Raw genomic sequence first — 55,669 nt, 5'->3', positions numbered from 1 at the left:
CGTCCCCCATCTCCAAAGCGTGCCGCGATTGAGACCCGTCTCAAAGATGATCTGCGCGACCCTTCGGGGCTGACGCCGGTAAGCAAAGGTGACCTCGGGTTCGCGTTGTGGGAGCGTCTCCACTGGCTTCCGTTAGCTGATATTGAACGAGGTCTCGCTGAAGAAGCTAAAAAGGTTAACCACGGCAAGGAACGCTTGAAGGAGCTGAGAGCTATGTTAAAGAAGCTCTTCAGTGAGCGCGACCGTCGTGCCGATCGTCTTCGTAACAAGTACCGTGAGCAGTACATGGCGTGGAGTCGTAACTCGGTTTCATCTAGTGCTTCCGGCGTGTCATTCATTCGTCCCGAGTTGCTTTTGGAGCCGTCTAAGCCGTGGTACCCCATTGAAAACTTGTAATTCGCACCTCAGACATCTGACTGGCTTTCCGAAGCTCCGGCTCTCGACGCTCGTCAGCCATGGCGTACTGGATGGATGAATGCGCCGCATCAGCACCCGTACAACACCACGTACTTCCCGTGCCAGCGTAATCCGGAGTTCTTCAATCCTCGTGGTACGCGTTTCGTGGATGTGTACCGAAGCGTGATCGTTGACCCGTCTCTCGATTCAACCGAGCTTATTCCGACCTGGCGTTCGTTGTTTGACTCGCCACCGGGTACTCCACGTCCTGCTCTGGCTGCTGCTCCTGTTGAAGCTGGTACCGAGGATTCGCAGGGTCCGGCTTCAGCTCCAGCTGCCGAGGCTCAGGTTCTTGATGAAGAGGAGAAGGAGAGTGGTGACTCGGCTTCGTTGACACTCTTGGCCACCGCGGCCAGACACTTGGAATCGATTTGAATCATCGCTGCACGTTCTACGACGTTCTCCAGCATCTCAGCTAACTGTTGAGGTGTCCCGCGTGACTTCGTTTTCAGTGATCGCTCCGCGGTCGGCATTCATGTTTTCTTATTCTTAATCCACTTCCACAGCGTAATCATGTTCATGTTGTTCTTCAAATGCATATACAATTTGTTGTTGCAGTAACGTTCTTCGTCTGTTACCACAGGCTGCATCGCCCTGTGGACAGTTCATACGTGATCAAGTCACGCTAGTCTTCGTCCGCCACTTGCGCCATCTGCAGCCGATTCTCGCTCTTCTTGGCTCGCAAATAGTCGTACAGCAGACCTCCACATGACAAGTTTGATGATGGTTCCCAAGTTGTATCTTCATAGCCCACCCACTTGACTTTGAACTCGCGTACAGCACGCTCCGTGCTCGTCGTTAGTGGTGTTCTGTCGTCGAGGATGGCCTCGACTTCATATTCACCGGCAACTTGATCTGGTTCCCAGCTGTCGTCAGGCAGTAGTTCCTCATCGAAGTCGAGTCTTGCTTCATTAGTCGCGTCAAGTACCAACCGAGTGTTCGGTCGACTGTTGAATTCGTTGACAGCCTTGAGTCTTGACACATGCACTACTGGGTAAAAGCGATACCCACTTCGATCAGGCAGTTCCAGCTCGTACGCAAACTCTTCCACCTTGCGCTTGATCCGAAAAGGTCCATGCCATCGGTGAGCTAGTTTCTTCGTCAAGCCCGGTTTGACGCGTTCCATGTACAACCACGCCCGGCTCCCAATCTCAAAAAGAGATCTCGGTGGAGCTCTTGCAGGATCTTCCATCTCTTTCGAAGCTTCTGGAGGGTTCGCCGAGTGTTCGTTTCCACTTGGTTGAGGTACAGCAGCTTTTTCCAGTCGACTCAGGGCCTCATTATGCTTTTTAGCCCTTCGCTCCTTTTCTACAGCCTGATAATCTTTGGCCATAGTGAGGGCGACCTCATGTTGTCGATTGATCTCGCGTCGCCACGCCAGTGCGTCAGACTGCTTGCCGAGTCCTCGTTTGAGTGATGACGACATTGCCCGCAACGTCGACTGCGCATCCCAACCATGAACGAGGTAGAACGGCGTTTCCTTCCTCGTAGTGTCTTGAGAAGTATTAATAGCAAATACTAGCTTCTCCGCGATTTCATCCCAATCTTGCTGTATATGGTCTTCCGCGTACACCCGTACGGATCCCATCACCGACTTCACCGAGCGTTCCTGCTGTCCATTAGCCTGTGGCCGATAGCTCAAAGTCGCTCGTGATCTTGACTGCATCATCTCTGCAAATGCTTGGAAAACCTCGCTCATGAAGCGTGGGTCGCGGTCGTGCCTTATTAATGATGGGGCTCCGAATCGTCGGTACACACATTCTTCGAACACTTGGGCAACACTCAGTGCAGTCGTATCTGACATAGCCTTGGCAATAACGAATCCCGTGAACGAGCACTGAAATAGGAGCAACGCCGTGTTGCCCCTGCGAGATTTCGGTAGTGGGATCACAAAATCCATCGAGACGATCTGGAAAGGTCGTTCGGCTAGCACGTTACCAGGTGAGTATCCACGAAGCTGTGGACGGCTTTTACTCGAGCTGCAATCTGGACATGACTTCACATGCTTCTCCACGTCGGCGTACAAGCCGATCCAATAATAATCGGACTTAACGCGATGGAACGTTCTCACCACACCTTGATGTCCTCCTTCCAGCGAGTCGTGACAGTTCTGCAAGACTTCTTGAATCATCGTTGTCGGTACCACAAGCCGCAGCTTCGTCTCCTCTTGCCAACCGTGGTCGTACCGACGATTCAATCCAAGATAGTGAAGCACGCCGTCTTCTGATAACACGAACCGGTCAGCATACTTCCAGGCATCTCGAGCTTCTTTGTAACTCAGCTCTTCTGCTTGGCCCTGAAGCACCTTCTTGATGTTAAACCACTTCTGCTCCTCGTCTTGTGCCACCAGTATCCGTCTGCGTCGTTCCCGCTGTATCGCTACCGGATCAACATCTTCCGCATCGGGAAATGCTGATGGTACAGTCTTGTGAGGATGGTCTGGCAAATCTTCGCCGAATGAATCTTCGGTGGACGTCTCTCGTCGTTCTTCATGCTGTTCTTGAGCTTTTGAGACATCCTCCGAGTGTTCATCTGCAAACCTGACGCGTTTCTTGGCTTTCGTCTGTCGCCGAGTCATCACTGCTATATTACCATAATCGCACTTTGGTGAGCTGTAATCAACCACAAAATTTTCGAAAGTTTTCCACTTTGAAGACTCGCTGCCTGACAGTACATGTACTTGACGCTCTGCTCCTTGTGACGAAACATCTACCGAGTCTTCATCCGGCTCGTAGATCATTTCCTGGATGCGGTTCAGCGATGCCAATTCCGACTTGCGAGTTTCAGCCAAGATTACCCGACTGACCTTTGATTCCAGCGCTTCAGTGGCTAACGAATCCGCGGCCGCGTTGTATTCTCGTACAACGTGAAGATATTTAACTGATCGAAGCTTGGCCGTGAGTTCCTTGTGAGTATTCAGCAGCGCTAGCAAAGTTTCCTTCCTGCATGCGATCACCCCTAGTGATTGTTGAATCGCGAGCCTTGAGTCCCCAACGATGACTAAATCCTCGGCACCGTGCGCAATAGCAGCCTTGACACCGTTTATCATACCTGTGTACTCTGCCTCATTCACCGTGGTGGCCGAGAGGTAAGCGTTTGCAGCAATCACTACCTTCCACTCAGGAAGGCTCCACAGCACCCATGAACAACTCCCGTAGCCACCGTACTTCTCTGTCTTCGCTGATCCGTCAAAAGACATGACGAATCCGCTGTAATTACGGGAAAGCCTGGCGTACAGCAACGCGGGGTCCATTCGAATAGTCGGGGAACCCTTGTTTGGAGGCGCCACCGGCGCGAGCGAGTCTTCCAGGTCAACGAAGCTCGTGCTGCTTGACTGCAGTAGCTGCGCAAAGGCGACATCCTTCTCTTTCACGCGCTGCACCTTAAGGTGCCACTGCGATAGCAGCACTGCGAACTGGACCGCGCGTCCGAAGAGAGACTTCGACTTATGCACCCACTCTAACGTCGAGAATCGTGTATAGACATGTAGCGTCTTTCCTGCCAGCTGGACGCAACAGATCTTCAACAGCAGAAGTAACGCCAAAACTTCCTTCTCAGCAGGATGGTAGTTCATCTCGGCCTCCTTGAGCACCCGACCGAGGAACCGTACGGGGTGTGACTTGCCGTCATGTTCTTGCATTAGCGTAGTGCTCAACGCCCATTCATTCGCAAAGAGCATGACGTGAACTTCTTTCGACCGATCGAAGTGCCTGAGGATGGGTGAATGTAAAACACTCGTCTTCAATCTTTCGAAGGAATGACGTGCCACAGAAAGGCCACCTTCAACGACAAAGTCTTCATCCTTGAGCTGGTACAGCGCCGCACCGTAGACCGCGAAGTCTTGAATGAAGCGGCTGTAGTAATTAACCGCTCCAAGAAACGACTGCATGCCCTTCTTGCTCGTTGGAAACGAAAGCTCGGTGATGGCCGCAAGCTTCTTGGGGTCAGCTCTGATACCTTCTGGCGAAATTTTATGCGACAGAAAGTCCACCTTGGGTTGGCAAAATATGCTCTTGGTGAAGCTAATGCTCATCCGACACTGTGCGAATCTTGCTAGCAATCGGTCCAGCGTCGCCAGGCAGCTGTCGAAATCCTCGCCACCGAAGCAAATGTCATCCACAAACGACCGTTGACCAAATACAGGTACCAGCGATGATTCGTCTGGCTCCCCGTTCGTAAACATGTCAGCGACGGGGCTGTTGACGAGCTGAAGTGCAGGGTCGGTCTCCACTGGTGCTTCGCGGTCTGCCGCGAACTTCGGTTGAAACGAACCCTCGGCGCTTGGTCCACGACGTTCCTTGGCCTGTTCTTCAGCTAAACGCATCCTCTCCGAGTATTCAAACCAACCTCCTCTAGGTTGAACGAACCCCCAGAGTGCGTTGTCAATCATACGCTGGTAGATTATCGGCGCGTTCTTTAACCCAAAGGGCATGCGTAACCACTCAAAATGTCCTAGTGCGCAGACGAACGCCGACACTTTACGCGCTCGCAAGGTCATCATGACCGCCCAGAAGCCGCTTGCTGCATCCAGCGAGCAGAACCATAGGTAGCGCTCGAGATCTGTTAAAAGGTCGTCGACTAGCGGCATTGCATATTCCATGATCGCGGTGATAGCATTCACCATCTTGTAATCAATGCAGAGCCGGATGTCCAGCCCGTTCTTTTTCATCACAATCACGATCGGCGATGCCCATGGACTGTCTGAAAAGACGATCAGTCCTGCACGCAATAAAGCGCGCAGCAGCTCGTACAGCTTGCCGAGAAATCGCAGCGGCACGCGTCGGGCACGCTGTTTAATTGGGGCGTGCCCCTGTGTGTCGATATCGCATACCGCTCCGTAGGCTGGCGGCGGCAGTGCGTTACCACTAGCAATTAGGATGTGCTCGTGGTTCTTTAGCGTCGCGACTAGACGTTCTCGGCGTTCAGTCGACAGCTCAGGATCAGCAACATTAGGCGCAGTGTAGTCAATTCTCGTGTTGATCTCTTCGGTCAGATCCGGCAGGAATGCCAGCTCCTTCGCGTAGTCGTCCAAGCCAATGTTGTTAGCTGGGTGTTCGTAGAAATCATTTCTCGTATCCTCCGTTGCTTCATTTCCCTCGGTTGTTAACACTCGAGCAACCGAGATGTATGTTCCGTCCAACGCCGCTATGGATTCTTCCCTTGACTCAACATTGCCATCCGTTTCGATTTCAACAGTCGTTACTTGGTCCATCTCCTTCCCATCCTGGTTTTTCATCTCTGGGCCACCTGCCGAGTCGTCGTTCGCAATATTAAATGCGTGGGCAGTCGACATATTGGGTTGTTGACTTTTGTTCCGCTCCTCGTTCTGCCGCTGTCTTGACATTTCGGAATTCGCACCAATCTTGCAATGAATACTCGGTGCCGTACTCAACACCTTCTGCGCGATGCCTGTATCCTCTGGATCAACCACCGGTGGCTCGTTCGCAGATTTGGCGACACACAAGGCCGGGACAGCTTCGTCAAAACGGGTGACTCCATTCAATCCAGTGCCGTGACTTGTCGCTTCCGTGGTCACCCCTGACTGGACACTAACACTCGTTGGCGTATGTACCACGTTTACCGGCCTCAGTAGCTCGTGTGTACGCACTACCGAGGCTTCGTTCGCGTTATTGCCTCCGCCATGGGTTGTCGTGTAAGTGTCCAAAGGTTCTGCGGAAGGCTGACCGTCGGCCGAATCCCTGGCTGTCACCCCAGACGCCAGACAGGCTTCCACTCGTTCACGCGCTTCCAGGATCAGTGCCCAGCGCTCTGCACATGTCAGACGATCACTAGAATCCACTAGCGAGTCTTCTAGAGGTTGTGCTAGCACCCCACCGGGTTCTGGGTAGTATGGTCGATCAACTGCTAAAGGCTGAGTTGCAAGCCCCTGCTCGTAGATTTCGCATTCACGCTGAAAGAGCCCGCGGTCTCTACAACCTTCGTAGGCCAACACTTGCCAGTCTTGGTACTTCTTGGACTCCAGACGCACATAGCCGTCACCTCGTGGCAAATCCCCATCTGGAATCCACATAGCGATCGAGTCGTGTGCTGGTAGGTACACAGTTCGATCAGACACGTTGGTCAATCGAATGCTCTGAGGCCGTCCACGTCGAAACCTCGTCACTGACGGGATTAGCTTGATCGTTCGACGAACCCACAGTACGTGTTCTTCCAGCCCGACTTGACGCTTCGCTAGTCGATATTCTCGCCACTCGTGCGCTTGAATGTCCAACCGCTCGGGTGGCCCGGCGTTAACATGGGAGCCGTATTCTTCGCTGTCGATCATGTTCTTGGTCTTTATCAGCGGGATTTGGACTTCGTGCGGTAATTGCGCCGCGCCGTGGAACAGGTCCAACCGGATCCCAGCTGGGATCATAAAGTCGGTCCCGAGTACCACGTCGACGCCTGCACTATGCGCCATTACCCACATCTCAAACTCGTACACCATCTCCCATCCGAGCGTAACCTTGACGCACGCTCGTCGCGTCGTAGACACCTTGCCTTCGTTGATTCCTTGAATGTCAATGCGGCGTCCGTAATCAGGTACATCTCGGAGTCGCAACTTCTTGGCAAAGGCGTCAGTGATCACACTAACGTTCGCTCCTGTGTCGAGGAGGATCCTCGTTCGCTGGTCGTTCACAGCGCCTTGCACCAGAGCTCTCATTCTGATCCGTCGGTCGAATTTCTTGGCCGACCACCACCCCTGTCTCTCGCCAGGGTTCAACTTCATAATCTTGGAGTGACCCTTGGGCTCGTCTCGCGCTGCACTCGAAACCAAGCCGAGCGAACCCTCGCTGGTGCCCTCATCAGCATCAGCACACTCCATTATTTCTCCAACACCTCCACCGAGGATTCTACTCCTCTCCTTTTCATTTTCCGTCGCGTTCACACTTGTTACGTATTTATCAGGCCATTCACTCTGCCCCATGAAAGCAAAGATACACTCTGCTTCCATTGAAGGCTCGGTTAGCTGTGGCAGCCCGATAGGGACCAACCCAATTGTAGTTGGCGGGCTGCCTAGTTTAAATGACGTTCTTGAACGACGGCCTTGAGCTCTGGCGGGAGTTCCTCCTTCGTGCATTTGGTGCGCACAAATTTGGCAAGGTCTTGGAAGTTGCGAAAAAGTTCGCGTTGTCCAGCATCGTGGAGTTGTTTGCAGAACTTGCATCGCTTGTTACAGTAGTGGGCGGAGTGACTCATGCCACCGCACACCGCGCATGGTCCGTACTGTGGGCGTCGGTTGTCGCGGTTGAAGTCACGTCGACCGCGTTGGTCCTGATTGAACCCACGGTCACCACCTCGGCGATCTTGATTGAAGCCATTATCGCGATCAGGCATGTTTCCACGTGGTTGACGGTTGTCTGAACGTGCGTAGGTGCCTTCAGCAGCTGCACGGCGCTCATTTTCGTTAGCCGCGGCGAGGTATCGGTCGTTTTCGTCCAATGAGAAATCACCGTCCGTATTATCAGGCTGAAAGTCGTTGTACTCATCTTGGACATCGTCGTAAGCGTTCGGATCTTCGTTTGAATACTCGGTGCCTCCCTGAGCAGCTTCACGACCTTCTAATTCAGCTAGTAGGTCGTCCACCGTGGCTTCAATGAGTGTCACTCTTGGTTTGTTGCGGTTGTCATCGCGGCGACGGTCATCACGCCGGTTGTTGCGGGCGTACCCATCGTCGCGTCGCGTATCACGACTCTTGGAGTATCGGTACTCACTGTCACGCTTGGCCATTCTCTTCTTGCCCTTGTAAACATCTTCGATGATCTCTTCGAGCTCGTGAATGTCGGCGACTCGAGCGTGGTAGAGACTCTCCGCTAGCTTGTCATCGTCGCATGTTGCTAGGAATTGCTGTACGTGTTCTTTCGCGTCGCGACCACTCTTCTCAAAGTGTAGACGGGCGGTCCGAGCGTAGCCATTCAGCCTGTTTATGTAGTCGCACAGATGTTCATTACGTTCCCGCTTGGCGGAGTAGTAACGCGACAGTGCCGTCTGCGTGAACTGCGAGCAGTAGTAGCGGATGAACGCATCGCTCAACAGCTTCCACTTGCGCTTCGTCTTCTTCGGAAGTTGACGGAACCAATGAATGGCTCCGTCCCGGAGACTTAGCTCAAATGGAATGCACCATTTATCGGCATCTGTGTGGGTTCCAGTCATTTCATAGACGAACCCCACGGAGCCCACTGCATACAGTTCTCGCTCTTGTTGCGAGAGCCTGAGAACGGCGTGATGCGATCCAGCGGTCGGTGCGAAGCCATTTCAATCCTCGGTGTCGGGTCCACGTCGTTCAGCGTCTCTAGCTCATTCATCTGAAGCATCAACTCGAGTTGAGGATCTTCCTCGTCGAACGTACGCACCAAAATGTCATCGTCACTGGACGAACCATCGCTGTCGACTTGACGACGTCCGGCACCACCTTTGGGAGCTCGCGCACCGCCTCGGCGACCGAACGAACCTTCGTTACTTGCGTAAATACGTTGCATACGGCTCTCCAAACGTGGCGTAACCATGTGCGAGTCTTGAAAGTACGGTGAAGCTTCGGTAGTGCCAAAGGCACCACGCTCAGCTCCACGCTTGGTCGGAGGAGTACGAACGAGTCGTTGGGGCGTCGGCGGCAGTGGAATCTTGGACGGATCTTCATCTTGAATCATCGGTCGACTGACAGGCTGCTTTCCGGCATTGATGCCAACGGCGCCAAACGCCTTCCGAAGCTTCTTCTTCCATTTCTGGAGAGCAGCTCCGGCTTCATGTGGACTCCAATCCTGGAGCGACATCGTCGATGGGTACGTCTCGTTCTCGAACCCCAGCGACAACAGTAGCGAAACTGAATCCTCGGCAACTTGACTAGTCGAAACCGAGCTGACTGGGTATTGAAGTTCCTGCGCAAGCGCAGGCCAGTCGGCCTTTTTCTTGGGGATGGGCTTGAACAGCTGCATCCACTCATCATTCTGCATCAGCGCTTGTACGCGGTCGAAAACGCGCTTGGCGGCTGGTGTATCACCGTTGATAGGTGGGCGAGGTGCCTTCAGCAGTGCTGAATGCTTTGCACTCGCCACCGAAGGTTTAAAACCCTCGGTCCCATCGTCATAACCATCATAGGCCGGTTCCGGTCCCGCAACATCATCGAGCTCGTCGGCGAGGTTCCTCGAAAGGGACTTGGTCGCCCCGCTCAGCCCCGATGATAGCGTGGCCGTCTCCGGCGTCGCTGCGCCTGGCTCTGGAGCCGGCGTCTTATCTTCGTAATCTTCATAATCGTGGGCGTCAGGACCGATGTCCGCTTCGTCGTCGAAGCTCACTGAAAGCTCGGTGGCGGCTGCAAAGCGCGCAGCCGGGCTTGAACTCTCGTTGCGAGCCCCGCCAGACTTGGCAGGCGTAACTGGTACCGTCAATTGTCCTTTCGCCATGTTTCTTGTCTTTTTCTTGTTCTTCTTCTCTTGGTAGCTCGTAAACTGGAAGGCCATACAAACAGTTCACAATGGTCACAATCTGTTCCCGGGTCGCGGCACCAGTTGTGGTGTTGGAAATCCCACGTGAACTCTAGCTACAGATGTAGTTAGGATGTTCCCACAACAATACGTCTACTAGGATAGTAAACGATCGTTCGGGCGGAACGAAGACCCCAGTTCTGCCCTTGCACCGGGACAAACTGGACCTTGTAAACTACTTATATAGGCCAACCAGTAAAATAAGAACACGCTACTAGCACGAGCAAAGCTAGCAGGTGTTTTGAATCCTCGTGGTCCCAACAGCGGAAGGGTACCAGGCACGGGTAAGCCTTTTACGAGATCACCGAGTGTTCAACACTCGGCTGGAAGAAATAAAAGGGAGGCAATTCAAGCACTCCCAGTCGTGTAAATAGGCAACAATAAGCCGTCACGTAAAACCTCCCGATAATAATCGGCCAATACACAAAGTCTCTTGGCCTTGCCGGATGAACCCTCGCTACAGAGCTTCGAGTTCACCGACAGGCATAACACACTCAAACAAGCTGGACCTGACGCTTACCTTGAAGCCGGACGTCGCTCTGTGTGCTTGAGTGGAAATTCTGTTCTGTATTTAAGCTTACCCTTTCGGGTCTATTCCTAATAAGAAGTCCTAATCAAGTATACAAATATCAAGTGAACAATGATCCGTTATGGATCTTCTTGCATGCCAAGCGTCGTCTGCACCGTCGCATGAGCATCTTTAACGGTCCGCGCCCTGTCCCATACGGTTAACGTGTCTTCCAAAGGTCGCTGAGTCTTCCGCGAACTCATCCCAACCGCCACTGAGGGTTCGTACCGTAGATGGTCCGCTGAATGCGAATCCGGCCAGTCCATTATTAATAATAAGGACAGCCTGGATTCAGTGACATAGGGCCGTATTCGATATTTGTTGAAAACTCGGAGGTGACGCCGTCGAGTCCCTTGCACCTTGGCGTCTCCGTACATCACCTGACCGAGGGTTCGACGCTTGAACAACTTGGGCGGTGTCACGTCTTTGTCGACGGGTGATAATCCGCAACCACGGAGAAATCACTACACCACAATGCGGTCAACACAGGTGTGAGAATTGGGATGCAAATCCCAGTGTGCTTTGAGAGCACAAGTCACAATTGGTGTGACTAAGAGCCGCGACTGTCTCCTGGCTGCTCAGTGTGGGAATTCGCCTTTGGGTTTTTAACTCTTTCACTTCTGATACGAAAATCATGTGATTCTCAGTAAAGTGGAGGGTGTAATGTGGTACAGTCCATTGTACCCCCAGGCTACATAAAGAGTGACCTGTCACTCTTGTGGACACCTGGTACACGGTACCAGGTGCTCTAGGATCCAGTCAGGGCATAACTACATAGCTTCACTATAGGCGACCTCTAGTTTGTAAAGAACCCAAGCTAAGCTTACTACTAAATACATCAGTCCTACATCTACTCTTCCAAGAAGCAACCGTTCCCACTGAGGCCGGGAACACGTGGACTAACGCTCACTCGGGTAGTAATACCCTTTGTCACTTTGTAACGGGCCTGGGGTGTCCGTTACTTGCTTACACGTAGTGATGAGGAAGCGTACAAGTCCAGTGATACTGAAATTAAGTACTTAGTCTGAAGGAAAATCAACTCTGTTTTTATTTGGGTCCAGGGCGGCTTGCCCCGACCACTTCAATACACTTCAACTCCTTATTGGTTGATTATGGGTCTGGCTGCTCATATTTCAACCAATAGGGTGACGGCAGTTCAGCACACGCTACTCGTGTGCTGCTGCACCTACTTTTGTAATGCAAATCTACCTACTTATGTAATGGTGTGAGCCACTACAAAGAACCTATAAAACTACCTACATATGTAACTTGGGAGGGCCCATTACATCACCCCCCCCCCCCCTCTTAAGACAGCAATCACCTAACGTGAGTGCACTTGGAGAACAATCGGGAAAACTGGGAAATGGCGGAGAAGAGAACGCTTGAGAACTTGACGGTCGGGAGCTCCTGCGAAGCCCAGGAGCAGCACAATACAACTTGCGCGGACGAGAACAACATGGCGAAGCAGACGGGGGCGGCGAACCAGACAGGAAGCGGAACAACGCGGACGGCTCCAGCGTCGGCGACGACGCTGAACAGTGGGTGGACCGCTGATATCGCACCTGAGAGCGTGAGTCGACTTGGGGCTTGGCCCGGCGTGATGAACGAGGATATGAAGCCGTGGGCGCTGTACGACTTGTCTGGGGCGGTGGCCCCGGACGCGCTGGACACCATGCAGGACCACTTTTGGCGCTTCAGGCGTCTCCGGAACAAAACACTCGACGGCGCGTCGTACGAAGCTTTGCAGAGATCATGGTGCGCATTCATCCGGCGGTGGAATCGGATGCAAGAGGCTGGAGAAAGTGTCGACGGCTGGCTCGGTGATCATGAGGCCCTACAAGTCGAGTATTCACTCGGTGATCTGCGCCTGAAAGTCCGCGACGACGCTTGGACCGAAGACCGTTTGTGGTATGTCAGCGTACGCGAAGGTTGCAGTTCGTGTGACATCGGGCGACGCCCGACGCAAGCTGAGTGGGCTCAGCATATTGTCAAGTATCTACTCATGCCGACCGAACACGCTTGGATCGAGAAGTATAATCGCTCACTCTCCGAGCTCACCCAGGCGGCTATTCGCGGCGGCTCGCGCCGACAGCGTTCGCGACGGAGCCCGTCTCCGGCGCATTCGACGTCTCGTCGGGCGCGAAGTCGATCGCGCTCTCGATCGCCGCGAGGTCGCTCGCGGCCGCGTTTGACTCAAGGCTGGAGTCGTAGTCGTGGACGACATCAGGAACGTCACGAAGCAAGTTGGCGCGAGGCTCCCACGTATCATCAGCAGGTTGAAACCCGAGCCATCGTACCTTATACTTCCGCGCGGCGGAAGCCGCGTGTTGAGCCGACGACTTGGTCGAGTGACGCGCGTGGGGAGGATCTTTGTGATCAACAATACGGTCCACGATCCAGCACGTATCTCCATTCGAGTCAACGATGGGCGGAGGACCGTCGCGGTGGAATTCGACGCGACCTGGTTGACCAGGACGACGTTGAGCAGGCGCTGAACACTTCTCGGGACGCATAGGAGGAGGCCAAGCGGGCGGCTGAGAGCTCTCGGAACGCCGAGGCGACGGCGAGTAGTCTGCGGCAGTCGAATCGTGAGCTCTTGCAGCGACTGCGTAGTCTGGAGGCGCAGGTGTTTGGCGGACCGAGGGGTGGAGCTCTTCGCGCGCGACGGGGAACTGGGACAGATGGGACGTTGGTTTACCATCGTCCCATCTGTCCCAGTTCCCCGCTGGCTCATCGCGAGGGCCGCTCAACGCATGCTCCTGCTCCGCCTCCGGGATCATCGCGGGAAGATACTTCTTAAGTCGCCCGACGTAGAACGTCGGGTGTAGTCGTAGCGACGTAGGAATGTCTAGCGTGTAGGCATCACCCATAACTCGTAGTACTTTGAATGCGGCGCGAGTTTGCTCGCGCCTAGGTTCGTAATAGCAAAGGTACGAATTCCATCCGTTGAGAGTAATACACGCTCACCAATCTTGAATGAACTTGTGTTCTTGCGGCCACGTTTGTCAGCGTTTTCCTTCGGCTTGTCAACCGCGAGTTGTAGCGCGTCACGGACGAATCGGGTAACCGATTGGCGATGAAGGACAAAGTCGGATACCGCTGCCTTGTCAGCGGGTCGCGCTGGAGGTTTCGGCGCGTAGTTAGCCACAGTCGAGTGTCGCTGTGTTGGAGCGATCAGCGTTCGGTGTGTCCAGTCAACTAACGGCGACGACATGGATTGCGCGGGTGCGAGGATCTTCTTCGACTGTAAACGCGTCTCCGCGTTGATGTCTACTGCAGGAGTAGCTGAACTCGTAGACGGCAGAACCGCTGTCTCACCGGAAACCGGTGGTTGAACCAGTATCGGAACTGGTTGGGCAGGGCTATCACATTCATCCCCCTCCAGAGTGAAGCCATCAGTCGCCGTGGGTTGGCCCACAGCAAGTTGTGCGGGGACATGTGGATGACGCGCGTTGTTGACGAATAACGGAGTCAATCCCGTCGACGCGTGTTCGGCATTGTTGAGTGCAAACTCCGCAAGAGGCAGGAAGGAACTCCAGTTCTCGAAGGACGGGGCGTAACTGCGCAGAACATCTTCTAGCACGCGGTTGACGCGTTCCGTTTGCCCGTCAGTCTCCGGGTGCGCCGCCGTCGACATGAGGAGTTTGGTGCCCAGGAAGTCGAAGAGGTTCGTCCCGAACGCCGATGTGAATCGGGGATCGCGGTCAGAGACGATTGATTCAGGAAGGCCGTGGTGTCGGAAGACAGCGTCGACAAAGTGCACCGCGGTATCGGCCGCGGTGATTGAGTCCGGAACCGGAACGAGATGGCACATTTTGCTAAAGCGATCCACGAAGACCAGAACACCAGTACGACCGTCTGTATCGGGTGGGAGACCGAATATAAAGTCCATTGACACAGAGCGCCACGCCTCTGTCGCCAGAGGGAGAGAACGCAGCGGAGCTTGCGATGACGATGACGAAGACCTAGCACGTTGACAAGTTTCACGGGAGCGGACCCACTTGCGCATCCACTTGTATAGGTGAGGCCGGTAGAAGTCGCGGGATACCGCCGCGAAAGTCTTCACACGGCCCAAGTGGCCACCCACTGGAGCGTCATTAAATTAGTGTATAATTCTTGCGCGTAGATCGGGATCGTTGGGGGCAACGACGCGAGGAGCATCGAATCGATCGATACTGTACATCAGCAGATCACCGTCAAGTTGGTATCTGTGAATCTGGTCGCGCGTGGAGCGGCTCAGTGTCTTTAGCATGGCATCACTTGGTGTGCGAAGGTGTTCCAGGATGTCGGCATATATCAAGTCATCTCGATACGCGGCAGAGGTCTCTTCCCGCAGGGGAAGTATTGGAGATACCGCCGTCATCAGGTTCATACCTGCGGCCACACATGTGGCGCAGTCCAATTCGTCGTCGTCCTCGTCTTCAGGTGACTGACGTGGATCGTAATCGGGGCGCCGAGATAGGGCATCCGCAAGGATGTTATTCTTGCCTGGCTTGTAGTGAACGACAAAGTTGTACTCGGAGAAGAATGACAGCCATCGTGCCATGCGCTGAGAGAGATGGGGGCTTTTCGTCGCTGTTCGCAGCGACGCGTGATCTGTGTATATCACGAATGTCTGCTCACCGAGTCAGTACACTCTGAATTTGATCAGTGCGTAGCGCATCGCAAGGAGTTCCTTGTCGTGGACCGGATAATTCTTCTCAGCGGGCTTCATCTGTCTGGATTGGTAACTCACGACGCGTTCTTGACCTCCGTCGTCGAACTGCATCAGTGCACAGCCGATGGCGAAGTCGCTCGCGTCGCAAACAACGTGAAATGGCTTTGAGACATCTGGAAGCGCCAGGATTGGGGCCTCCGCCAAGCTTTTCTTCACTGCATTAAAGGCTGACTGATGTTCGGGAGTCCACGACCACGTGATGTCTTTCTTCAGCAATGAAGACAATGGCTGGATCAGACCAGCGTAATTTTTCGTGTACTTGTGGGAAAAATTTGCGAGGCCAAGCCGCTGACGCAATTCAGTCTGATTCTGCGGCGTGGGCCACGCACAGATGGACGAGACCTTCTCAGGATCCGCTCGGGCACCATTTTTGCTCACATAACAGCCAAGCACCGGAATCTCCGGGGCACAGAAGATGCACTTCTTCAAGTTCGCGTACAGTTTGTTTTCGCGCATGACTTGGAACACTTGTCGTAAGTGATTCAAGTGAACTTTTGTGGCGCTGAGATCGCCCTCAGCGCGGCTGTGAACGAAGATGTCATCGACGTAGCTCGGAGCGAAGTCGCGAAGTGGATGCAGAACGTGGGAAACCATGCAATTGAACGTGGCTGGTGCGTTTTTCAGGCCCTGCGGCATGACAAGCCACTCCCACAGCATCCCGCTGGGAGTGCTCACCGCTGTGAGCGGGATGTCGCTGAGTCGCATCAAGATCTGATAGAAGCAATCGGTCAGGTCGATGGCGCTGAAAATAACACTGCGGCCCATGGTGTCAAGTACCATATCCTTCCGAGGAATCGGAGTTTGTGCTGGGATGGTGGCGTCCTTTAGCTTGTTAAAAGCGTGAACAATGCGCCAACCACCCGTGGCCTTCTTTACGCAGAACGTCGGACTCGAGTGTGGCGAGGTACTCTCGCGCACGTGACCCGCTTTGCGGCGGCTCTCGAAGAAGTCGTCAATGGCTTTAACTTGATCGCATGGGAGGGGCCACTGTCGCGTCACACAGTACTTGGAACCCGGCGTGAGATCAATCTCATGGCGAATGCTTCTGTCAGTAGGGGGTTCAGCTGGCATTTTGTCGGGAAAAACATCCGCGAACTCGCGGACGGTGTCGTATACTGGATTGCCCGAGTCGCGAAGTGACTCCCACGACTGGGCAGCGAAGCGCTCTTCGCGCGCCGACTTGGGCTCAGCGTTCTTTGGACGAAGTGGAAGATTGTCGGTAGCGACCGTGTGGATCTCTTCCGCCGAGGCGGACTCGGTGATCAAGCAGACCTGCTCGATGTCTCCTGACTTCAGATCGCGCAGAAAATGCTTCCAGGAAAGACCCAAAAGGCGTGTGATGGAAGAAGCTTCGCGAGGTGGGCTCTCAATTTCAAGTGTGTGTGAGCGAACGACGCCTCCTTCCACGTGTTCCAGGACGTGTATGGACTCAGTCACTGCGATATCGGCGGTGGGCTGACCACGTCGCTTAAGACGACGTCGCTTAGATTTCTTCTTGTGGCGTCTCGAACCGCTGCTCGAGACAGAAGACTCGCTATCGCTGGACGAGGGATCACCCCCCCCCCCCCTCTAGACACGGAGGGGCACCATCAACCGTGTCGGTAGTGCGCAGGAGCTCTCGATGCTCGACCGCGCCATCGACTGGCGAGAGCCCCTGCTCGATCGCCGTCGTAGCCGGTGGGAGTGTCAACTGCTCGACCACCGCTGTGGATGACGGGAGCTCCAGCTGCTCGACCGCCGAATCGCGTTGCGGGAACCTCTGCTCAACCGCTTGAGTGTTTTGCGGGAACCCATGCTCAACCGCCTTGGTGTGTTGCGGGAACCCATGCTCGACCGCCGTGTTGCGTGACGGGAACCCATGCTCGACCGCCGAGTTTGGCGGACCGAGGAGTGGAGCCCTTCCGCGCGAGCGGGGAACTGGGACAGATGGGATGCTGGCTCGACAGGCTCGTCGCGAGGGCCGCTCAACGCATGCTCCTCATTCCGCCTCCGGAATCGTCGCGGGAAGCTACTTCTTAAGTCGCCCGACGTAGAACGTCGGGTGTGCAGTCGTAGTGATGTCCCGTCGGAGACTCCAAATAAAAAAAGAGTTGATTTTCCTTCAGACTAAGTACTTGTTTTCAGTATCACTGGACTTGTACGCTTCCGCATCACTACGTGCAAGCAAGTAACGGACACCCCAGGCCCGTTACACCTGGTAACACTTTGTAGTCCTTCCCATGACCAAGGTCACGATGAGCCAAGGTATGACGTCTGAAACTCCAGGGCCGACCCTGGAACATGCTGCTTTCCCTCATCTCACTCGTGTCGAGTGAGAAGCCCTTCACCGCCTCGTGGCGGTGTCTGGTGAGGCTGTAATCGCGTCGCTGCTGAGATCAGCGACGTCCGACCAACAACGCCAAGCAGCCCAAGAGTTCATGGAACGCGAGCTAGCCGATGCGAATCGGCGAGCAACAACTCCCGCGCGTTCCTCGAAAAATGATGTCGTGAAGCTAGAGACGTCTACCTACTCCGGTGAAAGAGCGAATCGCCTCCCGCTGAACCGGTGGTTTCGCGAGATCGACATCGCGATTGCTTCGAGAGTGATCGAAGCGCAAGGGGCAAAGGTCAATTTCTTATTGTCTCGGTTGTCCGGGAAGGCCAAGGAATGGGCCATCGGTAAACTTGTCGTTGATCACGACAGATTCCCCACTCTGGAGTCTCTCCAGAAAGATCTAAGGCTCGCCTTCGAGCCGCCTCAAGACGAGTGCCGAGTTCGTCGCCCTTCGTCAAGGTGAAATGACTATGCGCGACTACGTTCAAAAGACTCGCCACCTCGCGTCATGCATCGTGACAAATCCGATTGACACAGCATCGCAGGTCCATGTATTCGTATTCGGTATGCGTGAAGGCATGACACGGTACTGCCTGACCCGAGCGGAACCTTCCTCTCTCGAGGAAGCATTCGCCCTCGCATTACGCGAAGACTATGTTGTGGCGGCGTCTTACGTGCGCGCGATGCCTACGGCAGCTCGTGAGTCAGCCCCCGAGCCCATGGAGATAGACGCGATTGACGCGTCGAATAGTCACCGTCAGTCGACTTCTCGTGGGCCCAACGGCCGTCCTAATCGCCCGCTCACTTGCTTCCGCTGCCGGAAGATCGGTCATCGCGCGGCGGAATGTCGCGCGCCAGCGCCGGTACTCGCGCACACCTCCGAATTCTCACCTGCCGTTCAGTAAAAAAAACGGTCAGGGCCAGTAGGTGCGGGGCGCCCTACTGGCTGGAATGGAGGTCCGGGTCCCCCGGTGGCTGCCCAACCTTCTAGCCCTCCTGTGCTCCACGCACACTTTAATGCCACCACCACGTCGGGCAACTCGAGGCTGATCATCGTCAGTCTTCATGTCGCCGGCGCCCGGCGACCACTTCGCGCACTCCTGGACTCAGGAGCGTCGAATAACTTCTTTCGCGAATCGTGCTTATCGATGCTTCCAAGAGAGATCGCAGTCCGTAATGGTCGAGGTCAGGTCGTCGTCAAACTTGCTGACGGAAAGCTACGCCGCGTTGTGCGGCGCGAGATCACGTTGCCGTACACATTCGACGGCTTCCGCAGCAACAGAGTGAAGCCATCAGTCGCCGTGGGTTGGCCCACAGCAAGTTGTGCGGGGACACGTGGATGACGCGCGTTGTTGACGAAGAACGGAGTCAATCCCGTCGACGCGTGTTCGGCATTGTTGGGTGCAAACTCCGCAAGAGGCAGGACAGAACTCTAGTTCTCGAAGGGCGGGGCGTAACTGCGCAGAAAATTCTTCCAGGAATGACCCGAAAGGCGTGTGATGGAAGAAGCTTCGCGAGGTGGGCTCTCAATTTCAAGTGTGTGTGAGCGAATGACGCCTCCTTCCACGTGTTCCAGGACGTGTATGGACTCAGTCACTGCGATATCGGCGGTGGGCTGACCACGTCGCTTAAGACGGCGTCGCTTAGATTTCTTCTTGTGGCGTCTCGAACCGCTGCTCGAGACAGAAGACTCGCTATCGCTGGACGAGGGATCACCCCCCCCCTCTAGACACGGAGGGGCACCATCAACCGTGTCGGTAGTGCGCAGGAGCTCTCGATGCTCGACCGCGCCATCGACTGGCGAGAGCCCCTGCTCGATCGCCGTCGTAGCCGGTGGGAGTGTCAACTGCTCGACCACCGCTGTGGATGACGGGAGCTTCAACTGCTCGACCGCCGAATCGCGTTGCGGGAACCTCTGCTCAACCGCTTGAGTGTCTTGCGGGAACCCATGCTCAACCGCCTTGGTGTGTTGCGGGAACCCATGCTCGACCGCCGTGTTTGGCGGACCGAGGGGTGGAGCTCTTCCGCGGGAGCGGAAAACTGGGACAGAGGGGACACTGGCTCGACAGGCCCGTCGCGACGGCCGCTCAACGCATGCTCCTGCCCCGCCTCCGGGGTCGTCGCGGGAAGATACTTCTTAAGTCGCCCGACGTAGGAATGTCGGGTGTAGTCGTAGCGACGTAGGAATGTCTAGCGTGTAGGCATCACCCATAACTCGTAGTACTTTGAATGGCCCACACCATGCTCCGAATGCATTCGCGAGGACTGTTGTGTCCTCCGTTGCGAGCTGTAGGCGAATGGCACACGCTCGGATGTTATTGCACCCTGTGCCAAAGCAATGTCCGCGCTCTAGCGCTAGTGCTATGGCAGCTCTGAGTGTAGGCTATGCGGTCAACACAGGTGTGAGAATTGGGATGCAAATCCTAGTGTGCTTTGAGAGCACAAGTCACAATGGGTGTGACTAAGAGCCGCGACTGTCTCCTGGCTGCTCAGTGTGGGAATTCACCTTTGGGTTTTTAACTCTTTCACTTCTGATACGAAAATCATGTGATTCTCAGTAAAGTGGAGGGTGTAATGTGGTACAGTCCAGTGTACCCCCTGACTACATAAATAGTGACCTGTCACTCTTGTGGACACCTGGTACACGGTACCAGGTGCTCTAGGATCCAGTCAGGGCATAGCTACATAGCTTCACTATAGGCGACCTTTAGTTTGTAAAGAACCCAAGCTAAGTTTACTACTAAATACATCAGTCCTACATCTACTCTTCCAAGAAGCAAACCGTTCCCACTGAGGCCGGGAACACGTGGACTAACGCTCACTCGGGTAGTAATACCCTTAACCGCTTCCTCTGTGCAAGGTGCTGTGTGACCCCATCACAATTATTACCCACACAGTTTGGTCCGCCAGAATGGAAGGTACTGTTCCCGCCCTTGCTGAACCAGCCACTACGGCAGCTCTCATTGCTGCCACTTTGCATCGACGATGAAAGAGATCTCAAGCCAACAATATCAAACCAATCCTTGGGAACAAATTTGCAATTGTTTGGAAAAAAAAATTCGGCTGTAAAGTAATAATCAGGTTGCAGAAGTATGGACGCCTCTCCTTCATACATAATAAAACGGAATCCGAAAAACGTACAGTGCTGGTACTTATTTCGGTATTTTGGTTACTGATCACGCCCCCAAGCTCTGAAAATTGGCCAATAAGGGCAGCTAATCAGGACAAATCCAATTGTGGTCGCTATTTTAAAATTGGAGCCGAACTGACAAAACTGCAGAAAAACGCCTTTAGGGTCCGGCACAAAGTATAAGAACGAAGGCGTACATTTGCGTTTGTAATCGGCAATAGGCGTTCGTTCCTAGCTGTTGAAATGCAGGGCTTTTTTACACAGTTAGGAGTGTCTACCGATGCGGTTAAACGTAAATCGGCGCACTAAAAGACGAGAGATCGCTCCATGTTATTCATAAAGAAGTTGGCTCGGAAGCCCGGACTCCTTCGGTTCGGAGGAGTATTCTACCACAAAATTGGCTTTAGGTAAAACTGCAAGTACCTACTGCTTGTAGTGTCAGTTGGCAACGCTCTGCGAGGGGATAAATGCGATAAAGTAGGGTATTTACTTAACTTCGTCTGACGAAGATAATCAAAGTTACCTTAGCGCAACATTCAAGTAACGTCACCTTACTGTGACCAGTCGGGGAAGAGCTTTTGGAGATGGCAGGCGATACCAACGTGGAATCGATTGTGGACTTGATGGAGAGTGAGCTTGGCCCCTCTTCCAAGAAGCAAGATGCGTCCGCAAGGGCGAAGTTCAATGCCTTCTTGACCAGACATGTAGACAAGACTCTGAAGCTAGCTACGCTAACAGCAGCTCATGTGACAAAATAAATGTTTGGTAAGTTTTTATCTTTGTTTAATGATCCTGATATCCATTGGCAGACGTCGATGAGCTATCTCAGCTCTATCAAGCGTCAGCTGGAAGAGACGACTGGCACAGAGCTTTTCCGCAACGATCCGGAGTGGTACCGACGATGTCGTCGTCATCTTCAAAAACAATATCTCATGCTTTCCATTTCGACTGGAAAAAAGCTGAAGCAACAGGCTCCTCCTATGACACTAGACGACTTACGTTCCATCTCTACAATTCTCTTTCTTCGCAATGATGTCGAAGCGCTACTAGACAGAACTCTGCTTAACAATCAATGGCTAGCAATTGGACGCAGCTCGGATATTGGCACCATTCACTTCTCAGACTTACACTGGAATGGGAACTTTGTTCTCATCGACGTCACACGGTAAGAGTTAGCTAGTACTATTTCTTCTGTTCCTATTAATTAAGTTTTCGTTCTGCAGCATAAAAGTTCGACAACAACAAAGTATTTCGATTTTCTGTTCTCCTATATGCTGGAGTATTGACCCTTTCCATGCTTTGGCATCTCAGCGAATTGCCAATGCGTATATCGCCTCGCCAAGGGTGTTCTCACAAGTATTGGAGACTACGACGGAAGCGCATGTGGCTGCGTACATCAACAGGTTATTGAAATCCATGTACAAGTATGATCACACGTTGACACTTACGAGAAATCTCCAGTCGCATTCAACACGACGAGGTGGTGCGGCGTACGCCAGCTCAAACGCCAGCGTGAACTTGTCGGATCTAGCACACAGAGGATTGTGGTCAATGGATGGATTTGCAACTCTTCTCGAATACATATCACCTACCACTGCTGCAGACCAAAATGTTGCTAAAGTGCTGGGCGGCTGGATAGATACCAAGCAAGCTGGTCATCCACCCTCGCTAGCCTGTTTCGAGATGGAATCACATCAAACATACACCAGAGTTAGCCAATTTGCTGACTCTTTACGGCTTCTCCATTTTGCAAAGAAGTCCCCGAAGGGTTTTGCTGACTGTCTTACCGCGACGCTTTTAATGTATTACCGAGACACGCTAGCAATTTCCCCACAGCACATTGTTCACCAGAAAATGCAGAGTGTACACGCCGCGTTACCACAGCTGCATTCGTGTCAGGAGGAGCTGCTGGACTGGGGTAGCAAGATCCGGAAGCGGTTTGTTACTGATAACATCCTCTCGCTTCCAGTAGAAAGTATTAAAAGCAGTCTCACGATGGAAGAACAAGCGGAACAATTTGTTGGAGTTCATACCTTTGGGGATACGCTTGAGAGGTTATTACTTGGGCATCAAGAACTTGTTGCTGCATATGAAAGTCTAAAAAACATGATGCATCAAATATTAGATAGGTTAGATCACATGCCTCGCATGGAGCACACCGTGTGCGCTGTGTGCAGTACCGGCAACGTGGCGGAGCAAACCCAGCCACCAAATGCAGCCTCAACACCGGAACTACGTCCTCCAATGGTAGAACAAACGTGGCCACACAGTTTATCCAGCTTGAGGGGCAAGCGTCTGTCCGACTTCTTGGTGCAGTATTTCGTGGAGGGTCTCGGTTCTCTTTCCAAATCCCGTGGCAACAGAAGTCAAAAGGACTGCTTGCGTGCTGTCGAAATTGTGGCGTACGTTGCTGATTTGTCTAGTATACCACCTATCCCAGCGCCAGTTCACGAGTTGGAAAGGATGCAGTGGATGTCTGCTATGGTAACCATGGCTAGTCAATGCGAGACATTGTTAGTGACAGGCTTGAGCAAAACTGACAAAGTAGAACGAGGGAAATGCAAACGACGTAGGTCTGGTAAACTTACAGGAATTGTCAAAGCCTGGAGCGAGCTAAGTGATGGTCAACGGGCTGCCTTCCGCTCGTTGTCACGCATCCGCTTTTCAGCGTCGTGACTACAGAGTAGATATGACTAAAAAGCTGAAGACCACAGAAAAAAATTGATTAAACAGAAAGATTAGAATAAAGGCCAATTTAGATTTCTGCCGAGACAGCCATACCTCAGCGGTTGCCCTCGCCAAGGTCATACTGTCATAATGCGCCTCAAAGACTAATTGCGGCATGCATTCGCTTTGATCGCGAGGCTCTGCCATCCACAACATAACTGCGCCCTTCATTCTAGCGCAAAAGTAAAGACGACAGACAGTAGTTAGCATCACACTCAGCAAACCGACAGTATTAGCGTATGTACATGCGCTCCAATGGCCTGCAAGCGTAATGCAGCTTGGCGTGCATCCGTTGAGAAAAGTGGTAGGGTCTCATGGACCGATGGTGTCTTTGTGGCGGCTCTGTGGCAGCTCTTCCGACTGGGCAGCTCTTCCGACTGCAAAATACACAAGGCTTCCCGGGGATAGACCAGGTTCGGCAGTGGACGATGTAGGCACCTTGGTGCTTAAGCAGACGTGGTCTTGCGCTTGGAGGAGCTCTAATACATCAACACACCACAAGCAATTAATTAGCCAACAGAGGGATCGCAGAGAAAGAGTAGATGGAGTAGCACATACCCCCCGCAGCGCATCTAGTTGTACGTCGTCCAAACGAACTCACCACGCACTCGTTTAAGCCGTCCTCGCGGACTCCGACGCTTACTTGCCCCTCCGAGAATTCGCCAGTGGTCTGTTCTATTTTAACCAATGAATTTTGCAGACGAAGTTAGCGGGGGTACGTTTACTCTCCCATAGTTAGTTCAAGTGTATACTGAGCGCTACCAATATCTGTTATCTTCGGCCGAGTTCCAATAGACTGCAACGGCCGAAGTTAAGACGACGTTAGCGGGTACAGTACATGTATCTGGGTGGCCCAATTAATGTTTCACCCTCTCATCAACATATTCAATACTATAGCCAAGTATAATACTGTAACAGGGTGGATTCACAGCCACACCCTGAACGGAGCGGTGGCGAACAGTGGCGTGTCCCTAGAGAACAACACGGCACTCCAGACGGAAGTTGATACGGCGAGGAAGAACAACGAAGCTCGGGTGGGTGGCAGGTGACAGTAACCGGCCACGACCAACGGAGACGTGCCGAGCGACGTGCACCGCTCATTCGAGATCTTTAGCTGAGGCGTCCCCATGAAGGGACCAAGATGGTGAACCCACCAAGGGCGATCCAGTGCTCCAAGAGAGCGGCGGGTGAGCCAGTGCCGGCTGGTGCAGTCGCTCAGTGCCAAACTTGCCACGGAGTGAGCAAGTGGAAGCGAACAGAACGAGTCGGGGCCGACAACGAGTGGTGTGTGTGACGAGAAGGGCGAGTAGGCCAAGAAGGACGAGTTGGGTGACTTGACGAGCACCGAGACGAGCACGAAGGCAGTGACGGACGCGTCACTGTGCGTGTGCTGCAGCTGGGTGGACAAGGCGGCGACAGGTGAAGGCTCACGGCGGTACGAGCACGAACGACGACACTACGGAACGCTTGGAGGTTTCGGAGTGCGCAAAGGTGTTGGCACGGGACCTGGGCAGCTTGTTGACAAATCATACGAACAGCTGTGACATTAAAACGAGAACGAGGACGAGAACGAGGACGAGAGCGAGTACAGGGGATATAATAAAGATTCTCCATTGCACGTGTATGCTACTAAACAGGACGTGAGTCCGGCGGCTTAGGCGGCTTGAGCTGTGTTGAGCTACGTAGCGAACGAGGCCAAGAACACGGACCTTGGCGAAACAGCGCAGCAGGCACCAACATCTAAACTTCCTGCCGGCAAGCAGGCAACAGGAGACTTGTTACAGTACAGAGGTAGGCCTGGCAAAAGTTGTGAGCTGCGGCCTCTTCGCCAAAATCATGCTTTATAGCGAGAGAATGGTATAAAACGGTAGCCAGACTCTAGTCGCAGCGTACTATCAACGTAGTTGTTTTCTCGTTACTTTAACGTTGCGAGGAAAGCCTTGGAAAGAGCGTAAAGGTACGTTTTCGAGCTAGCTTTTAAATGAAGCGTTCGGGGCGCTCGCTCTTGATCTAGTGCGCTGAATTACGTGTAACTGCGTCGTTTAGTGCACCTAGCTTTAAGCAAGACTACTGCATGCGAACAGCTTGGAACAAACGCCTATAGCCGATTAAAAACGCGAAAGTCGTTTTAAGTTAGCACCGGTAGTTTTCGCCGACGTGTCAATTTTGGTCCGATTTTAATTGATTCGAGGTCGCTACGGTGGTCAGGGTTCCCGGTGGGGGTTCACCTTGGGGTACGTTATCTTAGCTGATAATAAGCGGAGAGGTATGGAAACTGTCTGTCTGCATCTGCATGAGTGCATTTCCTGGAAGTACTTACCGATGAAGATGGTGGGCGCGTCGGCGTTGTATCCGCGGCGATAGTGAATCACTATTTTAATGTCAAGGAGATCACTACACCGTTCACTCTAATTAGTCGTGCTTCTAAATTATTCGTGCATTCGCGCTTTAGTGACGTCACAAATCTGGGATATTTTAGAAGGCTCATCAACTCTAAACAAAAGCAACGGTTTTGGACAAATCTCGGCAATCCTTTATTCTATGTACATTTTTGAAATTCTGTGCTACAGCCTAAGCCCATAATTAGTCATGGCATGACTAATTAGAGTGAACGGTATATTAATAAAATAGTACATGTCTCCTTGATGTTGTCGAAGGCGTAACGCTGCTTCGCTTCGTCCGAGAAGACTGCGTCGGTGAGGGGAATTTCGATTTATTGCTACGGGTCTTCGTCATAGCTGCCTTGAGTGCGCTGCTCTCTTTAATCAAGCGCTCCATTTCGGGCTTCATGGCGTTGATTTCAACCTCAGCGCCATTGTACTGCGACGGTCGCAGCAGCTGAGTTGAGGATGTTTTACCAGATCTGGGGGCAATACGACTCGAAGACACCAGCCTCCTTAAGCTTCCACTCGAACTCCTTGATAACGGTGGTCATATACTGCACCTCTGATTAATCTTCTATATTTGAAATTTGCTCACTGGGGTATTGTCCCAAGCTACATAACTCGTTAGGAAGTAGGACACCAAAAATGCACTTCTCCTCGCGTTACGTCCAAGCCACATAACTCGTAAGCCAGTTCTCCAGAAATACACTACTCATCGCGTTCAAATAACTAGGTGCAACTTAACTCGCGGATTCATGCACGACGTCGATTTCGATGCATTCTCTTGTCATCTTCCTCGTCTCCAGCCGCGGGCTGCACTTCGTCATCACTTTGAGGTGGCTCTTCTTCCTCGCTCTTCGACTCACTCTGAAGTTGATGATCGAGGTCGTTCGCCTCGTCACCACTCGCTTCCGCCTCGTTAGCCTTACCTGAACGCCGCATCCGCTTGCGAGGAAGCAACGACTCTGCCATGTCGGATCCTTCATCAGCCACAGCAAAGCGTTTGTGTCCTGATGACGTGTGTCGATTATTATGATCGATCTGCTCTTCGTGTCCAGCCTTGTTCGCTTCAGTTTGATCACCAGCAGCGCTTTCCGTCTCCTCACCTGCATTATCCACGCGTTCTACGTTCTCACCTTCGTCCTCTTCTGCGATAGATGTTCCTTGCATTGGAGTAGGCTCAGAGCTAGCAGATCGTCGTTTATTTCTCAGCGGAGGCGAGAGCATCGCACCAGTCGAATTCCTCTTGCCTGCTGCGACAGTAGACGTGATTGCTGTCTGGAAATCGAACACTGCTCGCCATCGCGAGTCCAGATCTTCACTATCACCGGGAACATCGTGTAGTGTTTCAAGTCGATCCATGAAATATTCGCGTAGTTGTGCCATGCTCGTGTTGTCTAGACGTGACACGTATACACGCATAGCCTCCAAGAACTCAAACTGGGCCGGTTGCTCAAGAGCATAGCGGACACCTTCACGCAAAAAGCGCAAAAATGGCGCTCTCAAAGATAAGGGGACTTTACCTACTCCGAGGGACTGGCTGAACCTTTTTGCCAACTCCTTCAGCTCCAACTCGCTGCTTTCCACCTTCTCTTTCACCGCTTCTTGCTCTGCAATGTCGTCGTCATTTTTCTCTTCGCTTGTTTGAGCAAACTCAATGTCTTGCTTGCCGATTAGAATGGAGCTGTACAGTTGACGAAGTGCAGCCATTTGGATTTCCAAGTAGCGTACAGGGGCATCCGTCTTCACTTGTTTGCCAAATGCCTTTACCACCTCAACACTTGACTTGCCACTCGATGTGAAACACTGCAGTACTGCCGCAGCTTGGTACTTCTTATTCGGATTACACAACGCCACTCGACCCAGCGCGACCAGCAGCTCAGCTCTCCGCTGCTGTTTTTCTTGCCATTCACGAAGGGCATTGGCTTTCTCCTCTGCAACCTCAGGGTCATTCTTCACCACATCGTCTTCAAATTCCGGCTCCTCGTCCTCGGCATCGTCCATCTCACTCTCAAAGTGCATTTGTGTGAGATGACGAAGTACATTCGGTAATGCCCATTCCAACGCATCGTATGGTGGGGTGGCATCCTGAAATTTCTCCACGAACAAACACCGAATATCGCAAAACGTTAGGAACGCAAAGCGTTGCGCCTCTTTCACATACGATACGACGTCCTCGTCTTCGAACACAATCTCTTCCATGGACTCCACCGACTGTATGTCTTGCATATCTTCGCTGTCCTTGTGCTCTTCATCCATAACTTCTTTTGTCCTAGCCAAGTGCATCTCCAACACAGAAATCAGCGCTTCTTCGAGCGTGGACCGAGATTGACACACCTTCTGAATCTGACTCTGGACGGCCGGATCAACAGCCTCGGTGTATTCACTGGCAGCATTCGAAGGAATATTTTGCTTTGCGTATTCTTCGATGCTTTTGAAAATCGGAGCCGTGGTCCATAGTAGATCGAAGTAAATAGTGGCCAGACTGTGCTTAATGGTGTCGACATTCCGAAAACCTTCGTCAAGCTCGGAGGCAGATTTCGTACGTCGATGCAATAAATCTCCCACAGCCACAACAAGTTTGTCCATCCGCCCCTGGTGCGAATCCGGTACTGTTATTTGATCATCCCTGTTCACCATCGGCAGCGACAGATCAGAAGCAAGATACTCTCGGATATTGAGGTATTTCGCCAGGCATTTAATTCGACAAAGAGAGATCCGCAGACCATACTCGACATCTGAAATTTCCTTGGTTTTGGCGCCCTTCTTCTTTCTCCCTTTCGCCTTTTTGCTTCTCGCTTTAGGGGTATCACCAGAAGCAATGGCGGAGTCATCGAACAGCTTGATATCAGCCTCCAAAAGGCGATCTGTTTTGTCCATAATCTCCTGAACCAGCTCTTGCATGAGAGCTTCTGCTTCCCGTTTTAGTGATGCATGCTCCGTTTTAAGCAAGTGGGTGATGGAGAGCGATAAACTCGTTAGCAACTCTTCGTTGGAGTGCAGCAGGTACGCGTGTTTCAGCTTTTCCAGAAGCTCTTTCATTTGGCTGCTATGGTGGCCAATCACCTCACTCCTCAGGGTCAGCATGGGAATCAATTCCAAAAGCAACGCCAACTTATCCGAGTCGGCTTGATACAAAAGAAACAAACTGGGGATGTCCTTGCAGTATGCCACGGTAATTTCTTCCTGGAATCATCGTAGCAGATGAATAGTGTCAGTGCGATACATGTTGCTACGAGTTCGTTAAGTAATGACGCACCTGTAGTTGCTCTGATTCTCTTTTAGCAGCAGCACTTGCTGATCGATTGGCGCTAACATCGACAAGCTTTCTCACGGAAGCAACAAGCAGACGCAGAAGGATTGTCTGTTGTTCACTACTGAGGTCTGGCGCAGTCTTGTCCACTAGGAGCAAATCTGTCATCACTCGCCATTCTTGAAGCACAACTGCATTCAAAACTGTTAGTTGCCAAGTTAAGTTAAAAAAGAATGAAGTGTGAATTAGCGTACGGCAATCTTCCAGCCCCCAAAAGGCATCTACGAGTGTCTCCACCGCATCCTCTGGTACGCCATAATTCTGGATATATTCCTCTGCAAACTCCACGAGAGCAATAGCTTGAGTGTTGAGCTGTTCTTTCTTCAATGTTGCATTCTTTGTCTTCGAGACAGCTACACCAAATGCGTCGTATTGAATACACACAAACTCCGCGGCGGCTTTGCGAATGTCTTCATGCTCCGCATCAAACACCAATTTTTCTACGGGCTGAAGCTCAATATCAGAGCTGATAAGACTGTGCTTGTCAACAGCGATTAAAAGATGAATGGCCTCCTCAACAACACCATCATCCACGTCGCTGCACAGCTCCAGATAGCGCGACAGAAATCGAGCTGTGAACAGCTCCAACTTTTCTGTAAATGCGTCGTTCTCATACAGCTCGCACAAAATTTCGACCACCTCAAAACGAACAGCAGCCGATCTGTCACTCAGGAGCCAGCCAAGATACTTCAGAAAACTGTCCTTGAGGAACTGATCAGGAAGAGTAGTGATCCAATGGCCGAGACACTGCATGGTTGCCACGCGAATCTCCGGCATAACGTCGCGATATCGATGCACCACAACTCCAGTAAATATCAAATTAACAAGCTTCAACACCTGCTGTAGCCGGTTCTCGCAAACCGCTCTGTTGTCTTTCAGGAGTGCCACTTTCCTGATGTTTGGGCTCTTCCCAGCACCAGGTGTTGAAGCAGGCGAATTCATCTCGGCGTTAAGTTGCCTCGTAGCAATTGCCAGTTGCTCAGAAATACTTGCCGCCGTACGTACTAAGGAATTGCTCAATGCCAGTACAGCAACTGTCGTCGTATGTCGAATTGGTCGAAGCTCGGAACTGCATACAAAACTAAAGTAAGTAAAGCACACCAATAACTCGAATAGCAGCACCTTCCAAACCTTGACAAGGTCGTTAGCCAGTCAATAAAGTTGTTCGCAATCTCCGATGTGAACAAGATCTCGCTCTCGTAGCATTCCTTCACAAAAAACTCCCAGAACTCGTCGAAATGGCGCTGGAACTTTTTCTTGCCTTTTCCACGAGACATCAGAGGATACTCTCCGTTCGCCTTCTCAAGACCCTTCTCCACGTGATTTACCAAATCGGCCATATTCAGCTGTGCCAACGGCTCTGATTCAGGGACGCACTGACCCCTCCCTCCACAAGCCTAGCAATTATTAACTCACATCAGAAAAAAAAAACTTATCACAAGACCACAATTAGTCTTCATGTCTACCTGCAAAACCAGGTTCAGCACTTCTCTCGTGGCGTTTTCGTCGTCCTCCTCAAATCGATCGCGCCACTCGCTCAGCAAGTTCTCCAACGACACCTTGCCATTCTTGACCGCGTCTACATTTACCAAATCACACCAAAAACGGTAAGATAGATCATAACTTCGCCTCTAAAGACCCTTAGCTGAGCATGCCCGCTCACCGAACAGCGAGGAAACGCCATGCTCTTGCTCATTGTCAATCCCAGCTTCCGGGGTTTCGTCCATCTTGGTGGCTCCATTTATCTTGCTCTTTCTGTCCTTTCCATTTGACTGCAAGCTCCTCGTTTGGCTCCAGGGCGAACGCTTGCGTCTACCGGATCTCACATTGGCGGTGGGCGTCCGTGCCGCTTTGCTTGCGCTTTTTTTGGGCGTCTTCACCTTGGTACCACCAGGCGTGAACTCCTCATCGTCGCCTTCTCGTCCGTCGTCACTACTATTTAGCCCACATCATGTCGTCAGAAGTTGCACTTGCACATACAAAAAGAAAGTCGAATGCGCCAACGACCATCACTCTTGTGAGCGTTGATGTTTACCTTCTTTCTTCACATTGTTCGTTGGCTACAAGCACGTCCTGCTCCTCTGCTTCGACATCCATATCGTCACTACTGTCGCGTGTGTCTTCCACTTGGTAGATCGGTGTGGGCTTGCGCCGTAGTCGAGATCCGCGCCGCGCACTCATCGATCGCCGTTGTCACCTCCGATGCGGAATTGAGTGATAGGGCAAAAAGGAAATCATCCTCTAAGAAAGCAGCATCAAATTATCCGAATGCTCTTATATAGGGATGTAGAAGTCAAAAGACAACTTCAACCACTCGCCAGTCAAAAGCCATCACTCATTCATCAAACTACCTCCAAGATGTGGCATTTCCGTTGTTTCTCGGGGGTTGCGCAGCTTCTTACAATGTGTGCGACGACACCAAGGTCGCTTCACTGCCGTTCTGCGATTCGTCGCTGCCTCTAAACACTCGTGTGGACGATTTAGTCACTCGAATCCCGCTGGATCAGGCAGTTGGGCTCTTGGTCAACAAGGCGGCGCCCGCACCAAGCGTTAATATCCCGAGCTACGAGTGGTGGAACGAGGCGCTGCACGGTGTGGCGCTATCACCTGGAGTGACGTTCAAGGGATCCATCACTGCAGCCACCAGCTTCCCACAGGTGCTGAGCACCGCGGCGTCGTTCAACCGCTCGTTGTTCTACCAGATCGCAGATGTAATCTCCACTGAAGCTCGAGCGTTTCACAATGCGAAGGATGCGGGACTGACGTTCTGGACACCTAATGTCAACATCTTCCGTGACCCGAGATGGGGGCGGGGGCAGGAGACACCAGGAGAAGACCCGTACCTCACTGGGGAGTACGCAGTGGCCTTTGTGAGAGGCCTACAAGGCGAAGGAATGGAAGGAAGAGAAGTCGAGAACAGCAAGTTCTTGAAGATATCAAGCTGCTGTAAACACTTTTCAGCGTACTCGCAGGAGGTGCCGAGACACCGCAACAACGCGATGGTCACCAAGCAAGATCAAGCTGACACCTACTTCCCGGCATTCGAAGACTGTGTGAAGCGAGGCCATGTGAGCTCCATCATGTGCAGCTACAATGCTGTAAATGGTATACCGTCTTGTGCTGACAAAGGCCTGCTGACTGACCTGGTGCGTGGTCAGTGGAAGTTTGACGGATACATCGCTTCGGATTGCGAGGCTGTAGCTGACGTGATCGATCACCATCACTACACCCAATCACCTGAACAAACGTGTGCAACAACACTTGACGCTGGTATGGATCTAAACTGCGGCGAGTTTCTGAGGCAACATCTTCCTAAGGCTCTTGAGCAAGGCATCGTTACTACCGAGATGATACACAATGCCCTGAAGAATCAGTTTCGTGTGCTGATGAGACTCGGGATGTTTGAAAAGGTGGAGCCGTTTGCAAACATCACGAAAGACTCAGTAGACACAACAATGCATCGGCAACTCGCACTGGAAGCTGCTCGTCAATCCATTGTATTGCTCAAGAATGACGGTAACACTCTGCCTCTGGCCACCAAGGACTTCACTAGAGACAGATCACTTGCGTTGATCGGACCACACTTTAACGCCAGTGCCGCTCTTCTTGGAAACTACTTTGGTATCCCATCGCACATTGTCACGCCGCTGGAGGGAATCTCGCAATTTGTACCGAATGTTGCACATTCGTTGGGGTGCAAAGTTTCCGGTGAAGTGCTTCCAGACTTCGATGACGCTATTGCAGTGGCCAAGAAGGCGGATCGCCTGATCGTGTTCGTGGGTCTTGATCAGAGCCAAGAGAGAGAAGAGATCGACCGCTACCACATCGGTCTGCCGGCTTTCCAGAGTACACTATTGAAGCGCGTGCTGGAAGTTGCTTCACACCCGATCGTCTTCGTTGTCATCTCTGGCGGTTGTGTTGACCTGTCGGCTTACAAGAATCATCCAAAGGTTGGAGCGATTGTTTTTGGCGGGTATCTGGGACAAGCTGGCGGTCAGGCTCTGGCTGACGTGCTGTTTGGTAAATACAACCCGTCTGGAAAGCTTCCGCAGACATTTTACGACTCCGAATATGTAAATGCAATGTCGATCTACGACATGCACATGCGACCGACGCCCGTGACGGGAAATTCAGGAAGAACGTATCGTTTTTTCACTGGAGTGCCAGTCTATGAGTTTGGGTTTGGTCTGTCTTACACCACGTTCCACAAGAACTGGTCAGATGAACCGCCCCGCGAGCTCGATGCTGCGATTATCGCGCAGCAGCTTGACGAAGACTCGGGTACGGAGAGCCACGCCTGTGTGGCGACATTTAACATTACGGTAACGAATGCAGGTGCCATTTCGGGGGAAGATGTCATCTTGACATACGTTGAACCTCCTCTCGCAGGAGAAGGTGGACGTCCGTTGAAGTCACTGGTTGCATTTGAGCGTACGCCGCTGATTGCTGCAGGACAGAGAGCTACTGCGAAGATTTGTCTGGAGGCGAAAGCGTTTGCTCTCGCCAACGAAGCTGGCAACTGGGTCGTCGAACCTGGTAACTGGACCATTCATGTGGACACTCTGCAGCACAAGGTGGACATTCAGGGCCCTATCCAGAGTGAGCCAGGCGTAGAAGTTACGCGCAAGCCACTACCTCGTGCTGTGTGGGAATAAGGCTGGCACAGCAGACTTGGATTTCGTCGGCTTGTCAGGGGGGGTGAGGTCGATCTTTTTCGTGTCAAAGATTGACTCGTGCGCGTTGTACAGTAGGTGCAACGACGTAAGCAAAATGATGTGACGTCTTCGAGATTGTTACATACTGTGTTATCCGCAATTTGTATGTTTCAGTGAATTAAGCTGCAAAACGCCTAATTTAAGCCAATCCCCATAGGGTTTTCATTCCTATCGTGTATTATTGGCAGAAACTTCGTCTCCAATGACCTCCAGTCAAAAGTTGCAGTGCTCAGTGCGGAATTGTATTGCTGGCTGTCAAGCTGCCTCCAGATCCACCACCATGGCTAAGAAACAGAAGGAGCAGCAGGAGGATGAGGACCTGGTAATGACTATCGCGTCCGACGAGGAGCTTTCTAATGCCGAGGAGAGCTCAGATGAGGAGAATTCGGAGGATGAAGCCGCCACGCAACAACAGCAGGAGCAAATTAACGAGGACTTTGAGTTCGATGAAGGTGGCGCCTTCCACTCGTCAGGCGGCAGCTCGTGGGACTTTACAGCCGCTATCTCCCGTATTGAGAAGATGGAGAGTGGCATCCCTACAGCCACTAAGCGTACGTCTATTCAGGCAAAGATCGACAAGAGACGAAAGGAGAAAGAGGACGAGAAGAAGAAGAAAAAGAAGAAAGTAAAGCAAGAGAAGAAGAAAGAGGAGAAGAGTGACAGTGAAGACGACAGTGGCAACGAGAAGGAGAAAGACGATCAAGCGACGAGTGAAGAGGAGAACGAAAACAGTGACGAGGAGCTGCAAGAGTCGGACTTAGAGTCCGAGTCTAAGTCTGAGAAGGAGCAGGTTGAAGAAGAAGACGTCGTTGTGGAGGAGGAGCGTCTCCAATCTGCATTAAAGGACAGCAAGAAGGACCAACAGAGTCGCGAGGAGCTGGTGGACGAGCTGGAGAAGAAGAAAGCGGCCGAGTTCTTCGAAGCCGATCCTTTCGCTGCCCAGGAGTTTGCTAAGACGAAATTTGAGACGTTCGCCGACTTGAAGCTCTCGCGTCCGATCATGCGCGCCATTTCCCACATCGGTTTCGAGAAGCCGACACCGATTCAACAGCGTGCGATCCCTATCGCTCTCACTGGCAAGGATATCTGTGCTAGTGCGCAGACGGGTAGCGGTAAGACCGCCGCCTTCCTGTTGCCCATTCTGGAGCGTCTGCAATTCCGCTCGCGACGTGTCCAGTCCACTCGAGTGATGATCATCTGTCCTGTGCGTGAACTGGCGACTCAATGTCAGTCGATGCTCGAGCAACTAGCTCGTTTCACGGATATCACGTGCTCGCTGGCTGTCGGCGGATTGCCTCTTAAAGCTCAAGAAGCAGAGCTGCGTAACCGTCCAGACGTTGTGGTGTGTACTCCTGGTCGTATGATTGACCACCTTCGTAACTCCAAGAGTGTTCACATGGATGATCTCGAAATCTTGGTGCTGGATGAAGCTGATCGTCTGCTTGAATTGGGTTTCACTGAAGAAGTACTGGAGCTGGTCCGTATGTGTCCTGTACAGCGTCAGACAATGTTGTTCTCCGCTACGATGACGTCCAAGGTCGACCAATTGATTGACTTGTCGATGAAGCGTCCTGTGCGTATCAGTACCGACCCGCTCTTCGATATGGCCAAGCACTTGGTACAGGAGTTCGTGCGTATCCGTCCGAATCGAGAAGATGATCGTGAAGCAATTCTCCTGGCTTTGTGCACGCGTACGTTCCGCTCGAACACGATTGTGTTCATGGAGACCAAGTCCCATGCGCATCGTATGATGATCATTTTCGGTCTTGCTGGTATCAAGGCGGCTGAGCTTCACGGTAACTTGCAGCAGAGAGAGCGTCTGGAGGCGCTCCAGAAGTTCCGTGATGGCACGGTGGACGTTCTTTTGTGTACGGACATTGCTGCACGTGGTATCGATGTACGTGGTGTTCACGCTGTCATTAACTACGAAATGCCCAAGGATATCACCACGTACGTGCATCGTGTGGGTCGTACAGCTCGTGCTGGACGCAACGGTCGTGCCGTCACGCTCACGAGCGAGTCTCGTCGTCTGGTGATGAAGCAGGTGTCGCGTCACTGCCAGGGCTTCGTCAAGTCTCGTGCTGTGCCTGATCCCGTTATCGCGCAATGGAAAGCTCGCATTGAGAGCATGCTGGAGGACGTGAAACTGGTGATGCACGAAGAAACACTGGAGAAACGTATGCGTGAAGCTGAGAAGGAAGCGACTCGCGCGACGAACCTGCTGAAGCATCGCGACGAGATCAACGCGCGACCTGCGCGTACGTGGTTCATGTCGGAGAAGGAGAAGAAGAATGTGAACGAACGTGCTGAAGAGGACCGTCGTGCTAAGGAGGAGGCTGCAAAGGAAGAAGCGGAGAGTGCAGACACCATGTCGCGCGCTAAGAAGCTTAAACTTATGAGTCACAAGAAGCGACGACTGTTTGAGATCCGTGAGCGTGAAGAGCGGATGCTTGCGGATGCTGAGCGGGATGATGAAGAAGACACTGGCAAGAAGGGCAAGAAGGGCGCTGTATTTACGTCCATGCACGTTGCTGGAGCTGCCAAACGCGCTAAGAAAGCTCAACAGGACACTACACGATCACGTGAAGAGGAATCCATCGCAGAGATGCACGAGCGCAAGCGTCTCAAGCGCGAAAAGGCTCGCGCTGCACGCAGCAGTCACAAATCTGGTGCGTTCGACGTCGACATGACTAACGATGGCACGGCGGTCCCAAAGTCCAGGAAGCAGCGCGATGCGAACGCAGGACACAGCCCGTTCGAGTTTAAGGAGAAGATCACGGACTACAAGAAACACGCCAAGAAGAGCTCCAGCTCCTTCAAGTCCAAGGCCAAATACAAGCGGCGCAAATAGATGTTAGAAGCGCTCCTGTGCTCAGCAGAAATGTACCCATGTCTTCCTTTCACTAAGCTCTTTTTTTTTTCTCAAATGCAACACGTATTTTCGAATTCCTACTGCTTAGCCGAAGCCGAAGCCCTCAGATCCCTCACGGATCGCGAGTAGAAGACACTGCTTCAGCTTGTCCTCGCTCTCGTACTCGGGTAGATCCAGTTGGTTGAAACTGTAGCAACGAGAAGAAAAGAGTGTTAAAATTGCAACAAATTAAGGAAAACGAGAGGCTTCACTTACCAGGTATGTGCGGACGGTAACGAGCTGTTGTTGCCGAAAGCCTTGTGGATGTTGAACTTCTGCGTGCCACGCATTCCCTCCAGCGCCTTGAAGCCCTCGAGAGGCACTTTAGACGTACCCGTCACAAACTGCAGGAAGAGAGCTCGTTCCTCGTGAGTGAACGAGTACAGCACGTTCCAGAACCAGCGGATAACTGAGTCAGTGGGCTTGTAGTTCGCATACTCCGTGTTGGCTTTCAGGTCGTCGATATCAATCTCAGGCATGCCAGAGATCAACAACTCCAGCTCGTTCTCATTGAAGATGGCAATCAATTCAGGAGGCACCAGTTGATGGAAACCCTTGAGGAATGCATCGATCTGCTGTCGAATTCCTGTAGCCATGCGATGATGAGTCACGAGTTTCACATACTCCATCTTGTTCTCGTCTGTCACGACGACATTGCGGCCGTTCGGGATCAAGTCAACCACCTCTACTTTGCCAAAGTTCGACTGCTCCGCTGAGAAAGTCAGCTCAAGTCCCAGATCCGCAATCGAGTTGTCTAGGATCGAGTGGAGATTGCGATAATACTCCGGGTCGATGGCTTCCATGTCGTGATACGAGATCGGCAGCTGTAGGATGTGCTTGTAGAACGAACGCGTGAAGTGGGCATCAAGAAGCTGCCCGTCTGCAACCGCCTTACCCAACACCTTTCCGACAAACTCGAAGTAGCTGAGGTGATCCTTGTTCACATAGGACAGAGGATTCGGCTGGAATGTTGGCGAGTCAGCAGCAGACGTGAAGAGCACGTAGTTCGGGTTGAACATCTCACGTGCCAGAATCATATACCACTCTCGTGTCACTCCACCAGCGTCAATACCTTCTTCTCCGGTAAACGAGATATGCAACTTCCGTCTCAATTCAGTGCCGCTGCGCATCCGTAAAGCATAGTAGGAATCCTCAAATATGTGCTCTCGACGTACCGGAATGCGGACAGAAGAGCTACCACCTCCGTGATTCCGCAGCGCTGCTTGACGTAGACGCTTCATGGAGCTGTGGAAATATGTGCGCTTGTTATCGAACGCTAGATAAGCCCGACATCGAGAAATCTTAATCAACGCAGCCAAAGATGTATCCAATAGCGCTGATTTTTCGCGAACGAGAAGATTCAGCAGCACACGGTTCGACTCCACGAAGTTCGCGAGTCTCATGGTCTCACTTGCCTCGGAGAATGATGATAGAGCCGACGAACTGCGTTTGAGCACACTCTTCGGTGACACTTTTTGCTCGTTCTCCATTAACGCTGTGGCACCGGCGCCATCAAAGCCAGCAGCACGCAGTGCTGCCACGACTGCTTCTTCGCGCTCGCTAGAATCAGGTACGCGCAACGACATCGAAGCCGCATCTCGAGCGTTGACCACAAAGAAAGCTTCCACCAGGGGAAGGAACCGAGCCAACAGCGCCGCCATCGCACATGACGCGCCTGCACTCTTGCCTTCAATCACCATGCCCTCAGCATCGTCTCCTGCAACAGCCTGGGATTCAGAGGCCACAACTGGAGAGCCCAATGGCGCTGTACCTGTAGGAGCAGCAGCACTGCTTTCCTGGTCGTCAAGACCACCCTTCGCACGTGCCTCAGTCAGTGACAAACTCAGGGCATCCCATAGCGGGTCCAGCCCGATGGTTTGGCAGCACTCGGCAAACTCCGTCGTGCTTTCGCAGACGTCTGACAGCGAATGTAGTAGCCGAAGCAGTTTAAGTTCATCCTGGGCAGACGGCAGTACTGCTGATGACTCGTATCCCGTAACTCCAGCAGGTAATTTCACTTCCTTGTACTGATCAACGTGAGCTAGTGTGCTCGCATGCCGTACGATCGCACGAATTATAAGCTCGCGGTTACCGCTCACGTGGTTCAGTAGCTTCAACACCGCGAGTGTGCGCTCCTGCATTTGAGCTGTGCACAGATCCATGCTCAACACCGACACAATTTCAGCCATACGCGCCTCATCTAGCTCTACAGCTGGGACTGCTACCCAATCATCACCAGGCTCTGGAGTTGACGCGTCGCCTTCGTCGCCTTCCTTCTTCTCCTCATTCTCCTTAGCTGGCTTGTGAAGTCGTTCCAGAGGTGACAAAACCAGCTCCAGTAACTCCAGCAACGCATCCAAGTTTGTACCATTGCGATACACCACCGGGAGGGACAGCAAGTCGATTAGAACGGCCACGCCGCACTCCTGAGCCTCCATTTTCGCAGTATTCTCCCCTCCATTTGATACATGACGCATGCCGTGAGGCTGAAGCATTTCCACCGTAAACCGCGGGTTATACTTGGCAAGCGACACAAGAACATGCAGCATGCGGTTCACAACGTCAGCGGGTACAGCTGATGGTCCAATGGCATGATTTCCATCGATACCACATCCATACATCCTGCTCGGGGGAAACTGAATCTTGCCACTACCATCATCGTCATCGTCTTTTTCATCTCCAGGAATCAAGGGCTGGGAAAGCGGCAACGAAATAACTTGCAGCAAATTACGTCGAACGCTACAACGTGTCAGCGGGTACAGGCAAATATTGGCAAGTAGTCGCTGGAAAACTCGGTTCTGAATGACCGACTGGGTCATAAACAGTAGGCGGAGCAAACCTCGCACACACCGATCGTCAAAGATTCGCTCACCGGCTTCCTCTTCTTCGTCCTTCTCGACACGCAACAAGCCCTTGTGAGCCTTGGAACCGCCAGCTCCTTGGCGGTACTCACGACGACTGCTACGACGTCCTCCTCCTAGTTCATCGTACATACGAGACCGTCGACGACCGCCTCCTCGTTCTGGGCTGTGAGAAGTCAGCATGCGTCGCAAGGTAGGACGATTAAACAGCTCATCCATGTCGCCTTCGCCGCCACCACCGCCACGGTCTGCTGTTCCACGCTCGCGCTCACGGTACGTTGTGCGGAAGGCCGCACGTTCACGCAGCACCATCGCTTCCGCACGAACCTGAGACGGCAACGTCTGCAGAAACGCATCATCACAAGTAACCAGAATTTCCTCGCGCAATTCTGGTGCCAATGAAGCCACAAACGAGGCATTATCCATCTCTTGAGCGCGTGACGTATCCGCAGTCTCCGCACGAGCCGCTGCCTCGCGCTCGCGTCTCTCGTTCTCCAACACTTCGGCTCGGATATCCGGAGGCAACGCCTCTAGCGTTTCACGATCAAAACTTGAGTTGGCCATGTCCAGATCCATCTGTGACATACTCTCCGAACCACCACCGCCTCCTGCTGTAGCTGTATCACTGCGCGCACTTGTGGATTCAGCAACTGCAGGAGCATTCTGAGCCACAATCTCCGCTTGCATATCTGGCGGCAATGAAGCAAACACCTCAGCATCCATGCCTTCAGGGCATCGATACTGCGGCTCTTCGGGTTGGTCAAGTAAAGCAGCCGACAGCTCTCCCGTAGCGGAGTCACCAGTTGACGCCTGTGTCTCAGACGATGGAAGTTCCTCCGACTTTGACTCTTCTTCGACATCGCGGGCCCGACTCGTGTTATCACCAGTAGCAGTAGATTGGGAATCTGTCGCACCAAATCCTGATAGATCCAGCGTAAAGTTCATCATAGAGTCCGAAGGCGAAGGTGTCGCTGTTGTTGCGGACGTCTCGGCAGAGCTCAAAGACGTCGGTGCAGGAGGAGGCGCCGCACTCTCCAAGCTGCTTGCTCTTACTGCTGATGAAAAGCCAACACTCGTGTCGTGGCCTTCTAGCGTTGGGGCGTCTGCGTCTACTGCGTCCACGTCGACGTCTGATTCGGGTGGTGACCGTAGCAACGAAGTTTCTCCAAGAGTACTCGTAAGTTCCAGGACAGAAGCAGCATCGGTAGATCTCTCTGTTCTCTCTCGATCCGCTGAAGTATCCGTCTGAGCGTTGCTTGCTGATTGCTCTCCACTCCGCGGTGTTCCAGCAGCACTCCGATCTTCCATGATATCGTCAACATCTTGAGAGGAAGCTGCTTCGCCGCGTTCAGAGGCAGAAATCGCAGTTGGTTCATCATCATCAGCACAAATGCGCGTGATATGTTGCTCGAGTCTCGAGGCCACTGACCGAACATCTACATCACGTCCTAGACCGCCAGGACCCCAAATTGCCGGATTGGAAGCTGTGCCGCCCATGATATTGCCACCGCGAATACCAATTCCACGTGATAAATCAACGCCGACAAAAACGTCACTAAAAATGTCGCGATCACCTCGTCGGAAGCCGATACGTTGGCTACGAGAGGGCAACGTTGACGTCGGGATATCCAATGAGAACTCGCTCAGCAAATTTGATACGGCAGACAAACGGTTAATCCGACTTGGAGGCCGCCCCCGGCTTCCTGCGCCGGCACGTTGCAGCATGTCACGCCCCACAACCAACCGGGATCGGTTGCCACCCAGCGGCAGTTGCGTCTGAACCTGGTCAGTCAGCTCTTGTAGCTCACGCAGAAGAGACGAATGGCGAGGTACTGAAAACCTGCCAGGGTTACGCAACAATCCGTTCGAATCCAGCAAAATCGCGTCTCCACGTCCACTCATGCGCAGCAACGGATGGGTCGTTGGACTTGCAGTGAATTGATCTACACCGTTGCCACCCGGGCGGCCTAGTTGGCGTTCACGACGCGATCGATCGCCTCTTCCACCGGCCTCAAATGATTCAAAGAGGAAGTCATCGTCGAGCATATCTGGTAGCTCTTCAATGTACTGTAGAAGAGAATTCGCCATACTGCCAGCACCACGTCCCAATCCGCTTTGTGAGCTTGCAGAAGGTCCAAATTCAGCTCCACTTCCCATGTGACTGCTTGTTGTAGCAAGATCCGCTTGAGCTGAAGCTTCACCCTGTACTTCTTCGTCGTCTTCCACATCACCAAACGTGAGCACGAGAGTCTGTCCGCTAGTAGAAGAGCTTGATACGCTACCACCATTACTATTGTACAACCCAAGGGCATCACGCATGGACTCGAGTCTGTCCTCGGAGCTTCTGGACTGCTGACTTCCTTCACTGGCACTATTACTACTCGGTCTGGCGTTCCGAGCTGATGCAAGACGAGCGCGACGTCGCTGCTCTTCGGCAAAGAGCGCCTCATCATCGAGCATGAACAAGTAGGAGAACTCTTCTTCGTCAACTTCATCCAGCGCATCCAAAATCGAAAGCTCCGAGTCAAGAGACCCCCACAGACGATTCGAAGATGTACGGCGACTCGTTCCATGACCACCCGTACGACGAGAAATGTGGAGATGGTGGTGCTCCTCGAAGTCATCTTCGTCATCCTCTTCATCCTCGTCGTCGTCCTCATCCTCGTCGTCTTCATCTTCATCGTCGTCATCATCGTTGTCATCATCCTCATCCTCTTCGCCTTCTCCTTCATCCGTGGAATGGTCAGATACGCTACTGCCGTCACTGCGCTCGTCGTCACTCTGCTCATCGTCCTCGTCATCATCATCGTGCATATCATGGTCGTCCATCGCAGATAACGGGGATCGCATCGAAATATCGTCATCATCCTCTTCCCGCACCGGATAAAAGCCGGATCCAGAGGTATTCGTAGCTTCTCTGGCGTCTACATCCACGTCCATTCTGTCACCCTGGGCAATTATGTCCTCTGAAGAAGCTGCAGGGGAAGCTGATGCTTCGGCAGTGGCTGACATTTCAGTGCCTGGACCGCTTACCGATTGGGTTTGACTGCCTTCCACTGCACCAGCATCACCCGGGACAGTTGAACTGTGGTTGCGCTTCTTAAGCAGACGTCGCACGCGATGCGTCACAAATGAACGCGTTAGAGTGGACAGTGGACGCAGCAACATCGTGCAGGTAGCGTGCGCCATTGGATGCGTCAAATCGATCTTCCGTAGCGCCTCCGCGAGCAGTGTCACGAAGGAGTGTTTGCCCTTGAGACCTCCTCCCCAGTACAACCTTATCCCAGGCAAACCCCTTGGACGACCCCTTTGGCCACAAGATACTCATGATCAAGCCTGACCACGCATGTAATGAGCTCAGTGCACGTTCATCACGCACGCTCAGATCTTCATGCTCGCTTGCAAGATTCACAGCACCACTTTGGGGCCACTCTTGGAGCAAATGAACAAGCTCTAAGATGATACACTTCGAGCCTTCTCCAGAATGACTGCCGATCCTCACAAGCAGTCGGTGCGCGTTATGCACACGCAGCCTTGTACGACTGTCAACGAACACTTTCACGTCTGCGACTAGGAGATCGGCATCGCCACTGCCAAGTCTGCTATTCCCATAAAACCCGTCCTCCTTCAACGCTCTGCGAGCCGCAGCAAACTGACAAAGGTCACGCGAGGGCAAAAATTCACGCAGCACCAAACGTATAAAGCTCCCGCGTTCTCCATGCGAATCCACTTCGTCTTTCGCCTTTGCCAGAACTGTCGCGCACGCAGGGAAGTACGTGATCAGATGAGCAAGAAGCTGCAAATACACTCCCACACACATCCCCGCCGACGTGTTGCCCGACGTCTGCTGCTTGTCACACGGCTTCTTGGCGTCCTTTTCGACGTCCCACAATCGACGAATGCGTCCTATGATCTTGTGCACAATAACGTGAGCCTGGTGCTTGTGGCCCTTGGAAAATTTGTGCGGAGCTTTCGTCCCACTAATCGCACTGCCTTGAGCCGACACAGGTTGACCCGCAGATGGAGCTGTTGCTGCTTCGGTGCAGTCAGTCTTTTTCGGTCTAGGCACGATGTATGCTCGGCCTGACTCGGTCTTCTTAACACGCACCGAATTCTGCAATGCCTTGAGGAATACCGCTTCATTGCGAGCTGCAAATGGGGCGACTTCAGTCAGCAATGCGCGCGGCGTGATGCGCATCTGGCTGGGTGCGCCAAATCGAGTCGACAATTTGGTAATTGCTCGCTGAATCTTCTCTTCCATCATATGCTCTAGAACCTCAGGAGATTCTAAGACCTGCGAGAGCAACGTACCCGTCAGTTCTTGGTATCCAGCGAAGAAAAGATCTTCCGAAATGTCCAATACAGCGTCAAGCCCGCCATATGCCGAAAAGTACGATGCCAGGTCATACTCGAGCGTTAAGCGCGACAGTAGCTGCCAAATCGCATGAGCGACAGCCTTGCCATCACTCGTCGAGGCCGCAGACGATCCCCGCTTCAGCATTTCTAAGCAAACTGTTACTAATTTCTTCTCAAACTCAGTGTCTTCGACCTGGTTCGCTGCACCACCGCTCTCTTTTGACTCATCTCCATTCTTCGTTTCAGAGCTCACCAAAGCGGTATCGAGAGAAAGTGGTCCTGCGGTAGATGCTTGCTTAGCCGCTCTACCAGTAACAACGGCGTCGAGAACTAATAGCACAGGAGTGGAGGAGGGCTTCAGAATCTCGTTACTCGACACTGAGGACACGATCTTGTCGATACACGACGGTGTTTGCTGTTGCATCGCGGTCCACGAGTCAGAGTGCAGCTGAAGCACGAGTGCAAGCAGGTGGGTCAACATGGTCAAATACTCATCCCCGCCTTCATTGCCACCGTCGAAATAGCCCAGAATAGCTGTATTGAGACGCTGGATCACCAAATCTCGGTCTTTATCTGAGCGCGAGCACAAGAAACTGAAATACTCCGCAATCGCCTTGACCAAGTTTTGGCTCGGATATAAATTATTGGGTGTCTCCGAATCCTTTGCGCGTGTCGGATCCTCACACTTTTCCTTTTCGGCTTGCACACGTAAAATTTGAAAGCAAACCGCTTCGAAACTGTCCCTTAGCGACGTATAAAGCGCTTGCAATTCGTCTTCCACTTTCTTCTCTTCTGCTGCTTCCCTCTCTCGACGAAGGCCGGCCTCCGTAGCTGCACTGTCCTCACCTATCGTTTCGTTGTGCTCCGTTTCATCGCCTTCCACGTCATTCTCGTCTTCAGGGTGGGCCAGAATCCACTCCATCGCTAGCTCCATATTGTTAACTTGAACATGTCGGAGTGCACGCTCGACTCGAGGCTGCTGAAACCCCATCGACACCAAACTCTCTACAATCTCCGAATCCGGCTCAAAAGACTGACGGCGACTACTTCCTCCCAGTCCAGACGACCCACCGCCACGTGTTCCCCCAAAGAGAGCACGTCGAAGTGACAACGCTTCGTTATAGAGTTCCGTGCTGGAGTTTCGTTCACGGTTGCCACGATTAAAGCCCAGCCCTTGGCGACGGCCTAGCACACTCTCGCCATCGGAGCCCACAGCTTCATCGTCAGTATCCAAACGATTCTTTAATATCGTCACAGCAATAGGCATAATTTCTGCCAAACACGAATCCACGGACGAAGTCAAAAAGTTGGGGTTCTTCCAAATTGACAGCAACGCACGCACACACATTGCATGCAGCTGGACCGTCAGCTTCTTAGGTTCAAATGGCGCGTCTTCCGATTCCCCTGCTTCATCACTGGTAAGCAGCGCAGCTGTCAGCGGCGACGCAGACAGAGCTTCCAGGTTCGACAGCTTCCGCAGAACGCTTGCAGCGATATGAAACGACGTCAACGCCATTTGCGAGGACTTGCTACCGGTGCTTGTACCTTCTCCATCGAGGCACACCGTAAAGAAGCGCTCGACAATATTCATGATCACGTCCATAAGGTTCGAGGCTGTGAATTGAGCGCCGGCGCAAGTGGCGATCGTTTTGCCACCCTTAATAACACCGCCTTCTACTTCAGAAGCGTTTTCTTGAGCCATAGCAACATCATCACTCGATGAAGGATGCGCTTGTGGCGATACTTGCACCTCGGAAACGTCGCCAATCGGCTTCATGAGCTCCACGAGCAAGAGAGTGTTTGCTTGCTTTTTCTTTCCCTCGAAAAGCACGATTGAAATAGTCTCCAGCAGGAACGTAAGATAGTACTGCTGTACAAACGTATCGATCTGTGTCGCGCGAGTTACTGCCACGACATAAAGCAGATGACCCTCCAAAATCTGCGTCGCCGTTCGTGCTAACGCTCGCGCATGTGGAGCTAAAGGCACAGCGATATCATCTCCTCGGCGATGCTGCATTGGAGCAGATAACAAGACCTTGCTATACGCTGTTAAAAGCCCACGCATACTCAGCGAAAAGCGCAGAAGAAGAAGAGATCCCATTTTCCAGAGTCCAGCTCCTCGATGACCACTACTGGCCGCAATAGCATCTGGTTTGTCCGTTGTATGCACCTCCATGTTGGCATCCGCGGCACCATCAACCTGCTTTTCTGAGCTCTTCTCCTTTCGCTTGTTCTGGTGTAGTGCCGCCAAACTCGCCCGCTCAAACTGTACCGAACGGTCCACACGGAATAAACGGGCCATAACTTGCTGCGTCGAAGACGCAGTAAAGTCCGTAAACCAACGCCGACTCTGCATGTGAGTGTGCGCAGTTTCCAACGTCCAGACGATGACAGACGCAAGCCACTCAAGTACTGCCAAGACGCGAAGATACTCTCCAACAACCAAGACTTTATCGGCAATGGGGTTCGTAGCACTGCTCTTTTCGAGTCCACCCACCAGGTCAGCCAAGTCAACATCGGGCAACGAGCTCAACACTTTTTCGGCGCCCTCTCCGCTCTCGCTCAAAAACCACGGTAAGCCAACCTTTGCACGAGCGCGTTGCAAGTTGTCCATCTGTATTCCCAGCTCTTTTGTGATTGCCCCGAGAAGGTTCGTAGGCTGTTGGGAGGCGTACGAACGAAGCGCAAGAGTTATCGACTGCACTGCTGAATTATGAGCCAAAGCGTTTTCGGGCAACCCACTCCTCGCTGCTTTCTTACTCGGCATAGCGTTTTCCAAAAACGCGGACGTGCTCGGTAAAATCAGTTGATAGAGCGCTAGAAGCAACCGAATGCCCCCAAGATCCGCAAAATAGGCCGCATGCTCGGACTTGGATAGCAACGGCTCCAACAAATCCGCTACGTGAGTAGTCATTCGAATTAAAATGCCGTTAGTCTTGTCTCCGACAAACTGGGGCATTGTCGAGGCTGTTGACGAGCAGCTTTCTTCACCGAAACGAATTACTTTCTTTAAAGCATGAACTGCAGCTTGGATGGCGGCATTCTGGAAGCTAGGGACATGTCGCATAAGCTCAAAGATACCAGCACCAACAACGGCCGCCGTATCACCCTGGAAACAATAATCCTTGGACTCTTCTTCTGTGTACTGCGGAAGTGCAAACACATCGAGGAGGTGCATGAGTGGCTCGTACTTTGCCACCTTCTCAGCGTGTGTCGTGGTAAGGCACAAGGCATTCAGCACTGTTGGTACTGCAGTCAGTAATTCACTGGATGGAGGCAACAGGATCCGAGATGGATACAACTCCGCAATGTCCCATCGTGTAAGTGTCATCAAGAACGCGTCTGCCAGTCCGGTAGCATGGACATGATTCACACTGGCTGGGTCGTTATTGATAACATCCGAAACCACGATGGCCGCCTGGGCAAATACGACCGGTCCAAAGATGTTCACGTTGAACAGAAGCTGCAGCAAAACCTTGTTGAGAGCACTACCTTCGCGAATAGCGCGGCTTGTAGCTCCTGCGCTCATCACACCTTGCGAATGGAACGACATGGATAACGACGCTAAGATGGCTAGCAAAAGCACTGTTTTTGTTTCGGAGACTGCCGACGAGCTTATTGCACCGCCCCTTGAGCCAGCAATACTGGCACACTCCAGTTTGAGCCGATCCACGAGAATACCGACTCCATTCAAGTCACGATAGAGGCCAGCTGCTGCTGAATGACTGCTCACCGTAATTTCAAGTGCTTGTACACACTGAGTCGTCACAGCCATGTGAAATGCACTCACCGACGGCATTGTAAGTACGTGCAGAAGAGCTGGGACTATCCCGTTTTCTGTGAGAACAGCAGCGCCAGACTGAATGGCCACTACAGCAGTCAGCAGCCCTAAAACAGCCTCCATCCAGCATAGTTTCGTCTCCTGGCCGTTTCCGCTGCCAACACTTCGGAATGGGAGCACACTGACTACCTCAGCCTCCTGAGGAGATAAAAATTCTGTTGTTGCCTGCACAAACGCGACTGCTAGACTCATATCCATGTCTGTATCCGATGTTTCTGACGTGATAGGAGGAGGGGACGTAGACCCTGAGGTCGCACCTGAGCCAAGTGCAGTAACATCTCCCAGTTCAGCCGTACAGAAACGCACGAGGGAAGGAAAAACGCCATGTGGCGTCCCCTTTACAACGCCCAAGGCTTGCAACACATTGGACTGACGACCAAGCACACCCATCCCTCCAGCTCTCCCAACTCGATCGTTCACTAGCGCAGTCAACACAAGTAAAGCGGTCACTCGTACACGTACAGGCACATGTTCAATACTCTCCACACGAACGAGCTCCACAATCCCCCGCGTAAGCTCCGGATGCTGTTCCACGTAATTCGTCACATCCCACGCATCACTGAACAGCGAAAAGAGCGCAAGCAGCGCGTGCAATCGCTCCACCACTAAATTCTCCCGTGCCAACGCACTTCGGGACGCATAGCACGCTCGTACCTGTGTATATAACTGGAAATGCAGTCTCGCGGGGATCTTGTGCTGCTCAATTAGACATTCACACGCCGCCGCCGCCGCACTCGCGGCCTCCGTAGGAGATGTACTAGCTGTCACTATGTCCTCATAGGGCGGGATGGTCACACTTACAACATGAGACGTCGCATTCTCTTCCTGGTCCGAGCTGTAAAACTGAAAGTCCACGTCTTTGAAGGTCGCAGCACTCGCCGCATTCAAATAGTCTACCACCTCCAAGCTGTTTCTGGGTGCTCCTCGACCTTGTGCTACTGTTAGTAGTCTCCGTCTGAGTAGATTATTCTTACCGGCTGCAGGGTCCATGAAACTCGTGAGATCTGCAGCGTAGCGATGAACTTGAGAGAGCAATGCCAGCATAGCCGCCACTTTTGTAGCCTCAAACACGACTCGTTCGTTTCTAGCTGCTAGCAGAGCCGTCACCGGCTCAGCAGATGGATAGACTGCCTTATTAGTTGCGTTCTCGAGCAGGAATCCTGAAAATTTCAAGATCTCGTACACCAGTTCGGTTACCTCTAGCTCCGTCTGCGTTGCCATTGGCTGGTCTGTCTTCTCCAGCTCTGTTTCCACCAATACGAGGTGAGGACACTGCTGTAGCGCCCCCAGCAGCAGCTTATGCAGCTTCAATAGAACCGGACGCCAATTCGCCAGGTCCACCTGAGCCTCCAACGGCCAGCCCTTAACGCACGCCAGCAGTGGAGCAACGCGCGCTTCCGCCACTTGAAGAAGTACGTCCATGAGCTTCCGCTCCTTGTCGCTGGGCGGCGCGCGCGGCATTACGCCGGCGCCGACCGCCTGCATCCTTTTTCTGTTCCTTGTTTCTCGGCCTCTAAAGACTCCTCGAGCGTGACCGAGAGCTCTACTCACACGCGAGATGATATACCGCGCGCTGTGCTTCTTGCCGAGAGTCTCGAAACGCTGAGAAAGCCTTACGAGTTGTGAAAAAACGAGCGGTCGGATGCGGTCCGAGTCTTCTCGCTTGCGTTTTAAAATGTGGGTGCGGGGGAGGAAATCTTTCATAATCCAGAGATCGGATTGGTCAAAATTCAGTCAAAGCTGCGTCAAGTGGACGCAGCACTTACCACTACCACTGGTAGTTGAACACATAATGACACCGTTTGATGAATGACATCTTTCTATTGAAGTTTTCTAGGGTATTCTTAGTGCAGGAAGTGAGTGAAGGCCTGGTTTTTCGTCTCCTCCTCGCAGCGGAAGCCCACCTGGCTCAGGAATGCATGGAATGCCGCATTATCCTTCTTGGGCACCTGGAAACCGACGAGTACGCGGCCAATGTCGGCTCCGTGATTGCGGTAATGGAACAGACTGATATTCCACTGACGCGCAGATTGACTGCAACAGCAACAAACAGGAAACAAATGAGCATGCAAGGTTTACCAGCAATTCAGCGGCTAGCTGCCGTACCCGAGAGTATCGAGGAAGTCCTTCAGCGCGCCGGGGCGTTCGGGGAACTCAATGCGGAACACCCGCTCGTTGGTGACCTGAAAAATGGGCATATAACGGCAGGTGAGCTCAGGCTTCAGGATTAAAATCAGCGCTATTGTAGCACAGCGACTTACGTTCTCAGGACGGCCACCAGCGAGGTGACGCAGATGTGACTTGGCCAGCTCGTTGGAGGCCAGATCGGTGGCGTGCATGTCGCCGCGCTCGTTGATGGCCTTAACGACGTTGACAAACTCTTCCTCGGTCTTCGTCTGGATACTCATGCAGATACGAGCCTCACTGTCACCCTCGGAGTCCATACGGTACGTGAACTCGGTCACGTTGTGTGGGACTGTTACGAAGAGGGAGAATTAACAGTTAGCAGAGTGCGCTCCAGTATTCATGATTAAGCACTTACAGATGACGTTGTAAAGTTCCTGGTAACTACCGATCTTCTCGGGGATCTTAACAGCCATAAACCGCTCGCGATCATCTGAACGCTCCGAGACAAAACGCAATCGATCAAAGTCCATGTTAGCGGCGGCCAGTACAGCCACGTATTTTTCGTTCTGCGCGTTCTTCACACGAGCATACTTCTTGGCACCAGCAACACTGATCGCACCTGCTCAACGTAATCGAACCAAATCAGACTTTCCGCTAGAATTTGCTCAAAAGAATGATACTCCAGTCACGTACCAGTGGGCTCCATGAGTGAGCGTGTGTCGCCAAACACGTCTTTAATGGCAGAGCAGATCTCGTCGGTCGAGACAGTAATCACTTCGTCCACCAGGTCCTTGCATAGTCGGAAGTTCTCCGTGCCAATGGTCTTAATGCCCACTTCCTCCGTAAATCGGTTGACACTCGGGATGGCCACTGGACAGCCCTCCTTCAGCGAAGCTTCCAAGAGGTTAGCGCCTTCAGCCTCTACGCCGATGACTTTCACATCGGGAGCCACCTCCTTTACATAAGCGGCAATCCCAGCAATCAAGCCACCTCCGCCCACAGGGGCAAAAATCGCTGCCGGGCGTTCTCCAGCCGTCTACTCACACCAGTACCCAAAGCAATTATTAATCAAACTTTGCACGCTAATAATGGTTTTCTTAACCAGCACAAGCCCGCACCTCCTTCAGGATCTCCATGGCGATCGTGCCGTTTCCAGCGATCACAAATGGGTCATCAAAGGGATGCACCAGGGATCGGCCCTCAGTCTGCGCAACACGGAACGCCTCTTTCTTCAAATGGTACAGTGACATAACACACTTAGCTTTCTATCGACGTGACAGCCAAAGTCTCCACAGCTACCAACGCACCATTGATGCATCAAAGTCGGCACCGTGTTCCACCACCGTGATCTTGCTCTTGGTGGAGTAAGAAACGTTCTGTGCCGTGCCGACAGGCGCAATGACGATGGCATCGACGTCCAGCTTAGCGGCGGCGTAAGCCACGCCTTCCAGGTGGTTGCCGGCTGCACAGGCCACAATGCCCCTTTCTCGCTGGGCCTGCGTCAGGTTGGCAATCTTGTTATAGGCGCCACGTAAGTTGAACGAGAAGGTGGGTTGCATGTCCTACGACAGCAGCATAACAGTTATTTCGTATCAGATTTAATCGGAGCCACAGCATACAGTTACGCACAAACCTCGCGCTTCAGGAAGAGGCGGCAATTGCCCGGCAGGGACTGCGTCAGCGCCGGAGCGAGCTGCAGTGGCGTCTGGACGACTACGTCGTAGACGCGGCTCTCAAGCACCTCGCGCAGGTAGTCGTGCGAGCCCGGGCGCACCCAAGACGGCTTGGTGGTCAGCGATGACAGACAGCGCCGCAACATTCTGGCAGATCGAGTTGTGACGAAACTACTCGAAAGTCGAGCCGGAACGTTCACTGTTGCAGAAAATAAATCATGTGGTGCACACAAGTGGTTGTTTCTAGACAATTTTTTTTTTTGGTACAGTATAAATACAATGCCGCGCTTCTGCACGGTAATCACTACAGTGGTCACGGTACCGAAATTAACGTATTTCTTGCAGCATCGTAAAAATGCTTTTGAAGTTGAATCGTAAGAACTAAAAAAAGTAAATACTCATAACCCTGCACTAATTTTCTCGCCAGAAGTGCTGGTGGCGGGCAGCACCACTGGCGAGCTAGATTGCTTAAATATTCATTTTCTAAATGGGCAGGACATCACCCAACAAGAATCGCAAGAAGCACGAAGCGGTGCAAGCAACAATAGCTCAAGGAATCAGCCAAGCCCTCGCCGACGAGTACGACGTTAACAGGACGACGTTGTGGCGCTGGGCTCAAGACGCCAAGCGTGTCGAAGTAGCTGCAAAGGAGAAGCCCAACAAACCTTTGTCACCGAAGGCAAGCGGGGTCCAAAGCCTCGGTTCTTGGCAATGGATCGAAGGTAAAGCTTTGAGGAGCTAACTATTACGTTTCATCGCTAACATTGTTATTCTTCTTACTTATGTACCACAGATTGCTTAACTGGGTTATTGAGATGCGCGCAAACAAATCCCGCTGTAAACAAATTGAGCTTTATTGCTGGTTGAATTTATGGTACATTTAAAAACTCTTTTTTCTATGTATATTTTACAGGTGTGACGACCGAATGTCTTCTTATCATGGCAGCCCGATTTGAGCCCGAGTTTTTCTCTGGTCGCTCTGAGATGGCGGCAATCATGTACCTGCACAGATTTCGCTGGCGAGACCGCTTGTTCATTCGGCGCATCACTTACCGGGGCACCAAAAAAACGGATTGAAATGGAGGTAACCTGTGTTTGCCTCTCTAATTTGATTTTATCTTTCTAATGTTTCATTTTTTATAAATGTTTTTAGAAATTTGCTGACGAGTTTTCTAAAACTGTTCAATACAGTTTAGAGGAGTCTAGTGTGGTGTCCCACATTGTTGGCTCTGCTAAGTTCGCGTCTGTCTTCAACATGGATCAAACGGCAGTCTACATCGACATGACCCCAACACGACGATCGACTTCGTGGGTGCCAAACACGTCGACGTCGTCCAAGGTAAAAATTGTTTTCTTTTTATAATTTTAACCTTTCTACTTCTGAAGTAATATTTTATTATGTTAGGGGATGACGGAAAATGCTTTTAGAGCTTCTGTTTTTCTCTGTGCGTCCGCCACCGGGGATAAGCTCCCACCGATGATTATCTTCGCTGGAGCTGTTGGTGCTACTGTCGAGGAGGAAGTGCAGCAAAGTCCGTTGCATCGTCACCAAGCTATTCTGACAGTTCAGAAAAAAGCTTATTGTTACGAGTCACGCATGCTCTATTGGATTGACGAGGTGAGCCACCGTTTCATTTTTACTGTTGCTAAAGTGCTAATTTGAATGTTCTTTTTTAATAAATCTAGGTCTGGAAGCCCACCGGGTACTCGATTTCTACTTTTAGACAGCCTAAAAACACACAAGATGGACTCTGTAAGACTGAAGTTACAAAATGAAGTTAGAAGGCAGTAATGAGGTCGAGTTCATCCCGCCTGGAATTACGGGTGGCGCAACCTACGGACGTTTCTGTCATGCGAGTGTTTAAGAAGCGATGCCGTGAGCTCGTATGTAGCCCACCACATCGACAACGGCTTCTCTCCCGACCCAGCCGCCCGCCGCGATCTCATAACCCGTATCGTTGTCCAAGCTTGAAATGAAGTTCCCGCTAAGACTATTCAGTGGGGTTTTATTCGTGCAGGTATTGTTCCGTCTGGACCACGGGAGAGTAATGGTCGGTTTGGAGTAGCTAAACCAGCTCAATAAACTGTTTTTTTGGCGGTTTGAATGTCTTATATTCTACTCAATACTACAATAAAACGTTTTTGCAGCTACAATATGGAAGTTGGTTGGAAGAAGGGGTAAAAATATAACGAAATCGTCGTCTTCCAAGCTTTTTACGCGTCGTTGCATGAAATATAGTTGTTTCAAGAAATAAGCTAACTCCGGTAATTAATCTAAGCTGATAAATAATCTCATTCACAATATTCTCACTCAAGTTTGCTGAGAATTATTCACGTGAACAAACTTTTTTTTAATCTCAGTTGTGGTTGATATCGTGTACTCACTATTGGGCTTGGTTATGGATAAATATCATCAATTCTCCGACCCTACTTAATTTTAGTATTGGTATTAATCACCAATAAACCTTTTTAATTAATTAGACAGCCAATCGTACGGTCTTGACAAAATGATTTGGCCAATCCAAATGGTAAGGGCTAGGCTGAACGTCGTTGGAGTTGGCTCCGACATATCGGGTCGGAGGGGACTCAGGAAATATGGATATGCTCTTACAAATTTCAATATGTAGGCATATCACATGCATAAAGTCTTTTCTCCGACTTCTCCGACCAGTGCAATCATTACCACACATTAATTTTAAATCTTAGACTTATTATGCTACTAGTAGTAAATTTTAGAAGAGGTGGGAAGCAGCGCCGCAGGGAGCTTGCTCGTCATTAGGAGCAATACATGCAACACCCCTGCGTGGAGATCCATTATTTTTGTATTACGTAGAGCATTATGTAGCAAGCGTCAATTAAATGTACATGTATTGCATTATTAATATTTAAAGCACTCCGGCTCGCTGCCTCCGGTGCACCGCTCTGCCGCCGCACCGCCGCCGCCTCCCTCCTTTTTTTTGTGAATACATTTTCGATGTGGCCCGCAGTTAAAAAAGAAAGCTTAATATATTTGTTTTAAGGGTTACTGACTTAGATGTACCACCCTTTTGGTACAGGTCGGATATTTTATGTTATGGTGCAGTGGTCAATGATCGTCCTAACCAATCGCCGCATTGTGAGGTCAAGCCCCGCAGCAGCAATGCATCGGGTGTCAATTGTCCCTTTTAGAGCTAGGTCTGTGGTGATGTATGTTCTGTGGAGTGTTCTGTCCCAATAGTTGGCATCCGTTCGTTGCTCGGCTGTAAACACTGATGTTCATACTTAAGAAAAGTTTCACTGTATCTATTTTATAATACCAGCAAAAGTACAAATTGGCTGTGGCTCTAAATTATATGATTGCATGTACTTGTGCCTAAGCCTTCTTCATTTCATGATGTTTTTTTTTAAATAATTCTCTCTGCCACTGTACAGTCCAGTGACATTCCAACCCTCTGTTCTAGCTGTAAATCCTGCTAATAGTTGGCTCTGAAACCAATCATTTTCAAATTTTCTGCTAGACCGACACTTCACTCACCGCTCGCACTCAGCACTCATGAGCAACTTGACTACAGAACATCCTTGTGGAGGGTGTGGCGCTTTGGTTGGCGGTGTTCACGTCTGTCCGAAGTGCAGGATCAACATGCACCCTTTCATGACACCCCTGTCGGAAAAGAGGGATACGGGCAGCCTGTACTCTGCCCACGCTGTGAGACCCAACAAGATGCCATTGTATACAGCGATGGATCTCCGATCATCGCGGCATTTGAGCGTACCGCTCAAGTTTCCTGCAGTCACAAGGTGGATTCTGTGTCTGCAACTGCGACTTCAGAGTCGAAAAATGAAGAGGAGAGTGACGAGGCTATCGTTGCCGATGAGACCTCTATGCCACCGCGCCATCGAAGTAGACCCGCTACTACAGCCATTTCAAAGCGTCAGAAGATTGTTCGCTGGATAGAAGATCAAATGAGTCAGCGGTAAAATCACAAGGGTATTTATGCCTCTGTTGTAGACGAATTTCCTGAGATCTTCAACTCGCGAACAAGGAACGCCAATATTGCCAAAACTATGGGCTGGTGGAAGAAAAAAGGAACCCTCTTGGCAGCTACAAAGTGGTA

General features: G+C 52.0%; 7 protein-coding genes across 7 annotated transcripts; 2 read left to right on the top strand and 5 right to left on the bottom strand.

Moving 5' to 3' along the window:
* Positions 1 to 26,477: 26,477 nt before the first annotated feature.
* Positions 26,478 to 31,188, bottom strand: PITG_08028 (cohesin subunit, putative; the record flags this gene model as incomplete). The annotated part of the gene is made up of 7 exons (XM_002904175.1): positions 26,478 to 28,964; positions 29,038 to 29,222; positions 29,286 to 30,160; positions 30,223 to 30,488; positions 30,567 to 30,670; positions 30,755 to 31,023; positions 31,127 to 31,188. The coding sequence occupies 7 exons, from the start codon at positions 31,186 to 31,188 to the stop codon at positions 26,532 to 26,534; spliced, it is 4,194 nt and encodes a 1,397-aa protein (XP_002904221.1).
* Positions 31,189 to 31,494: 306 nt separating this feature from the next.
* PITG_08027 (beta-D-xylosidase, putative) lies at positions 31,495 to 33,746 on the top strand (the record flags this gene model as incomplete). Its single annotated transcript, XM_002904174.1, has 3 exons — positions 31,495 to 31,528; positions 31,576 to 33,307; positions 33,383 to 33,746. The coding sequence occupies 3 exons, from the start codon at positions 31,495 to 31,497 to the stop codon at positions 33,744 to 33,746; spliced, it is 2,130 nt and encodes a 709-aa protein (XP_002904220.1).
* A 340-nt stretch (positions 33,747 to 34,086) lies between these two features.
* On the top strand, positions 34,087 to 36,657 carry PITG_08026 (DEAD/DEAH box RNA helicase, putative; the record flags this gene model as incomplete). The annotated part of the gene is made up of 2 exons (XM_002904173.1): positions 34,087 to 34,361; positions 34,656 to 36,657. The coding sequence occupies 2 exons, from the start codon at positions 34,087 to 34,089 to the stop codon at positions 36,655 to 36,657; spliced, it is 2,277 nt and encodes a 758-aa protein (XP_002904219.1).
* Positions 36,658 to 36,929: 272 nt separating this feature from the next.
* PITG_08025 (HECT E3 ubiquitin ligase, putative) lies at positions 36,930 to 40,526 on the bottom strand (the record flags this gene model as incomplete). The annotated part of the gene is made up of 3 exons (XM_002904172.1): positions 36,930 to 38,434; positions 38,507 to 38,702; positions 38,754 to 40,526. The coding sequence occupies 3 exons, from the start codon at positions 40,524 to 40,526 to the stop codon at positions 36,930 to 36,932; spliced, it is 3,474 nt and encodes a 1,157-aa protein (XP_002904218.1).
* A 433-nt stretch (positions 40,527 to 40,959) lies between these two features.
* PITG_08024 (uncharacterized protein) lies at positions 40,960 to 42,518 on the bottom strand (the record flags this gene model as incomplete). Its single annotated transcript, XM_002904171.1, has 4 exons — positions 40,960 to 40,985; positions 41,033 to 41,645; positions 41,805 to 42,202; positions 42,344 to 42,518. The coding sequence occupies 4 exons, from the start codon at positions 42,516 to 42,518 to the stop codon at positions 40,960 to 40,962; spliced, it is 1,212 nt and encodes a 403-aa protein (XP_002904217.1).
* A 17-nt stretch (positions 42,519 to 42,535) lies between these two features.
* PITG_08023 (HECT E3 ubiquitin ligase, putative) lies at positions 42,536 to 49,197 on the bottom strand (the record flags this gene model as incomplete). Its single annotated transcript, XM_002904170.1, has 6 exons — positions 42,536 to 42,553; positions 42,612 to 42,841; positions 42,903 to 43,547; positions 43,593 to 44,120; positions 44,244 to 46,082; positions 46,128 to 49,197. The coding sequence occupies 6 exons, from the start codon at positions 49,195 to 49,197 to the stop codon at positions 42,536 to 42,538; spliced, it is 6,330 nt and encodes a 2,109-aa protein (XP_002904216.1).
* A 400-nt stretch (positions 49,198 to 49,597) lies between these two features.
* PITG_08022 (threonine dehydratase, putative) lies at positions 49,598 to 51,735 on the bottom strand (the record flags this gene model as incomplete). The annotated part of the gene is made up of 8 exons (XM_002904169.1): positions 49,598 to 49,809; positions 49,882 to 49,958; positions 50,037 to 50,251; positions 50,318 to 50,521; positions 50,596 to 50,938; positions 51,021 to 51,131; positions 51,210 to 51,464; positions 51,536 to 51,735. 8 exons carry the CDS (start codon positions 51,719 to 51,721, stop codon positions 49,620 to 49,622), a joined length of 1,581 nt encoding a protein of 526 aa, XP_002904215.1.
* Between the last annotated feature and the right edge of the window lie 3,934 nt (positions 51,736 to 55,669).

The sequence above is a fragment of the Phytophthora infestans genome, genomic scaffold (genome assembly GCF_000142945.1).
Source record: "Phytophthora infestans T30-4 supercont1.12 genomic scaffold, whole genome shotgun sequence".
Lineage (NCBI taxonomy): Eukaryota > Oomycota > Peronosporomycetes > Peronosporales > Peronosporaceae > Phytophthora > Phytophthora infestans.
This window is presented reverse-complemented; position numbering and strand designations above follow the sequence as displayed.